This window comes from Garra rufa, chromosome 4 (assembly GCF_049309525.1).
Source record: "Garra rufa chromosome 4, GarRuf1.0, whole genome shotgun sequence".
NCBI lineage: Eukaryota > Metazoa > Chordata > Actinopteri > Cypriniformes > Cyprinidae > Garra > Garra rufa.
This window is the reverse complement of record NC_133364.1, coordinates 35,116,648-35,174,957: the sequence shown is the minus strand read 5'-3', so window position 1 is coordinate 35,174,957 and position 58,310 is coordinate 35,116,648. Positions and strand designations below refer to the sequence as shown.

The 58,310-nt window shown below is 37.5% G+C and overlaps 1 pseudogene; it reads right to left on the bottom strand.

The window, feature by feature from the left end:
• Positions 1-17,769: 17,769 nt before the first annotated feature.
• LOC141333942 (protein NLRC3-like) lies at positions 17,770-48,978 on the bottom strand (annotated as a pseudogene).
• Between the last annotated feature and the right edge of the window lie 9,332 nt (positions 48,979-58,310).

The following is a 58,310-nucleotide window of genomic DNA, read 5'->3' as shown; positions in this document are numbered from 1 at the left end:
TAGGCTGATAAGATTAGGAACTACACTCCCATTCCGGCGTAATAGTCAAGGAAGTTTGCTGCCGTAATAAGGCTGAAGCAGGAGCAGTAATACCACGCAGCACATGTGCAAATGCTAAACTAGCTGGGAACTCATTTCTGATAATACTCCGCCTGCTTCGGCCATATTACGGCAGCAAACTTCCTTGACTATTACGCCGGAATGGAAGTGTAGTTCCTAATCTTATCAGTCTAGAAACTCGCAGCTTTGCATTTCCACCGGTCTTAGTACACGATATAACTACAGAAGAGTCAAGTTTTAAATACAACAAATATGGAAACTCGTTGGTCATTTTTGAACGCGATGCTATTGGTCTAATAGGATTCAATGATCTATGCTAAGCTATGCTAAAAGTGATATCACCAGAACAGGAGAACGGCTGAATGGATTTCAAAACGGTAAAAATCAACTTATTAACTTGGGGGGAGTTGGAGAATGAGCCCATTTCCAAAAAAAGTGGAGTGTTCCTTTAATGCTCCTTATGATGATTGTTATGATGTGCTCTGATAATCTGTAATGATTAAACAATAGTTTAAAACAAGACATGGTGTGTAGTAGTGATTATTGAGATTCACATCCGTCCACCTTCCATGCCGCTTACTCCGGGAAACAGGAGTGTCACGTGAAAAGCAAGGGATCTGGGTCCAAATGCGGGGGAAGAGAATTTATTAAAGAAACACAAATAAACATAAGAGCAACAAAACCAAAAGGCCAACACGGCACAACACGACTAGAAACAAACACACAAATAACCAAAACTGAAAACCAAGGCTAGGAGACAGGATCCGGGAAACACAGAGACAGACAGTACTGAAGACAATGCAGCCAGAAAGAATAGTGGGTAATGATAGTTCTTATAGTCCAGATAATTGTGACCAGGTGAGAGCTTAGATGAGTGCTAATGACAAGACAGGTGTTACAATCAGGGAAGTGCAGTGCAGGGAAGGAAAACAGCGACCTCATGTGGCTGAGGGAAGCCCCACAGCCCAGATCATGACAGTACCCCCTCTCAAGGGAACGGCTTCCAGACGTTCCCAAAACAAAAAAAAATCTGGAGGGAGGAGGAACGGTGGAAGGTGCATCAGGGGGAGGGATGGCGGGCCAGGCCCGTGCAGCGGAGGAACGTGAGCGGACACCGCCGCCAGAGGAACATGAGCTGGCCTCGCCGCCAGTGGAACGTGAGCTGGCCTCGCCGCCAGTGGAACGTCCGCGGTCACCGCCGCATCCGGAACAGAGAGCGTGGTCCCCGCCGCGTCAGGAACAAAGAGTGCGGTCACCGCCGCGTCAGGAACAGAGAGCGCGGTCACCGCCGCGTCGGGCAGAGAGTGATCGATCGCCACCGGTCTGTAGGTGTCCATCGCCGCCAGGCAAGCATATATGTACTCAAAGCGAGCGGCCGATGCCGCCTCGAAGGACATCTCCCCCGGCTCGGGAACAGAGACAGCGGTCACCGCCGCGTCAGGAATGGAGATAGTGGTCGCCGCCGCTCCGGGAAACACAGAGACAGACAGTACTGAAGAAAATGCAGCCAGAAAGTATAGTGGGCAATGAGAGTTCTTATAGTCCAGATAATTGTGACCAGGTGAGAGCTTAGATGAGTGCTAATGACAAGACAGGTGTTACAATCAGGGAAGTGCAGTGCAGGGAAGGGAAAGCAGCGACCTCAGGTGGCTGAGGGAAGCCCCGCAGCCCAGATCATGACATGGAGTACTGATGTACAGAAACGGTATCGGAGTGAAGAGGTTAGGAGAACGTTCTGGGAACCTACCGGGAATGTTCTGAGAATGTTCCCCTAACCTAAACCATTCCCAGAATGTTCCCCTAACCTAAAGAGAACATTCCCCCAACGTTCTAAGAATGTTCCCAGAACGTTCTCCAAACCTAAAGGGACCGTTCTATTTACGTTAAGAAAACTTTTCTGGCTAGCCAATAGGGAACATTCCAGGAACATTCTGGGAACCAAAAATTGTTAACTGGGTAAGCGATTGTTAAATTTAATCAGCACTGTTAGTCTGATTTAATGCAATGGTTTTTTTCCTGAGTTGGTCAGAACAATAGTGTCAGACTTGCTACTTACATATTCAGATGACAATATCAAGTGAAAATTCTTATTTGGGTGATATATTCCAAGACATACTAGGCTAGAATCTGTGATTCCTAACTACAGGATCACACCAGTGCAGTGACTGACAGTCACTCATCAAAAGATTTATCCACGCTGGAGCAGGGCCGGTGCACAACCCACAAAACAAAAGGTAACTGTCACAGGGAGGAGTCAGAGACGTGCGGATCCATTTGCAAGGCTTTATTGAGAAGTGTCGACAGGCAAGAATAATCACCAGAAAACAGGAACAACGTAGGTAATCCGGGAAACAGTTCGATAGACATGCAATGGTCGCAATGGCAGGAAGCAGGAATCATCAACGGGGTACACAGTCCAGAGTCATACACTGATAAACCAACACTGAGATAAACGCTTAGAATTACGACCAAATGGAACAATAAGACTTTGCAAGGTGGCTGTGTGTGTGAGTGGCTTAAATGCAGTCAGTGTGATGAGGTGCAGCTGTGAGAACTAATCAGAGCAGTGAGAAACAAGGGCCAGGTGAATGCAGTGATTAGTGCAGTGGCTTATGGGGAATGAAGTCCATGAAGTGTGGTGCAAGAGTTTATAATGACAGGATAGACCAGATACGTGACAGTAATTCCACAAATAACTGCAAAGGTTCTTTTAAACCGAGATGACTACAAGGAGGAAAAAGTAAAGGACAGCAGCTTTAAAAAAACTTTAGAATAATTTCCTTTATGCTGTTTATATAGAAACAGTGTGTGTGTGTGTGTGTGTGTGTGTGTGTGTGTGTGTGTGTGTGTGTGTGTGTGTGTGTGTGTGTGTGTGTGTGCGCGCGTGTGTATGTTTGTTTGTTACATTATCAGACAGATTAAAAAAATACCCACAAAGCACAAGAAAATATTCTTGTTGAAAACACCTGATCAAATAAATACCATACTATAACAATAATAGTAATAAAAACATGTTTTATGCAAATTATAAATAACTCTGTTATACCTGAGTCCAGGTTGTGTATCTCCACTCTTAAACTTTATTGGTGGATTCATAGAACAGCCACTCCTTATAGACACACAGCTGAGCTCTGGTTTGGATCTCTTCTGAACTGAACTAAAAAAGAGAGAAAATAAAGTTGTTGTTGTTGTTGTTGTTGTTGTTTTTTTAAGTTGCTTAACCCAACAAATCAGCTTTTCATTTATCATGATCAAACTCACTTTAACAAACACTTCATAATAATTTTCTTTACAATATATTTATATAGAAAACTGTGTGTGTGTGTGTGTGTGTGTGTGTGTGTGTGTGTGTGTGTGTGTGTGTGTGTGTGTGTGTGTGTGTGTGTGTTACATTATCAGACAAATAAACAAAATATCCACAAAGCACAAGAATTTCAAATTGAAAACACATGATCAAATAAATACCATACTATAATAATAATGATGATAATAATAATAATAATAATAGTAATAATAATAACATGTTTTATGCAAATTATAAATAACTCTGTTATACCTGAGTCCAGTTTGTGTATCTCCACTCTTGAACTTTACTGGCAGATTCATAGACCATTCACTTTTCATAGACACATGGCTGGGCTCTGGTTCTGATCTCCTCCACTGAAATGAACTAAAGCAGAACAGATCTTAAGATATTCAGAATTGTTTTTTTTATGAAAGTTCTTGAGGAGGTGTTATGGTCTTGTTATTAATAAATATTAAACTTGATATGAGAGCATATATGCAAATAAAATTCACCATTTCCAGCACTGATTTCATGATTTAGTCTAAGTTTAGCTTTTTATACACCAAGTGCTCTTGATGGATAATACAGTGAAACGTCGAAAATTCTGGACCATGGCTATTGCTGTTAGTTTTGATTACTGCAGATTTGCTTTCTTAACAGTCTTCAGTGTCTCTTTCAGATCACTGCCATAAGTTCTGCTATTCAGCGGTACAATGTCAAGCAGCTCTTCCTTAATTGTGCAGTCTTCTGACACAAACCGTAAAAATATTGCCAATTGTGACTTGTCTGGAACATTGCAAGACTGATTATAAATTTGTTTCTACTGAATTGTCAGTGTCCAATATTCTGTGTTTAACAATGTGCCTTGACAGTTGAAGGTCCTTTACTGAGGGTTGCAAATTTTCATTTTCGTAACAAAGAATAGCAAGAGCATCACTGAGGCACTTTCCTTAAAATAAAATAGCTCTGACATATCAACACCCAACTCAATCACTTGCATTTTATGCATCTTACACACTTTATTCCTTCTTCATTCATGGTATTTATTTAGTAGTTGTTGATTACTCTTGTCTATCAATTGTTAATAAAACTTTATATGATGATATAATACAGTATGGGGTTCTACAAGTTAGAGATCCCACCAGTCTTTCTTATGTGATGTACTCATAACCACACATTAAGTGACACTTGATCCAAGAATCATAATCTCATCTGTGACGCGAGTACCCATCACTACACTATTTTGCTCTCTAGGTTGGCTAAAGCAAAACTCACTACAATATACAATCACTGATGAACACATTTTGGTTTTAATGAGTAAAAAACTCAGAAGATGTGACATGCTTATCAAATATCTACCACCTGATTCTTGCACTCGCAAGCCTTCAGCGGAGCTGCGTTCATAATCACTGCCCTACTTCATTAAAAAATTTCTATATGAATTCCATGTCAATAAATTCAACTCAGTGTAATATTAAAATTGATTCCCAGATAGCACACGTACGTCTGCAAGATGTCTGTTAAAGATTTCTTGATCTGGAAAGCATCTGCTGTGTATAAACATCTGGCAGATGTCTGTAAGATGTCAGTTTTACATACATTCAAATTCATAAACATCTTAAATACATCTACTAGATGTCTATTTGACATCTGATAGGATATGTCCAATAGACATATTGCAGATGAGCAAACTACGTCTTGCAGATGTAAATGCAGACGTCAAATACTGACACAAATTCATTTTGCTCTCCAGACGTAAAATTTATTCCCAAATGAACTCAAAGTACCTGTATTCTGGAAACAAATCTCCATCTCCAGATGTTCGAGTTTCATCCATGATGGATCTGAACAGTTTGATCTCCTCCCCTGACTCTAGATAGAAGTGACAAACAATCACAAAAACTAATTAGTAATTAAGCAACCTTATATCATTATTAATCATATTCTACTTAACATATAAAGATATTCTTTATTGTAAAATAGATTCTGTCTGTTTATAATGGTGAAACATCAACTCCATTCACTTTTATTTGTATACAAATACACATGGAGGTAATAAAACTGCTGCAGTTGCTATAACGTTGGTCTGTTGTAAGTAATCTGGTTGCTCTTATTGGAAGATCAAGTAAATAATACATTGTACAAATGGAGTATACGTTACACCACGATTGTCTATATACCAGGGCAGTTTAACTTAGTGGTATCGAATAAAGTTGCATTTACATAGGAAGTATATAATAGCATTTAAACAAAATTGCTGACCCTATAGGAACACCTCAGCTTGTGCTTGTGCACCAGAGTGTGCTACACAACAGTTCGGATAAACGGGGGACAATTCGGAGTGGGACAAAACATGAATGTCGCGGGTTGGAGCGGGACGAGATAACATATATTTCTGCGGGAGTGGGTGGGCGCGGGACACTATCTTGCGGGAGCGGGACTGAAAAATCCATCCCGCGAAGGTCTCTAGTTCCAGCCACACAGAATGAATGAAATTAACTGCAAATAAAAGCATATTTGTGGTTAATGTTTGAACCCACAGCAGTTTTGTAAGCTTTTATGCATAATTTAAAACCACAAATGTCTGATGTTTGCCTTATGCAGTCTGCATAAAATTATTAAACATTACTCTCCCTTGATTTAAATTTCTTAAAATCTTACCAGAGGATGATTAATAACTCCACAAACAGCATTACCAGCTTCACTGATTACAGATCAGTGTGACTTTAGTACTTATACATTGTGTCTATGAAACTTCACTTCTGTTGTACATGAAGATGTAGCGAATTTAGCTCAAAAGGGAAATTTATATTAATAATTACGATTAATTATGATTACTTCCAATTATTTATACATGCCACCAGTGGTAACTGTAGCGGAATGAATTCACCATTGACTAATCTGTTCATCTAGCGAACATTCAGGGTAATTTCATATCAACTCTAAGCAATGATATTTTCTTGGCCACAGAAAAATAACAGTATTAATGCATTAGAGCATGTTACTTGATCGGAAATCGTAAAGGGACATTAATTTGCAAGGCAGAATCAGAGATAATTTGTGCACAAGAGTTTTGTTACAATTTCTTGAAACTGCAAGGTTGTTCTTGACTCTGCTGTGGTTGGGAGAGGCCTCTCTACTGAATAAGCAGTTCTGAGGAACAGCAGGCCGCACTTCAGAGATGGGGATCCAGAGACATCCAGAAGTGAAGAGAGAGAAGTGTCTGACATTTCCATGATGATGGACCTTTTAAGTCTGACTCTGTGTGGTTGAGAGCCATCTGGGGAGACAGCACACAGATCTATATGTTGAGGGCCCGCTGGGCAAGGGCAAGCCCACTCCGGCTCTGGCTCATGTGAGACTATTTCACACATGCAGCAATCAAGGTTTTTCAGAAGAGAGAGGCAGAACTGTGTGTGAGCCCTTTAAGGTCTAGGTAGAGTCACACCTCTGGAAGGTCAGAGAGCCAATGATAGGATTCACTTTAGAGGGAAGGGAAAGTTTATGACTCTTTGACTGTGAGCAAGGAATTTTGCATGGGTACCGGGATTCGGTATTCATGCAAAACTACTAAAGATTCCTAAAACTCTAATATATTACATGGGTATCAACATATAATATACATCATCTTTTAGATCATTAAAATGATGAATAAAAAAAAAAAACTGATTTTAAGACACCAAACATGTCACGTGTGGTTATACTACATAGTATATCTGTCTATATCTATCATAACACATGCATAAAAACATTACACAATACAAAAGACAAGATATATGAACTGCAATAACATATACAATGATCCTAGGATATGTGTGTTCGTTCATAGGAAGGTTTGTCTAAGAGTCATAATGTTTTAGCTAGGATAGGAGTAGGTCAAGTTTGCCTGCATTCCTTTGGGTCGCAACACTGGTGTTATCAGATGGTTGCCTGGCAACTGAGCTCTTTTGGATGTTAGTCATTTTTGGGGGTTGTTTGCAGAACTCCAACATAAAGCTGGATTATTGATTTTAAAGATTGTTTGTTAAATGACTGTGTCTGATTGGTCCAAACACTACAAAGATAATCCATTTCAGTCTTTTCTTCAGTCTTTAGATGATCATCTTCTCTCACTCCTGATATCACTGTTTTAAATTATGTTGGAGATTACAGACATTTTCCTTCAGTAGGAGTTGTATTTTGAGTAAAATTACAGAGTAAATGATAGATTTTCAAATAAATAGTTTTACCGTAATTCTGCTGTTTTCTATAATTACAACATGTATAATCTGGAGATAATATTTTACTTGCTAACTCAGTTGACACTGATTTGTTTTTTGTTTTTGTTTTCTCGAGACAATCCTGTTAACTAAAACTAGGTGGCGTTTACACTGTGCTCATTTGCTGTGGTCTGATCCGAGGGTTGCTTGTTCCTGGTTCCTGGTGATTTAATAATTAATTATACAATTTTAAATATACAGTAGTCAGCATTAAAAGTGAGATCAAAAAACTTTCATCAAAGTTGTCCTATGACAAAAACGAGTATTGTTTTGGTTTTAGGACAACTTAATAAAATAAAAGATATTGAACCACTTCCAATGTTGATTCTTATAAATAAACAAAATTATCATTCTGCAGTGAAGGATTATAAATGGTGTTAATCAATGTTTTAATAATTCATTATAAAGGTTTTTTTTGCAAAGCACAAACAAACTGCAGGCTCACTCCTGCTTGAATTTAAGTCTGACCTCTCCAGGTTCCTTAGCCTCTCCAACTTGTGACAACAATAATTTATTTGTTGATCAAAGACTTTTCAAAACCATGTCAAACAAAGACATTTGTGTAATTATTAATAGGTCTCAGATTTTCTTACCTGTGTGTGAGTTTTTGGAATTACATTTTTGATGATAGAGAATGGGAAGAGTTTTAGCTTTGTCGACAAAAATTCCTTTTATCTAATAAAGTTGATGAAGTCTCAAAATGATCCATAATTGCTATCCGATAAATTACAAAACTGCTAAATTTAATAACAGTATTTCCTCCAGTTGCTCTTTTTGTCCTCAGGCTGAAGAAACAATCAAACATTTATTTTGAGCATGTGTATACTGTAAAGTGTTTTGGGTTGATTTTTCTAATTTTGTTGGAAAATATTTAGATCCTTCTGTATAACCCCCCAAAATGTATTATTTTGGTTTCTCTTTGAATTTCGATCCTTCTCATTGTAAATGTATTATTTATTTACTGTTATTCCTTGCTAAATTTTACGTTCATAAATGTACATTTTCAAAGAAAACTCCAAACGTCCCGAACTCTGACGTCAAACGAACCCAGGTGCGCAACCAAACGTGCCCTTGGTCACTACAGCTTACTGAATTATTTAATACACTCATAATTAAACCAAATCGTTTTTGGTGTTTTACATTAATGTTTCATATAACAGAGTTACATAAAAAGTATTTTTAAGATTACCTGTAAAATGTCCTGAATGTGAAGTCGCTGCGTCCTGCTGTCTCTGTGTATCTTCCTCCCCGAGTCTCTCTTGTTTTTACTTTTACTTTCATAGTTCCCTCCCATTGGTCCACGCCGCTCACCTGGTTCCCGTGACGTCACTGTTCAGCCATCCAATCGCGTCGGTGTCCCGTGGATAAAAGTGGAGTGAAGATCCAACCTTGAGCCAGAGCCATAGAGAAACAACAGAGTTTCGACACGCTTCGATCTCGCCGCCGCGCGGTCACGTGGACAACTCCGCTGTCAATGTGTTTGAATGGGTTTAAGTGGATAGACAGCAGTTTTACTATATTTGCAGCAATTTCGAGTAATTATTAACACATAATGTGCATTGAGTGTGTATTGATAACTTCTCTGAATACGCTTTACAATCGCATTTTATTCTGGGGAGTGATAAAGAGACATAATTAATAGGTTCTCATACCCTTTGGCAGTCAAATGTGACCAAACACCTTAAGTGTAACTTTTACTCAATTAAATAATTGTATTGTATAGTGCAGTTTTATTTAGTTAATATTTTGAGGAGTTTACTAAATAATTTGTGCATTAACTGTTAAAAAGATAACATTTTCTAATATAGTATTTATTACATTCATTTAGTGTAATATTTAAGGTTAAATACATTTGAATGTGTATTTGGACATGATCAAACACTCTTTTTTTGTTTCGATTTAACAATTTAATGTTAAAAAAAAGTAATTTACTTGTGTTATTTTATAATATTCAAATATACAACATAAGTGAATATTATAATGGGCAAGCAAATATGGCATTTAACATAATAGAAAAGATAAAAATAGTGGCACACAATTGCGCTCAGCATACATTTTTATCGTATTTCTTGAACGCAGTCTTTACTGAAACTCCTTCAACCTCCTACAGTGAGAGAAAGATTGCAGAAAGACTAAAAACATAAAAATATGACAACTAGTATCTGGTTAAGGTCGCTATTACGGTGTTTCTCACGTTATCTAACTGCATTTACAGTATAACTGTTTATTATCTAACGATAAACATTAACACATGGAGGAAATATATATTTAACTAGGGAGCTCTAGCTGCTTTTAATATGCAGGGTTTTGAAATTGCCGTTTTGAATCCACGATAACTTTTTAGTTTCACTTTTGAGATCGGCGAGAGAATGAGCCTATTTCCCCAAAAAAGTGGAGTGTTCCTTTATGGGTGTGTTCACACTTGTCATGTTGGGTTTGACTTAGACACCGTTCACACTAATACGTTTTCGTTTGAAAAAACATCTTTTTCTCTCTGTTTTGTTCGTCCACACTGAGACGGTGTTTTTCTCAAGTTGTAGTGTGGACTGTGAAAACAGGTTTTTGAAAATGATGACGCATATTTAGTCATGTGACGCATATTGTACCAATAGATATCTATGTTTATAGCGGTAATTGTGCCTGTTATGTGCTATTCACTGTCACACTCCTGCTGTAGAGATTTACTTTGTACACTCCTCATATGACAGTCCCAAAATTATGGCAGAAAATTTACTCACAGTTGCCCTGCGACAGCTACTTTTCAGATCAAATATGAGTGAGCGCGACATGGACACGTCATTAAATGATGAGATATTTCCATACATAAAATGTTCCTGCCAGAAGAATTGCATTAAAAAACGTATTGTCTGTTCTGTCTCTGTAATCTCAGTGAGTTTTTGGAGGCTTTGCCCATGCGTGCTCTGTTAGACATTCAAAGTTGATTTATTTTTTAATGTTTTAATTTTTGTAAATAATGATTTGCTGGATAAAATCTGTGAATAAGCTTATAAGAAACTTCTTTAATCTTATTTCTAAGATGATATTTTTGTGGTAACAACCATCCTTTTCTCCAGCAAATCGATTTTCCATTTTTCAAAGAGACCCAGTGAGACAAAACATAAGGTACAGAAACAATTTCTCTTTGGAAAAGTGTACGAATAGCTTTATTATTATTCTTGATATTTGAAGAAAAACAGATTTGACCAATATAAGATTTAGTAACATCAAAAAACACAGAATCGGGAGAATAGTCTTTATCAATATCTCTAAATAGCATATGAGTACCTGAAGGGGGACTGAACCAAAAACAATTGCAAATTCTGTTTGAGAAACTGGTATTTTTTATAATAAGAAAAGAGTGTTCCTTCTTTATTATTTAACTGACTAACCAACTTAATATCGTTGTCAAACCAGTTCTTCAAAAAAAGAGATTTGTGTTTTTAAAGAATGTTTCTGTTATTCCAGATGAAATAGCGATGAAGAGAAAAAATGATGCTTATTAATGACCAAGACGAGAGCACTTGTTTGTGGAAGGCAGATAACTTATCTGTAATTTTATCTATATTATAATTACACATCAAAACAAAACTAAGACCACCAAAATAAAATAAAAAATGTAATTAGGAGTAAAATTCCAGATAGCAGTGTTTTTTTTTAGGTGGTTATTAATCAAATTAATCTTAAAAGCATGGTTCATAGTGAAATCTAAGAAATTAAGGCCACCATTCTCTTATGTATTCATAATTACAGTCTTAACCTACAGCCTTCTTAAGGATAAAGCTCCCCTTAAAGGAGAGATCTCTCTGAAGCCAAAAGTTGCAGTTTTTTAGTTTGATCAATTATGGAGTTAAAATTCAAAGAACATCTTTTCAGCTGGTCTTCATTCAAAGTTGAATTATTGGTCACATACATATTAAAATACACGTTGTCCAACTATTGCAATAATCATATTGCACTGTACATTACGTAATAATAATAATAATAATAATAATAATAATAATAATAATAATAATAATAATAATAATAATAATAATAATAATAATTACTATTATTATATGGATGATTTATTTGGTTCATTCATATTATTTAAAAATTGTAATCTTAATAATAATAATAAAAATAATTGTAACAATTAAATCAATACCAAAACATTTACTATTAAAATAATCATACTACACTTTACATTTTTATTGATTTAATTAAATTAAATAATTACATTATGTTTTACAGTTCAATGCGATTATCATAACTCATAACAAAAATCATAACATTTCTATATTGATTCATTATTTCAATAATGTTATTTCACTATTTTATTTACATAGTATTGTCATTTTATTGCTAGTGAGTTATTAATTGATAACTGAGTAATTGACATTTATTGAAATCCTATTAAACAACTAAAACAGCAAATTCTTAATTTTACTTTATTTTTTTATTAAAACAATTAAACTAATCAATATAAAACTAATAATAATAATAGTCATATAATATGAAAAATCTAAATATTGATTACTATTTTATAACATTTTGTTATTATTTTAATTATAATAAATAGGTAAAGAAGTGTTATGATTGCAGTAATCACACATATCTATATCTATCTATCTATCTATCTATCTATCTATCTATCTATGTATCTATCTATCTATCTATCTATCTATCTATATATATATATATATATATATATATATATATATATATATATATATATATATTTATAGTATTATTATTATTAATAATAACCAAATTAGTATTTTTACTTGATACTATAACAATTATAACTGTAACTATTGTAATAATCTTGTTAATAAATTTTAAAATGAAGTCATTATTTAATAATAATAAAATACTGAGTTTTTATTTTACAGTACAATAGTATTATTGCAATCATAACATATTACTTTATTAATAAGTTATTTTTTATATTACAAAATAAAACAGTATAATAATGATATTTGGCGTACTATTTTTAATAAATACTGACTTTTTATTTGCCACTGCAATAATATTTTTTAAATAGTAAATGTTTTGGATTTTTTAAGATGGTTACAGTCTAAATAATACAATTATACAGTAATTAATATAAGAATATTATTAGTTTTGTTTTTTATTATTAGTTTTTTAAAAACATTTTACAGTACATTTTAATTACTGCAGTTGTTATTTAAATAATAATAATAGCCAAAATAATCATTTTATTTTATTATTAAATACTGACACTATTTTATAGTGTAATTTAATTGTTTTAATAGCAAGAGATTTCTTATTGATTTAATTGTTATAATAAAAAAATAATTATTATTAATGCATACTGACTTTAATAATAATCATTAGGGATGTCACAAAACTCAATATAATATCGAACCGTTCGGTACGACATCCACGGTTCAATACGCGCTTGTGAATTGCGGTTTTTCGGTTTTGCATCTAAATATCTTCCTTCCTTTTAATTCTCTTGGAATTTGCTGTATGTTTGCCCACGATTGTTAATGATTTCTATAACAAGATGGCGCCGCGAATGGCAGCCTCTGTGCTTAGCTCTCCAGTTGTTTTAGTGTTTTTGTTCGTTTTTCCTGTTTTTTGTTTTGCAAACACGATCAGTTTTACAAGGGCAGTTACATTAGGCAGAACATACCACAAAATCTCCTACCGGTTTTTGATTATTCGGACGTTTTGCTCAACATCATAGTTGGCGGAGCGGCGGCGCTTACCAAAGGCTTCAGGACGCGCAAGCGGGGGAAGCGCGTCGGCGCGCTCGTGAAGCTTCGTCAGCGTGGATTCAGGATGACACTGCCAGGCATACATTTGGCAAATCTCCGGTCTCTACCAAACAAAACGGACGAACTCCTTCTGCTCTCCCGGACAAATAAGGACTTCTCACACTCTGCTGCTCTGTGTTTCACGGAAACCTGGCTGAACGCGGCTATACCGGACAGCGCGATTCATCTCCCGGGATATCAGCTGTTCAGAGGAGACCGCGACGCAGAATCGACGGGGAAATCGCGCGGCGGCGGGACGTGCTTTTACATCAATGAGAGGTGGTGTACAGATGTAACAGTGTTAAAGAAAATATGCTGTTCTGATGTTGAAGCGCTTTTCATAAACGGTAAGCCGTTCTATTCGCCGCGAGAGTTTTGCTCGTTCATTCTCGTGAGTGTGTACATTCCACCGCAAGCGCACGTGAGCCTGGCGTTACAGAAACTCGCTGATCACATCACAGAGATAGAATAACAACACCCGGACTCTGTTTTAATCATTCTTGGGGATTTTAATAGAGCAAATCTCTCCCGTGAACTTCCAAAATACAGACAGCACATCACATGTCCGACCAGAGATAGAAATATATTGGACCACTGTTACACCACAATAAGGAATGCATATCACTCTGTCTCACGGGCAGCTTTGGGACTTTCTGATCACTGCCTGGTTCATCTTATACCAACCTACAGGCAACAACTTAAATCTGCTAAACCTGTAGCAAAGTCTGTAAAGAGATGGACCAACGAAACAGAGCGGGCTTTACAAGCCTGTTTCGAATGTACTGATTGGAGTGTTTTTGAAGCTGCTGCTACTGATCTGGACGAGCTTACAGAGACTGTTACTTCATATATCAGTTTCTGTGAGGATTTATGCATTCCTACCAGGACTCGCTTAACTTACAACAACGACAACCATGGTTCACTGCAAAACTCAGACAGCTTCGTCATGTCAAAGATGATGCTTACAGGAAAGGGGACAAAGTCTTGTATAAAGAGGCCAAATACACACTGGAAAAGGAGATCAAAGTGGCAAAGAGAAATTATTCCGAAAGATAAGGAACCAATTTCATTCCAGTGACTCTTCATCAGTGTGGAAAGGTCTAAAACACATCACCAATTACAAGACATCATCCCCCAGCACTTTCAGAATCAGCAACTGGCAGACGATCTGAACGAGTTCTTTTGTCGGTTTGAAAAGACACCATTTACACCTCCAACATCACCCCTCTCCCCCACTCCTGCAACTCCCATTCAAATCAGTGAAGATGAGGTACGCAAGGTCTTCAAAAAGAACAAAAGAAGAAAGGCACCAGGCCCTGACGGTGTCACACCAGCCTGTCCGAAAACCTGTGCAGATCAGCTGGCACCCATTTTCTCACAGATCTTCAATAGGTCTTTGGAGTTGTGTGAAGTCCCCGCCTCTCTCAAACATTCTGAAATCATCCCCATTCCAAAGAAACCCAAAATAACAGGACTTAACGACTACAGACCTGTGGCGCTAACATCTGTCGTCATGAAGTCGTTTGAGAAACTGGTTCTGGCTTATCTGAAGGACATCACCGGACCCTCACTGGACCCCCTGCAGTTTGCTTATCGAGCAAACAGGTCTGTAGATGATGCAGTGAACATAAGTCTACATTTCATACTGCAGCATCTGGACAAATCAGGGACTTATGTGAGGATCCTGTTTGTGGACTTCAGTTCAGCCTTCAACACTATCATCCCAAACCTCCTCCTGCCCAAACTAACTCAGCTCTCTGTGCCCACGTCAGTCTGTCAGTGGATCAACAGCTTCCTGACAGACAGGCAGCAGCTAGTGAGGCTGGGAAAATTCTCATCCAGCACCCGTACTATCAGCACTGGCGCCCCTCAGGGTTGTGTCCTCTCCCCACTGCTCTTCTCCCTGTATACAAATGACTGGACCTCCAAAGACCCCTCTGTCAAGCTCCTGAAGTTTGCAGACGACACCACACTTATCGGCCTCATTCAGGACGGTGACGAGTCTGCTTACAGACAGGAGGTAAAAGAGCTGGCTGTCTGTTGCAGTCATAACAACCTGGAGCTCAACACGCTCAAAACTGTGGAGATGATCATAGACTTCAGGAACCCCCCCCCCCCTGCTCTCCCCCCACTCACCATCATGAACAGCACTGTAAACACAGTGGAGTCATTCAGGTTCCTTGGAAATACCATCTCTCAGGACCTGAAGTGGGACATTCACATAGACTCCATTGTGAAAAAGGCCCAGCAGAGGCTGTACTTCCTCCGCCAGCTGAGGAAGCTCAACCTGCCACAGGAACTGCTGAAACAGTTTTACTCTGCCATCATTGAATCCGTCCTCTGCACTTCAATTACCATCTGGTTCAGCTCAGCTACAAATTCTGATCTCAGAAGACTACGTCGGATAGTCCGGACTGCTGAGCGAATCATTGGTACAACCCTCCCTACCCTTCAAGATCTGTACTTATCCAGAGTACGAAAAAGGGCTGCCAAAATTACTCTGGACCCCTCACATCCAGCACACTCACTTTTTGAACTTTTACCATCCGGTCGGCGCTACAGAGCACTGAGCACTAGAACGACCAGACACCGAAACAGTTTCTTTCCTCAGGCAATCCATCTCATGAACACTTGATCGTGGAACATACAACACTATACACTCTTTATTCATTTTTCCGTTATTTATTTAAAGCACATACTCACTTCCATTCAAATGTCTTTGCTATTTTTGCACATTGTCTGTCTTGTATACCTCTATACTGTTCTTTTTATAATATGTATCGTCTTGCCACTGTCATTCTGTAGCACTGTGGAGCTCTGTCACAAAAACAAATTCCTAGTATGTGCAAACATACCTGGCAATAAAGCTCATTCTGATTCTGATTCTGATTTCATGTGCTGAAATGAGAAAACGCTTCCACTCTTATATTTGAAAAAAATAACGCAACACGCAGAGCATCTTCCATTCTAATGACATGCAATGATAAGCCTTTCTAAACCTGTTGTCCAACAAAAGTTATAACAACAAGTTACAAAAACATTATAACTTGTTTTTAATTCACAACATCAGTCGAGTGTTTGAAATAACTTCCTTATGTTGTGATCTGATGTGGATTCTCATCACAGAATGAGGCAGACGATAAATTCTATACTCATATTCAATGTATGTCGATTAGCAATGGCTTATGAAAATACCCGAGATGGCTTGAAGAACACAGATAAACCATATATTATTGCAGACAAGTGTTTATTGTCCTTAGATTTCATCATTCAAAACGTTTACCGTTATATCTTGTTTTTAATAAGTTACAGCAATAGCGATGCTTTTATTCATATTAGAGAAGCTGGAACGGAACGTTATTAGAGCTGCTACTTTGATGCATGTGTTTTGTTTTGTTTATGCACAAGGGCGCCCTCTGGCATCCAGTATGAATGAAACCCATTCTATTTTGCTAAAAATCTAAAAAATTATACCTCTCTCAAAAGAAAAATTAAGCAGACACATACTAAACCACACTTTATCTAGTGTGCAGAGGTTTACAGGAGTATTTTGTTAATTTGTTCCAAAAAAACCCACACTGAAGTGGCAAGATATCAGAACCGAACCGAAAACCGTGGTACGTATTGAACCGTGGACTAACTGTATTGTTGCATCCCTAATAATCATATTGCAATCGAAACATATTTCTTAATTGATTAGTTATTTTAATAATGAAATAAAATAATTTTTGTTATTATAAATACTGAATTTTTATTGTTGTATTCAAAATTGATTATTAATCTGTTATCATTTAAAAAAAAAATAATAATATAATACGAACCAAATATTTACTTTATTTTATATACTAAATCTATCTTTTATTTTATTATTATTTGTTGTAAGTTATAATTTGTGTAATTTAAAGAGTATTGATACAATATCTCAGCTAAATATTTGCATTATATCTAAAGTAATACTTGTTTAAGTCAATTCAAGTTTGCAAATTTTTTTAAAAAGTATTTGTATTATTAGTTTTACATTGCATAATAAACACCAAGCCAAACAACAACAATAAAAGAACAAAATACATGAAACAATAAAGGACTAATAGTAATAAAAATAAAAAAATAAACACTTTTAAGAGCAATCAGGGCATATAGGCAGTTTTAGTGAAAAACAGAAGCACTCAAAAGGGGGCAGACAGCATACTGAAGCACTAATGATCAAAAAAAAAAAAAGTTTGTACATATTTTAGTTTTTTTGTTCAAAAATATACTGCCATTAAGTTATTTAATTTTGAACATCAGAAAACCACAACAGTTTTACTGTAGTTACAATAAACATATTGTATTAAATACTATGAAACTGTCCTGGAGCTCATTTCAGTCAGGACAGAATCTCTCGTCAGTCTATTCTCATTCATCAACACAGTTTCACTGATGATCCATAACCAACCCAAAACCCAGGATAGAGCGGCTGAGTGAATGTGGTGTGTTCTGTGTGGATGAGGATCATTGTGTCAGAGATGCTGTGTAGAAGGACAGAGTTCCTGCTCCGTGATCCACATACACTCCTACTCTATAGATATCATTCACTCCTGTTCTACTGATGATGGGCTTCACAGGGAGACGAGTCTCTATCTTATTGTGTGTGAATGAGTATCTGTCGGGAATGCAGATCAAACTCCAGGACTGAATATTATATCCAAACCTACACTCAACACTTGCTCCCTTCCTGCTGATGCTCTTATATGACACTGATATCTCCACATCTCCACTGCACTCAATCTCCCAGTAACAGCGTCCACACACACTCTCTCTACACAACACCTGACACACATCAAATCTGTCTGGATCATCAGGATACAGCTGATACTCAAAGACGTGTGTCACCTTTCTGTTGTCCTCAGACAGACTGAGTTGAGTGTTTGCTGTGTTTGGATCCAGTGTGTGAAAACAGGTATCTGAACACAAGAACAGAGACATTTACAACAACAATCACTACAGCTGTGTGTGTGTGTGTGTGTGTGTGTGTGTGTGTGTGTGTGTGTGTGTGTGTGTGTGTGTGTGTGTGTGTGTGTCTGGTTTAAATTTCCTGGTGGGGACATAAACCTGAATACACACACTCTCGTGGAGAACTAAATTGAGGTTCCCACTAGTACAACAGCTTATAAGCCATACGGAATGTATTTATTTATTTATTTTGAGAAAGTTAAAAATGCAGATAGTTTCCTATGATGGGTAGGTTTAGGTGTGGGCCAATAGAAAATATGGTTTGTACAGTATAGCAACCATTACACCTATGGAGAGTCCCTACAAGGATTGCAGACATGTGTGTTTGTAGACGTACATTTCTTCAGTCCTGCTGTAATCCTGGCTTCTCCTCCATGATCCACACTAGAAAACACACAGAGACACTTTCAGTCAGTCAACAGTTTCAGTTTAGTCATTTTAAAAGACAGAAGTTTAAACAGACAGATTTTTAAAAAATCTTAGAACGAAATGAAGCTTAAATAAATGGTTCCTAAGGAGTTGCTGTGTTGTTGCTAGGGCGCTTGGGGTGGTTGCTATGAGATTGATAATGTATTCCAGGTGGTTTCTATGGTATTACTATGTGGTTGCTACGGTTCTTGGGGTTATTGTTAGGCTGTTTCTATGTAGTTGCCAAGATACTTGGGATGGTTCCTAGGGAGTTGTACTGTGTTATTGCTAGGGCACATGAGGTGGTAGCTAGGGTGTTGCTGTTCAGTTGCTAATATTATTATCACATTGCTAGCCTGTTTAGAATGGTTTAGCATGTCCTAGACTACTTGCTGGGCTCTCGGGGGGTCCGGGGGCATGCCCCTCTGTAAGATAATTGTACATTTTACAGTTAAATTCATCATCTGGTACACTTTGAGAACTCAAAATGAAGAATACCAATAAAGGTTCAGATTGAAAACTAAAGAAAAGAAAAAAAAACTAGTAAATTGATTTTGATTGAAAGGTGAATCAATGCTTTTTTTAGTTGTGATATGGTGTCTAAATCACACTCACACTGGTATATTTAGAAACCAAACAAATTAGAATATGATGATAATAGTAATAGTGTTATATTACTATTCGTATGATAGTAATATTTTACCTTATTCTACAGTAGGGAAATTACAATATTTTGTCCTAATTTCTAAACTTGCAAGCAGGGCCTAAAACTTTTTCACATCTGCCATTTTAATCAGAATAATTTTAGAATTAGAAAATTAGAACCAAACATGATGTAGCATGAGCAGTTTATATATATATATACACACACACACACACACACACACACACACACACACACACACAGACACACACACACACACAGTGCCTTGCGAAATTATTCATACCCCTTAATTTTTTTTCACATTTTGTTATGTTGCTGCCTTATGTTAAACTACTAGCCTGAAAAAAATCAAGACCCTAATCTATTAAGATTCTGTCTGGCATCGAGCAATGAAAAGGGCCTAACTCGAGGGGCGGCACCAAGCATGCATTTGAAACTCTCACTGCATGCAATTGGATAACACCACGACCAATCACAACAATACACGCTTAGCTACCAGCAGAGCTAACTGATAGATTAAACTCTTGCCGTATCCAATCGACAAAACAGCTCAGTTAAACTGTGGCAAACTGATTGGAATGAGTGTGATTTAGAAAGGCACAAACCTCTCAGAAAAGGTCTAACAGCTGAAAATGCATATCAGAGCAAAAACCAAGATAACTGCCTGTGGAGCTCAGTGACAGACTTGTGTTAAGGCAATGATATAGAGAAGAGTTCAGAAACAAATCTGCTGCATTGAAGGTTGACAGAAGCATTCTCCATAATGGATGACGATTGGAACAACTAGGACTCTAGGAAATGTCTGCCAGCCCCCATCCAAGCTGACAGAGCTTGAGAGGTGAAAAGGTGAGGCAAAGAATGGCAGATAATTGCCAAATGTGCAATGTACTGAGTTAAGGGTATGAATACTTATGCAATGTACTTATTTCAGTGTTTTATTTTTAATAAATTTGTAAAATTTGCAAATCTGGTTTTTGTTTTGTCATTATTATGGTGTATGGAGTGTAAATTGCTGTGGGGAAAAACTAATTTAAAGCAGTTTAACATAATGCTGCAACAAAACGTGGAAAAAAATGAAGAGGTATGAATACTTTTGCAAGGCACTGTATATAAACACCTGTGAGCCATTTTGTCTGACATCTGGACATTGTCATACTGTGTTTTTATCAGAAAACGTGGGGTTGTGGGAGTTTAAATTACACTTTTGTCAGCTGGAGTTTGAATAGTATTGGCTCATTTGAACATTCATCAATGTCAGTCTATGGGATTTTGATGATTTTTAATCTTAATTTTTATAAAAACCCTAGGTCCGATAAGTTAGAAAAGATAGAGTAACCAGAGCCTGACCCGAGTTGTTGGTTGTGGTGTTACAGCTCTATAAGGAGATGAAAAATCTCAGAAATAAAAAAATATTGCCCATAACACATTGTAGAAGGATTTGATTAGAACTACAAACATGCATAAAAAGTGTTTAAAAACTACAAGCATGGCTGATAGCTGGAGAAAGGGATTTAAGTAATAAAGGTGCATTCACGCCATATTAGAATTCCCGTAATTATGAGCGTTCACGTCCTAGTACAACTTGCAATTACAACTTGTGAGCTGGGAGTCTTTTGAGAGCTACGACTTTTACCACATAACCGCTGTACCACCAGACCAACGTAGGCTCTGTTTAGGCGTTGATAGCTTTGCCATAGAAAAAGCATAATTCCAAGTCCAAGGACGTGAACAGCTCCAAGTAGGACGTCACATGTTGTCATCTCAAAATTACAGTAATTACGATATGACGTGAACGCAACATAAATTATCAATGTCTAACCTCATGAAAAAAAAAACAATCTGACAATACAGGACAGAAACACAGGTGTTAAATAGCTGATCTAACGAGCCACAGCTAACACAAATCAACAATGAAAGATCACAGCCACACACTCTCAACACAGAGAGAGAGCTAGAATGAGTCTGTGAACCCATGAACCGTGACAATGAGTCAGTGCCTGAGAAATACAGGTTTTCTCAGTCACTTTGGTGCATTTCTCAGTTTGATGTTCACTTGATCTCATTTCTGTCTAGGAGAAAGATGTGAGTTGAGAAGGAGATCTCATGTTTGTTTTTCCTTTCCTCTGGGAGGACTCACATCAAAAACTTGCTTGCACTGCTCACAAAATATCTTCAAACCCTATCTATCTATCTATCTATCTATCTATCTATCTATCTATCTATCTATCTATCTATCTATCTATCTATCTATCTATCTATCTATCTATCTTCAAACCTTATCTATCTATCTATCTATCTATCTATCTATCTATCTATCTATCTATCTATCTATCTATCTTCAAACCTTATCTATCTATCTTACTAGTCATGCTAAAATCATGCTAGTGACTTGCTAGTCATGCTAAAATCATGCTAGCGACTTGCTAGTCATGTTAAAAATCATGCTAGCGACTTGCTAGTCTAGCTAAAATCATGCTAGCGACTTACTAGTCTTGCTAAAATCATGCTAGCGACTTGCTAGTCATGCTAAAATCATGTTAGCGACTTGCTAGTCATGCTAAAAATCATGTTAACGACTTGCTAGTCTTGCTTAAATAATGCTAGCAACCGCATAGCAACACCTTAGCAACCACCCTGGGTACCTTAGCAACCGCATAGCAACACCTTAGCATTTATTCACATTCAAACTATTTATATATTCTAACTATTTATATCTATAAATCTATCTATTTTCAAACTATTTATATCTATCTAGCCTATCTATCTTCAAACTTTATTAATCTAACTAAAACTATTTCAAACTGAAAACCTTTAAACTTTCTTTAAACTAAAAGCTTTTAAAACTAATTAAAACTTACTGGCTAGGCTTTCTCAAGCCAACTTAAAGTTTGCTAACAAACTTTTTATCTAGTTCTTCTTATTTTTCTGAGCGGAAAAATTTTGGACACCTACTCCTCCTAGACCGTTCAAGCTACATACTCCAAACTCGGGTCAGATCTTCATACTGTTCAGACTTAGTGTGCTATATCTTTTCAGACTGTTTTGAGTTATGGTTTTCTTAAAAATTAATATTAAAAATCATAAAAAGGTCCCATAGACTTTCATTGACCAAAAGTCCATGTCTGTTTGAACTATGTTTAATGTAAACTGCTAGAAGCCATTGATACTCAATTAAGCTTTAAACTATCTATCTATCTATCTATCTATCTATCTATCTATCTATCTATCTATCTATCTATCTATCTATCTATCTATCTATCTTCAAACCTTATCTATCTATCTATCTATCTATCTATCTATCTATCTATCTATCTATCTATCTATCTATCTTCAAACCTTATCTATCTATCTATCTATCTATCTATCTATCTATCTATCTATCTATCTATCTATCTATCTATCTATCTTCAAACCTTATCTATCTATCTATCTATCTATCTATCTATCTATCTATCTATCTATCTATCTATCTATCTATCTATCTATCTATCTATCTATCTATCATCTTCAAACCTTATCTATCTATCTGTCTGTCTGTCTATCTATCTATCTATCTATCTATCTATCTATCATCTTCAAACCTTATCTATCTATCTATCTATCTATCTATCTATCTATCTATCTATCTATCTATCTATCTGTCTGTCTGTCTGTCTGTCTATCTGTCTATCTATCTATCTATCTATCTATCTATCTATCTATCTATCTATCTGCTAAAATCATGCTACCAACTTACTAGTCATTGCTAAATAATGCTAAAATCATGCTAGCGACTTGCCAGTCATGCTAAAATCATGCTAGCGACTTGCTAGTAATGCTAACATCATGCTAGCGACTTGCTAGTAATGTTAAAATCATGCGAGCGACTTGCTAGTAATGCTAAAATCATGCTAGCGACTTCCTAGTCGTGCTAAAATCATGCTAGCAACTTGCTAGTCATTGCTAAATAATGCTAAAATCATGCTAGCGACTTGCTAGTAATGGTAAAATCATGCTAGCGACTTGCTAGTCGTGCTAAAATCATGCTAGCGACTTGATAGTCATGCTAAAAATCATGCTAGCGACTTGCTAGTCATACTACAATCATGCTAACGACCTGCTAGTCTTGCTAAAATCATGCTAGCGACTTGCTAGTCTTGCTAAAATTATGCTAGTGACTTGCTAGTTTTGCTAAAATCATGCTAGCGACTTGCTAGTCATGGTAAAATAATGCTAGCGACTTGCTAGTCATGTTAAAAAAATGCTAAAATCATGCTAGCAACTTGCTAGTAATGCTAAAATAATGCTAAAATCATGCTAGCGACTTGCTAGTCGTGCTAAAATCATGCTAGCAACTTGCTAGTCTTGCTAAAATTATGTTAGTGACTTGCTAGTTTTGCTAAAATCATGCTAGCGACTTGCTAGTCATGCTAAAATAATGCTAGCGACTTGCTAGTCATGTTAAAATAATGCTAAAATCATGCTAGCAACTTGCTAGTCATGCTAAAATAATGCTAAAATCATGCTAGCGACTTGCTAGTCGTGCTAAAATCATGCTAGCGTCTTGCTAGTCGTGCTAAAAATCATGTTAACGACTTGCTAGTCATACTACAATCATGCTAGCAACTTGCTAGTCATGCTAAAATCATGCTAACGACTTGCTAGTCTTGCTAAAATCATGCTAGCTTCTTGCTAGTCTTGCTAAAATTATGCTAGCGACTTGCTAGTTTTGCTCAAATCATGCTAGCGACTTGCTAGTCATGTTAAAATAATGCTAAAATCATGCTAGCAACTTGCTAGTCATGCTAAAATAATGCTAAAATCATGCTAGCGACTTGTTAGTCGTGCTAAAAATCATGCTAGCAACTTGTTAGTCATACTACAATCATGCTAACGACTTACTAGTCTTGCTAAAACCATGCTAGTCATGCTAAAATAATGCTAGCGACTTGCTAGTCGTGGTAAAATTATGCTAGTGACTTGCTAGTCATACTACAATCATGCTAAAAATAATGCTAGCGACTTGCTAGTCATACTACAATCATGCTAACGACTTGCTAGTCTTGCTTAAACCATGCTAGCGACTTGCTAGTCTTGCTAAAATCATGCTAGCGACTTGCTAGTCATGCTAAAATCATGCTAGCGACTTGCTAGTCATGCTAGAATCATGCTAGCGACTTGCTAGTCATGCTAAAATAATGATAGCGACTTGCTAGTCGTGCTAAATTAATGCTAGCGACTTGCTAGTCATACTACAATAATGCTAGCGACTTGCTAGTTTTGTTAAAATCATGTTAACGACTTGCTAGTTATGCTAAAATCATGCTAGCGACTTGCTAGTCATACTACAATAATGTTAGCGACTTGCTAGTTTTGTTAAAATCATGCTAACGACTTGCTAGTTATGCTAAAATCATGCTAGCGACTTGCTAGTCATGCTAAAATCATGCTAGCGAATTGCTATTCATGCTAAAATCATGCTAACGACTTGCTAGTAATGCTAAAATAATGCTAGCGACTTGCTAGTCATGTTAAAAAAATGCTAAAATCGTGCTAGCAACTTGCTAGTAATGCTAAAATAATGCTAAAATCATGCTAGCGACTTGCTAGTCGTGCTAAAATCATGCTAGCAACTTGCTAGTCTTGCTAAAATTATGTTAGTGACTTGCTAGTTTTGCTAAAATCATGCTAGCGACTTGCTAGTCATGCTAAAATAATGCTAGGGACTTGCTAGTCATGTTAAAATAATGCTAAAATCATGCTAGCAACTTGCTAGTCATGCTAAAATAATGCTTAAATCATGCTAGCGACTTGCTAGTCGTGCTAAAATCATGCTAGCGTCTTGCTAGTCGTGCTAAAAATCATGCTAACAACTTGCTAGTCATACTACAATCATGCTAGCAACTTGCTAGTAATGGTAAAATCATGCTAACGACTTGCTAGTCTTGCTAAAATCATGCTAGCTTCTTGCTAGTCTTGCTAAAATTATGCTAGCGACTTGCTAGTTTTGCTCAAATCATGCTAGCGACTTGCTAGTCATGTTAAAATAATGCTAAAATCATGCTAGCAACTTGCTAGTCATGCTAAAATAATGTTAAAATCATGCTAGCGACTTGTTAGTCGTGCTAAAAATCATGCTAGCAACTTGTTAGTCATACTACAATCATGCTAACGACTTACTAGTCTTGCTAAAACCATGCTAGTCATGCTAAAATAATGCTAGCGACTTGCTAGTCGTGCTAAAATTATGCTAGCGACTTGCTAGTCATACTACAATCATGCTAAAAATAATGCTAGCGACTTGCTAGTCATACTACAATCATGCTAACGACTTGCTAGTCTTGCTTAAACCATGCTAGCGACTTGCTAGTCTTGCTAAAATATGCTAGCGACTTGCTAGTCATGCTAAAATCATGCTAGCGACTTGCTAGTCATGCTAGAATCATGCTAGCGACTTGCTAGTCATGCTAAAATAATGATAGCGACTTGCTAGTCGTGCTAAATTAATGCTAGCGACTTGCTAGTCATACTACAATAATGCTAGCGACTTGCTAGTTTTGTTAAAATCATGTTAACGACTTGCTAGTTATGCTAAAATCATGCTAGCGACTTGCTAGTCATACTACAATAATGCTAGCGACTTGCTAGTTTTGTTAAAATCATGCTAACGACTTGCTAGTTATGCTAAAATCATGCTAGCGACTTGCTAGTCATGCTAAAATCATGCTAGCGAATTGCTATTCATGCTAAAATCATGCTAACGACTTGCTAGTAATGCTAAAATAATGCTAAAATCATGCTAGCGATTTGCTAGTCATGCTAAAATCATGCTAGCGACTTGCTAGTCGTGCTAAAAATCATGCTAACGACTTGCTAGTCATATTAAAATAATGCTAACGACTTGCAAGTCTTGGTAAAACCATGCTAGCGACTTGCTAGTCATGTTAAAATAATGATAGCGACTTGTTAGTCATGCTATAATAATGCTAAAATCATGCTAGCGACTTGCTAGTAATGCTAAAATCATGCTAACGACTTGCTAGTCATGTTAAAATCATGCTAAAATCATGCTAGCGATTTGCTAGTCATGCTAAAATCATGCTAGTGACTTGCTAGTCATTCTAAAATCATGCTAGCGACTTGATAGTCTTGTTAAAATCATGCTAGCGACTTGGTAGTCATGCTAGAATCATGCTAGCGACTTGCTAGTCCTGCTAGAATCATTCTAATGACTTGCTAGTCATGTTATAATCATGCTAGGGACTTGCTAGTCATGCTAAAATCATGCTAGCGACTTGCTTATCATGGTAAAGCATGCTAGCGACTTGCTAGTCATGCTAAAATCATGCTAGCGACTTGCTAGTCTTACTAAAATCATGATAGCAACTAGCTAATCATGCTACCACCCTGGGTACCCTAGTAACCTCATATCTATCTATTCACATTCAATCTATATCTTCTAACTACTTATATCTATAAATCTTTCTATTTTCAAACTATTTATATCTATCTAGCCTATTTATCTTCAAACTTTATCAATCAAACTAAAACTATTTCAAACTGAAAACCTTTAAACTTTCTTTAAACTAAAAGCTTTTAAAACTACTTAAAACTTACTGGCTAGGCTTTCTCAAGCCAACTTAAAGTTTGCTAACAAACTTTTTATCTAGTTCTTCTTCTTCTTCTTCTTCTATTTCTGAGCGGAAAATTTTTGGACTCCTACTCCTCCTAGACCATTCAAGCTACATACTCCAAACTCGGGTCAGATCTTCATACTGTTCAGACTTAGTGTGCTATATCTTTTCAGACTGTTTTGAGTTATGGTTTTCTTAAAAATTAATATTAAAAATCATAAAAAGGTCCCATAGACTTTCATTGACCAAAAGTCCATGTCTGTTTGAACTATGTTTAATGTAAACTGCTAGAACCCATTGATACTCAATTAAGCTTTAAACTATCTATCTATCTATCTATCTATCTATCTATCTATCTATCTATCTATCTATCTGTCTGTCTGTCTGTCTGTCTGTCTATCTATCAATCAATCAATCAATCTATCTATCTATCTATCTATCTATCTATCTATCTATCTATCTATCTATCTATCTATCTATCTATCTATCTATCTATCTATCTATCTTCAAACCTCATCTATCTATCTTACTAGTCATGCTAAAATCATGTTAGCGACTTGCTAGTCATGTTAAAAATCATGCTAGCGACTTGCTAGTCTAGCTAAAATCATGCTAGCGACTTGCTAGTCATGTTAAAAATCATGCTAGCGACTTGCTAGTCATGTTAAAATCAGGCTAGCGACTTGCTAGTCATGTTTAAAATCATGCTAGCAACTTGCTAGTCATGCTAAAATCATGCTAGCGACTTGCTAGTCATGCTAGAATCATGCTAGCGACTTTGCTAGTCATGCTAAAATAATGCTAAAATCATGCTAGCGACTTGCAAGTCATGCTAAAATCATGCTAGCGACTTGCTAGTCATGCTAAAATCATGCTAGCGACTTGCTAGTCATGCTAAAATCATGCTAACGACTTGCTAGTCATGCTAAAATCAGGCTAGCGACTTGCTAGTCATGTTTAAAATCATGCTAGCGACTTGCTAGTCTTGCTAAAATCATGCTAGCGACTTGCTAGTCATGCTAGAATCATGCTAGCGATTTGTAAGTCATGCTAAAATCATGCTAGCGACTTGCTAGTCGTGCTAAAATCATGCTAGCGACTTGCTAGTCAAGCTAAAATCTTCAAACCTTATCTATCTATCTATCTATCTATCTATCTATCTATCTATCTATCTATCTATCTATCTATCTTCAAACCTTATCTATCTATCTATCTATCTATCTATCTATCTATCTATCTATCTATCTATCTATCTGTCTATCTATCTATCTTCAAACCTTATCTATCTATCTATCTATCTATAAACCTTATCTATCTATCTATCTATCTATCTATCTATCTATCTATCTATCTATCTATCTGTCTATCTGTCTATCTATCTATCTATCTTCAAACCTTATCTATCTATCTATCTATCTATCTATCTATCTATCTATCTATCTATCTATCTATCTATCTATCTTAGTAGTCATGCCAGAATCATGCTAGTCGACTTGCTAGTCGTGCTAAAATCATGCTAGCGACTTGCTAGTCATGCTAAAATCATGCTAGCGACTTGCTAGCCATGTTAAAAATCATGCTAGCGACTTGCTAGCCATGTTAAAAATCATGCTAGCGACTTGCTAGTCTAGCTAAAATCATGTTGGCGACTTGCTAGTCATGCTAAAATAATGCTAAAATAATGCTAGCGCCTTGCTAGTCGTTCTGAAATCATGCTAGCGACTTACTAGTCATGCTAAAGTAATGCTAGCGACTTGCTAGTCGTTCTGAAATCATGCTAGCGACTTACTAGTCATGCTAAAGTAATGCTAGCGACTTGCTAGTCATGCTAGAATCATGCTAGCGACTTGATAGTCGTGCTAAAATCATGCTAGCAACTTGCTAGTCATGCTAAAATCATGCTAGCGACTTGCTAGTCATGCTAAAATAATGCTAAAATCATGCTAGCGACTTGCTAGTCATGGTAAAATCATGCTAGCAACTTGCTAGTCATGCTAAAATCAGGCTAGCGACTTGCTAGTCATGTTTACAATCATGCTAGCGACCTGCTAGTCATGCTAGAATCATGCTAGCGACTTGCTAGTCGTGCTAAAATAATGTTAAAATCATGCTAGCGACTTGCTAGTCATTGTAAAATCATGCTAGCGACTTGCTAGTCTTGCTAAAATCATGCTAGCGACTTGCTAGTCATGCTAAAATCATGCTAGCGACTTGCTAGTCATGCTAGAATCATGCTAGCGACTTGCTAGTCGTGCTAAAATAATGTTAAAATCATGCTAGCGACTTGCTAGTCATGCTAAAATCATGCTAGCGACTTGCTAGTCGTGCTAAAATCATGCTAGCGACTTGCTAGTCAAGCTAAAATCATGCTAGCGACTTGCTAGTCATGCTAAAATAATGATAAAATCATGCTAGCGACTTGCTAGTAATGCTAAAATCATGCTAGCGACTTGCTAGTCATGCTAAAATCAGGCTAGCGACTTGCTAGTCTTGCTAAAATAATGCTAGCGACTTGCTAATAATGCTAAAATCATGCTAGCGACTTGCTAGTCATGCTAAAATCATGTTAGCGAATTGGTAGTCATGCTAAAATCATGCTAGCGAATTGGTAGTCATGCTAAAATCATGCTAGCGACTTGCTAGTCATGCTAAAATCATGCTAGCGACTTGTTAATCATGGTAAAATCATGCTAGCGACTTGCTAGTCATGCTAAAATTATGCTAAAATAATGCCAGTGACTTGCTAGTTGTGCTAAAATCATGCTAGCGACTTGCTAGTCGTGCTAAAATCATGCTAGCGACTTGTTAGTCATGGTAAAATCATGCTAGCGACTTGCTAGTCATGCTAATATCATGCTAACAACTTGCTAGTCGTGCTAGAATCATGCTAGCGACTTTGCTAGTAATGCTAAAATCATGCTAGCGAGTTGCTAGTCATGCTAAAATCATGCTAGCGACTTGCTAGTCATGCTAGAATAATGCTAGCGACTTGCTAGTCGTGCTAAAATAATGCTAAAATCATGCTAGCGACTTGCTAGTCTTGCTAAAATAATGCTAAAATCATGCTAGCGACTTGCTAGTTGTGCTAAAATCATGCTAGCGACTTGCTAGTCGTGCTAAAATCATGCTAGCGACTTGTTAGTCATGGTAAAATCATGCTAGCGACTTGCTAGTCATGCTAAAAATCATGTTAGCGACTTGCTAGTCTTGCTTAAATAATGCTAGTGACTTGCTAGTCTTGCTAAAATCATGCTAGTGACTTGCTAGTCATGCTAATATCATGCTAACGACTTGCTAGTCATGCTAGAATCATGCTAGCGACTTTGCTAGTCATGCTGAAATAATGCTAAAATCATGCTAGCGACTTGCTAGTCATGCTAAAATCATGCTAGCGACTTGCTAGTCATGCTAAAAATCATGTTAGCGACTTGCTAGTCTTGCTTAAATAATGTTAGCGACTTGCTAGTCTTGCTAAAATCATGCTAGTGACTTGCTAGTCATGCTAATATCATGCTACCGACTTGCTAGTCATGCTAGAATCATGCTAGCGACTTTGCTAGTCATGCTGAAATAATGCTAAAATCATGCTAGCGACTTGCTAGTCATGCTAAAATCATGCTAGCGAATTGGTAGTCATGCTAAAATCATGCTAGCGACTTGCTAGTCATGCTAAAATCATGCTAGCGACTTGTTAATCATGGTAAAATCATGCTAGCAACTTGCTAGTCATGCTAAAATTATGCTAAAATCATGCTAGCGACTTGCTAGTCGTGCTAAAATCATGCTAGCGACTTGCTAGTGGTGTTAAAATCATGCTAGCGACTTGCTAGTCATGTTAAAATCATGCTAGCGACTTGCTAGTCATGCTAAAAATCATGTTAACAACTTGCTAGTCTTGCTTAAATAATGCTAGCAACCGCATAGCAACACCTTAGCAACCACCCTGGGTACCTTAGCAACCACATAGCAACACCTTAGCATCTATTCACATTCAAACTATTTATATCTTCTAACTATTTATATCTATAAATCTATCTATTTTCAAACTATTTATATCTATCTAGCCTATCTATCTTCAAACTTTATTAATCAAACTAAAACTATTTCAAACTGAAAACCTTTAAACTTTCTTTAAACTAAAAGCTTTTAAAACTACTTAAAACTTACTGGCTAGGCTTTCTCAAGCCAACTTAAAGTTTCCTAACAAACTTTTTATCTAGTTATTATTATTATTAGTGTTGTTGTTGTTGTTTTCATTATTTTTATCACTATTTATATCAGAGAAACGTCGAGAAGTAATAAAATTGATGGGATGATGGTTTGTGTGGACGGAAACGGTTTAATGAAGATTATATCATTGAATATACATAATTAATAATGTATAAATAATGTATAAATATAAATAAATTAAAACTGTACCCAACAAATACCACTTCAGCTTAAGCTTACATACATATGATGCCTATAATGTTGCCTTGAATGGGGGAAAATAAATAAATAAAAATAAAAATAAATAAATAAATAAAAACACGCACACTGAAACGGAAGCTAGCATAGATGTGGTATGTGTTGGGTATGGTTCATTATTAAAATTCCCCTTTATATAAATATATTTAGATAACTACTACTGTGATTATATTATATCATTATTGTTTATTATTATTATTATTATTATTATTATTATTAATAATAATGATATTACTGTTGCCGTCACTACAAAGCATCATCACAAAATATTGTTACATCATTGTTATTGCTACTACTATTATTATTATAATTATTAGTATTAGTATTATTATTACTGTTAATATTATTTGGCAGTTTGCCAAATGAGCCCAATTAAAGGAAAAGTACTTAAGAAGGATGTTCCACATTATTAAGCAGGCCACAGGTTTCAAGCAAAATGGGAAAGAAAAAGGTCTCTCTGCTGCCGAAAAGCGTCAAATAGTGCAATGCTTTGGACAAGGTATGAAAACATTAGATATTTCACGAAAACGTAAGCGTGATTATTGTACTGTGAAGAGATTTAAGACTGATTCAGAGCACAGACAGGTTCGTGCAGGTAAAGGCAGAATGAGGAAGGTTTCTGCCAGACAAATTCATCAGATTAAGAGAGCAGCTGCTAAAATGCCATTACAAAGTAGCAAACAGGTTTTTGAAGCTGCTGGTGCCTCTGGAGTCCCGCAAACATCAAGGTGTAGGATCCTCCAGAGGCTTGCAGTTGTGCATAAACCTACCGTTTGGCCACTTCTAACCAATGCTCACAAGCAGAAACGGTGGGCCCAGACATACATGAAGACTCATTTTCAAACAGTCTTGTTTACTGATGAGTGTTGTGCATCTTTGGATGATCCAGATGGATGGAGTAGTGGATGGAACATGTCCCAACAAGGCTGCGACCACAACAAGGAGGTGGCGTTTTTGGCTGGAATCATAGGGAGAGAGCTGGTTGGCCCCTTTAGGCTCCCTAAAGGTATGAAAATTACCTCGGCAAAGTATGTAGAGTTTTTGACTGACCACTTTCTTTCATGGTACAAAAAGAAGAACTATGCCTTCCGTAGCAAAATCATCTTCATGCATGACAATGCACCATCTCATGCTGCAAATAATACCTCTGTGTCATTGGCTGCTATCTGCATAAAAGATGAGAAACTCATGGTGTGGCCACCATCCTCCCCTGACCTCAACCAGATTCAGAACCTTTGGAGCATCCTCAAGCAAAAGATCTATGAGGGTGGGAGTACGGTGGCCGAGAGAGGCCAACGCGCTGCAAACAAGAAAACACATGCAAACAGAAAAAAACGACAACAAATTAAGAAAACATCTTCATCAGTTTGACAACACATGCGCTGCTAAACCTCGCAACGCAAACACAAATACGGAAACGCGCTGCAAATTCTCACAACACAACCAAACTCAGAAACGCGCTGCGAACACACGAGGGCGCTGCAAACTAACAAACGCACTGCATATAGCTCGGTCCACAACGGAAATGTTTCAGGGGGACCTCAAAAAGTGACGAACTCATCTGGGACCTGATTATTTATATCACTATATTACCTGATTATTTATATCACTATCACCTTTAAGTGATACTATACTATCACTAAAAGGCGATAGTTCACCGATAACACCTCTGCTCTGACCAACAGCCACTGAAAAAATAATCAGGTCCCAGATGGGTTCGTCACTTTTTGAGGTCCTCCTGAAACATTTCCGTTGTGGACTGTGCTATATGCAGCGCGTTTCTGAGTTTGGTTGTGTTGTGAGAATTTGCAGCGTGTTTCCGTATTTGTGTTTGTGTTGCGAGGATTTGCAGCGCCTGTGTTGTCAAACTGATGAAGATGTTTTCTTAATTTGTTGTCGTTTTTTCTGTTTGCATGTGTTTTCTTGTTTGCAGCGCTTTGGCCTGTGTCGGCCACCGTATGGGAGGCAGTTCACATCAAAACAGCAGCTCTGGGGGGCTATTCTGGCATCCTGCAAACAAATTCAATCAGAAACTCTCCAAAAACTCACAAATTCAATGGATGCAAGAATTGTGATAGTGATATCAAAGCAGGGGTCCTATGGTAAGATGTAACTTGCCCAGTTAGGATGTTTTTGATTGAATTAGCTTTTGATTTCAGTAAATATGACCACCTAATGCTGCAAATTCACAACCCCTTTACAACCTATACAATGTTTTAACTCTGTTGTGCATAATAATGTGGAACAGTGCATTTTCAGTTTTTTATTTTTGAAATAAATACTGTTATCATTAGGAGGTTTGTTCAACAAAATTTGAATTATACCCTAATGGTTGATGACTTAAAAATTATACTGACTGTCATTTACATTGACTAATTATGAAAATCAGAGAAAGATATCATTTGCATAATAATTTGGAACGCGGTGTAGAGTTAAGGCTTTATGAGGAGATGCAGTCAGAAATCTCTTCAATGAAAAATCTCAGAAATGAAAAGAAAAAGTAGAAGTGCTGCATCCTAATTCACATACTATCCATCCTAAACAGTATTCAAAAAATAGAATTAGTATGTCCCAAATCGTAGTATGTTGAAATGAGTATGCCAAACATTCCCAGATGGTCTACTACTTATGGTTAGAAATTGAAGTACAGTTTGATGAACACTTTAACAGCTTATATTGCCCACAACACATTGCACGGTGGATGAGGATTCGTTTAGAACTGCAAACATGTATAAAAATAAAGTGTTCAAAAACTACAAACATGGCTGACAGCTGAAGAAAGGGATTTGAGTAATAAATAATTTAACCTCATGAAAAAAATATTTATTTTATGTTAGCCGCATTATATTTCATCTGCAGCAACACTGTGAACTTTTAAATGCATCATTGAGCAAACACCTGAGCAGATTAACGTGCCTCTTCCTTTCTTTCAGATACAGTAGGAAATCAGATTAAGCGAAATGTGGATGATGTTAATAATGATAAGATGATTGACACAACAGTTTAAACAATGACAGGACGCACGCAACTAAAAAAAAGAGAGCGTCCATTAAAGACACCGTTATGACAAAGAAGTATCCCTGCTGAAAAAAACAGCTAATACCAGCCTAGGCTGGTTGGCTGGTCTTAGCTGGTTTAAGCTGGAAGTAGCTGGTTTTAGCTGGTCTCCCAGGCTGGCCAAGCTGGTCAGGCTGGTTTTAGCTGGTGGTTTCCCAGCCGGACCAGCTAAGACCAGCCTGACCAGCCTGGCCAGACTGGAAAAGTGGCCAAAACACCTCTAAAACCAGCCTGCCTTCCAGCTATGACCAGCCTAGGCTGGTTTTAGCTGTTTTTTTCACCAGGGATGGCCCAAAGTTTACTTAATATTCTGCTACATTATCAACAGACTTTAACAGTGACACACTGTCAGTATTTTGTCCTGTCCTGTTCTGTTTTCCCAGTGTTTTTCCCCCTCTGTTTCTGTTTCCAGCAAGATGGCTGCCATGCCAGATTCTGCAAGCAAGATTGCTGCCACGCCAGAGTCTGTTCGCAAGTCGGCTGCCATATTAGTATCTGCTCTCAAGATGGCTGCCATGCCAGAGTCTGCACACAAGATGGCCTCTGTTCCTGAGTTCCCGGCCAAGATGGCCGCCAAGCCTGAATCCCCGGCCAAGATGGCCGCCAAGCCTGAATCCCTGGCCAAGATGGCCGCTGTTCCTGAGTTCCCGGCCAAGATGGCCGCCAAGCCTGAGTCCCCAGCCAAGATGGCCGCCGTTCCTGAGTTCCTGGCCAAGATGGCCGCCAAGCCTGAATCCCTGACCAAGATGGCCGCCGAGCCTGAGTCCCCGGCCAAGACCCAAGACGGCTACCGCCAAGTCAGAGTCTCCGCTGGAGACGCCCAGCTCTCCAGAGTCTCCGCTGGGGTCGTCCAGTCCTCCCGAGCCCGCTCCTCAAGAGCGCCATCCAGAGCCCGCTTTTCTAGAGCGCCGTCCAGAGCCAACGCCTCCAGCGTGCCCTCCTGCTCACCTTCCAAAGTCAGCGCGCCCTCCAGAGCCGGAGCTCTCTCCTGCGCGCCCTCCAGAGCCGGTGCTTTCTCCAGCACACACTTCCGTGCTCTCCTGGGTGGACTATGCCTTAAGTTCCCCCAAGAACTTAAGGGGGGCTACTCCCCTGATCAGCCATGGCCTTCTGGACTGTTTACTCGGCCATGGCCTCCTGAGCCCCCAGATCTGCCATGGCCACCTGGACTGTTTACTCGGCCATGGCTTCCTGAGCCCCCAGATCTGCCATGGCCACCTGGACTGTTTACTCGGCCATGGCTTCCTGAGCTCCCAGATCTGCCATGGCCACCTGGACTGTTTACCCGGCCATGGCCCCCTGAGCTCCGAGACCCACCATGGCCTCCTGGACTGGTTACCCGGCCATGGCCTCCTGAGCTCCCAGATCCACCATGGCCTCCTGAACTGCTAACCCGGCCATGGCCTCTGGAGCTCTCTGATCTGCCCTGGAGACCACCCCTGTATCCTGTGTTTCCTGTATGTTTCCTGTGTTTCCCCTATGGATGTTAGATGGCGCGAGACGCGCCTTTTGGGGAGGGGGGTGTAATGTCAGTATTTTGTCCTGTCCTGTTCTGTTTTCCCAGTGTTTTCCCCCTCCAGTTCTAATGTTTTAGTCCTTGTCTTCCCCTCTAGTTTTGTTTCCATTTGGTTTGTTCATGCCCATATTTGTATTTCCCCCTCGTTAGCCTTGTTATCTTGTTTGTACCACGCCCTGTCTTTTGTGTATTTAAGTCTGTGTCTGCTCACTACCCTTTGTCCGTCAATAATGTTACATGTTCTCTGTTCATGCTCCTGGTTTTTGTTTGTTTGTTTGTAGATTCAGTGTTTTGTTTAATAAACTTTGTTTATTCATCTACTCTGGTTCTCCTCCTCCATCTCCACTCCTCAACCCGCCCTCACTGTGACACACACCTATATACCTCCTGGAGAGTGTTCTTTACTTGGCTGAATATTGTGAAAGGGTTCTTCTCCCATGCAGAGGATTCTCCGATCATCCACCAATGCGGTCTTGCATGGACTTCCAGGCCTTTTTATGTTGCTCACCAGTGTGTTCTTATTTTTTCTCAGAATGTACCAAACTGTTTATTTGGCCACTCCTAATGTTCCTGCTATCTCTCTGATGGATTTGTATTGTTTTTGAAGCCTAAGAATTGTCTGTTTTACTTGTATGGAGAGCTCTTTTGACTGCATGTGGGTTTACAGCAACAGTTTACACATGCAAATGGCACACTTAGAATAAACTCCAGACTTTTTACCTGCTTAACTGATGTAGAAATTATAGAGGAATAGCCCTCAACTGTTCTTGAAACACCTTTTAAGTCAATTGTCCAATTTCACTAAGCCAAGAGCAGTGTGTTGGGCTAGTCTGTTTGGTGTGTTTCACAGGCCGCCACTCATCTAGCTCACGTCAGCAAGAGTTTGCCAGATTAAACATGTTGAATCAGTGTTGGGGCCATTGGCATGAGTGAGAACTCTGATTGGCTGTTCTGTTTACCAAACGAGTGTCGTGAAAAGAAGGCAGAATAAGCAAATGAGCAGCCGAAAATCCGAACGTAAATCCAGACAAACAGGGAGAAACAGGATTCGAACAAGGAAAATAATCCGGGAGTGAGAAGAGCTGGAACAACACAGAACGAAACCCAAATGTTCTGACAACACAGGACTGAAACAGGTATTAAACAGCTGAGCTAACGAGCCACAGCTGATGCAAATCAACAATGAACTATCACAGCCATGCCCACACTCTCAACACACACACAGGGTGCTTTCACACCTGCCTTATTCGGTTCAGTTGAATCGCACTAGAGTTCGTTTTCCTTTTTGGTGCGGTTGGTTTGGACAGGTGTGAATTTAGTAATCGCACTTGAGTGCGCACCAAAAGCGGACCAAAGAAGCGTACTGAGAGCTCTTTGAAGAGGTGGTCTCTGTACGCTTTTAAACAAACACTGGAGTGGTTAAGTTTATGGTGAGAACATGATCTGAACTCGAACAGATCCAACCGCAAAAAGTACTGTGCCTTTTTGGACTAATCCAGCTGCCGTAGTCAGCTGCTCTGTTGATTATGGGATGAGGTAGAGGTCTGCGCGGGACTGCTTTTCTAGTCCCGCTCCCGCCCGCTCCCGCGAGGTTTTATTCCGCACCCACCCGCTCCCGCTATTGTCACGGTTGAGTAAGGGAGGTCTGGGTCCAAATGCAGGGAGAAGGATATTTATTAATTAAACAAACAAATAAACAAACAAATCAAAACCAAAAGGCCAACACAGCAAACTTAACATAAACTGAAACAAAAACTGAACAGAACATGAAACAAGATCTAAGGTCAAGGTCAGGAACACAAAAGTACATGCAAAGACAAAAGACAATGCGACCATGAAGCAGAAGTGAAAGGTGAGAGTTTTTAAAGACCAGATGATAGAGAACAGCTGTGAGTGAATCAGTGTTAACGACTAGACAGGAGTGTACAATTAGGGATGTGTGTGCAGGGAAGGGAAAACAGCGACCTCAGGTGGCTGAGGGGAGCCCCACAGCCCAGATCATGACAGCTATATATTCAGGCTTTGTTCACCCGCTGCCCGCTTAGAATAATTTTCTTCCCGACCCGACCGTTCCCGCTAAATTTAGTTCTCGTTTCCAGAATCTCACATTTAACAATTAGGAAACAATACCGGGTATATAAAACTTTTTTGGCAATACATCCATTATATTTCCATTTTCCACTTTTAAGACGTGGCTATTATAGCCCTTCATTTCAGCCAGTCATAGATCAAATGCGTTCTAAAATGATATTTCAGACATTCAATGGTGATAAAAAAATGCAGTGCTGGTGGAAACACCAGACCAGGCTACATGAACATGACTACCATGAACATGATCAAGAGCGGCTCGGACGGTCCTGTCTGCAGCATTGAGCGCATCTTCAGGGTTACGCGTTCAAGTGCACGCAATAGGATAAAGCTTGCCACAAAGCACCTGCAAAAATAATTACCATGACTGTGAAATATAGTAAGGAGATATTTTAATAATTTATAAACTGTTTTCTGAGTCAGTGATGATGAAGTTAACGATGCTCATTGCTCCTCATCCATCTCCTCATTGGACGCGTCTTTAAAGAAAAATGCATCTTTACAGATTAGCTACATAATAAAAGAGTTTTTGTTTTCGATTTGTTTTATTTCGTTAAGTACTAATTTAAAGCTTTCTACAAATATATTTATCATGTCTGACAAAAACAAAACAAAACAAAAAAACGGTTAAATAGTTTCCACCTAAAAAGCGTTTTGGTTTTCACTCTCTGGAAATGCGCCTAATAGCGAACATTATTATTAGGCTATTATTTCAATATTATTTAAATCTATAGATTTTATTTTAGCCAATTCGTGATTTGAGAAGTCAAATTCAAACATAGAGTAGGTCAATTTACTGTCTCCCGCCGCCGCTTGAGTTACTTTAAGAAACTAAAAGCTTACATTTAACGAACAAAAAATGCTCCAAACGTTTTTTTTTTCCTTAATTAACTTAATAAAAAAGAAACAAAATTATAACCACTTTGTCATTTCATGCAAAACTGAACTAGCCTATTTTAATTGCCATAACAGTAGTATAAGTTGTTTTAGCAAAGGGGAAAAAAGATGGGCTCGGGTCAGGAGTTAACAACCACACTGTTTGCGAAAAATCAGTCAGCATAATCTTATGAAGATTTTGGCAGTCCAAACATGGCTTTGCGCTCTGGAGTAATGTGATAAACTGATAAACAGTTGCCCACAGAAAAAACACCAGTAGTACCCTCACTTTCCGCGCCTATGAGACATTGCCAGTAAAATGCATGATTCTGAAAGCACCGGTCCATGAGTGTATAGCGAGTGCATAACAGTTTTGAGCGCAGAATGTAGCCTACAGGTGCTCGTTAAGAATGAGTAAAGCGCAGATTTGCTGTTCAGAAAAGACGTCGGGAACGGGACATTGTTACCGCCCGCTCCCATTCAAATTACACCAGAGTTACCGACCGCAACCGCTTTTATTTGGAAATTTATTCCCGCGTCGCAAGAAATCTGGTCGGGTCCCGCGGTTCCCGCGGGAGAGCCGCGGGACCTCTAGGATGAGGACAAGTATTTGTTGACAGTGAGTGCTTAAGCAACATAGCCCCGTGGAAGCTCGTGGACAAACTTGGAGTTGTGATTTTCTGTAATGCTCTGTACAATATTACAGTATCCACTTGCATTTTACAATAAACAGTAAGTATACTTTTAACAGTGACATTTTATCTTAATTTTGTGTTTTGCATTACTACATTTTTTCCACATAGGACTGCAAGACAACTTCACAGGGGTGACAGAGGGCCCCTTTTAACAACTGAACAGGCTATTTGCACCATGGTTGTAGAAAACAATGGCACAAGACTAAGGGAGATAAAAGTGCCACATCTTTGAAAACATCAAACAATCAGCATCTCAACCATTCACAGGGTGCTGAAAGGTACAGGTAAAACATGCATGAGCATGCTGCAAATGCACCTCACAGTAAACAGTACACCATCGTATAGTGATATACAGTATAGTAAGTGTGACCTTGGCTGTAGAAAAGAAAAGCAATATATGCTGTATACATTTGATGTAACTGGACAAAATAAAAAAGGGATGCAATTTATAAAACTCATTTTGGATATAACGTAAAATGCAGTAGTTCTCAAACTTTTCTGGTCATGCCCCCCTTTAAACCTATAAAAAAAATATTTTATTTTGATTATGTATGCCTACACGAGCATTGCCTATGAACCCATAGGTTAATGCCTGAGGCTAAAGTTCTTTTGTCCCATTTATTTATTCTTTCATAAATGATTAATTGTATTTTATTTATTTATTTTACATTAATATTTATGTTCAAATTAATATATAAATTGTTAGTGCAGCTGAATATAGAATACATAGTATTGTAATATCTTTCCTATATGGAACGTTTGGAACTATATGGAACCTTAATTTAAAAAAATTATTTAAAAAAAAGCTTCCTTATTGGTTAACTTATTGAACAAAGTTTTAGTTAGAGACAGCTTGACTTTGACCAAAGGAGGACAAAAATTTACTTAAATTAAAAAAGATGAATATTTATAATAATATAAAATTAAATAAAACTACTTGACATACTTTAGTTTTTCCAATGAGCAGTTTGGATGCTCCAGTTTCTCAAAGAGCTTGACTCCTGAGTGTCCTGGGTGATTGTAGCTCAGATCCAGCTCTCTTAGGTGTGAGGGATTTGAACTCAGAGCTGAAAACACGTGACGACAGCCTTTCTCTGTCACCATACAGCCAGACAATCTACAAACACAGTAATTGTTCATGTAACAATCAGACATCACTTACACAAATTTATACCCATTTCAGCTATTAATTATTTTTATATGGTCACGTCTTAAGATTCATTTTGTGCTAAAAAAATAAACCTTAACCTCATTATAAATGCAATAACCTAAAGTATGCAGTCGAAACAAAATTTATTCAGACACCTCTCACATTACCACAGTTTATTTGCTATAGTTTAGAAAATGGTATTAAGCCTCTGTCTTACCCTCACTCTTCACAAAGTCTTGTTTTGCCCCGGCTGACATTTCTGAGTGTTATTATCTTCTCTATTGAACTACTGTGTTTGACCCTGGACTGTTTCTCTCATTTTTGGCTGTACACTGCCTGCCTTTGTCCCTCTTGCTCTGTTGTATGGACTGTTGTTTACTCTGCTTGTCTATTACTCTTTTGTCTTGACTCTGATGACCCTGTTTTCTGTTGATGGACCACGACTGTACTACTATGTTTACTCTTATTAAAAAGCTGCAAATGGATCCTTACTCAGTTGACTCATCATTACAATATGATTAATTTGATACAATATGAATTAATATGGTCCATCAAATAAAAGGGCAGATTTTTAATGCATGTTGTGTTTTCATATCCGTGCTATAAATGACCCAACTCTCAGCAATTTGTGTAAAGCAGAACTTAGTATGAACCAAGCAACTCTAAAATACTGTAAACACTAGATTACGAGCTGTTAGCATACATTAACACAGTGACACATCATATATTTATATAAAATTACATTACAAGCTTCACAATTTGCTAAACACAATAAACATGTTTTTATTTATTTTTTTTATTGAAAACCATTTACCTCAGAATCTCTAGCTGACAGTTTGGACTCTTCAGTCCATCACAAAGCAACTTCACTCCAGAATCCTGCAAGTCATTGTTACTCAGGTCAAGCTCTCTCAGGACAGAGTTTGAGGATTGTAAAACTGATGTCAAACTTTCACAAGCCTGAGCAGTGAGATTACAGCCACATAGCCTGTGTAAAGACCATATTAATGTGCTTATTGATCTGGTATGATTTATAATCTGGAGCATGTATGACTTTCTAAACCCTTTGACTATGGTGATACAATTGAAGTAAAGATACTTGGGAAACAAGGAAACAAAGAACACATGAAATAAACACAGAAAACTAGAAACAAAATACGACAGGATAAAAAAACATCAAAATAAGAGTCCCAGTCAGCGCTGATAGTCTCGTGATTGGTGCACCGACATGTTACATATCCAATAACAAAGCCCTATGCTTTCCTGTTGCATTTCCACTGTCCTACCAACAATAAAGGCATAAAAAAACTCAAAAATATAACTTTAAGGAAATAATAAGAGTCCAAGAACAAAAAAAGAACATCAACTAGGGCTGGACCAGAATATTAGATTATTTGAATATTAGTTAAGTGGGTTGGCATTCGATTTTACATTTTGAGATTTTAATATTTTTAAAACTGGCATCCCCCGCTATACGGTTCTTATTTGCACTTGAATATGAATGGAGAAGACAAGACTGCCACGCCACAGAGACAGCGCAAAGAAAGAGGTGGAGCAATATTTGAGAGACACTTCTAAAGTCTACTACAGTCTGGCCCACTTGCAATGTGGAAGCAAAAAAAGTGACCGCTACTTTAAACTGGCATTTTCAGTCAAAGACCTCCCTTGCGTTCTGGCCACTTCAACACATTTTCACAAAAGCTACATTGTAAATGAGACCCTTTTACCGAAAAATGTGGATAAACTCATCTTCTTCGCACAACATGAAAAGATTGTAGGTAGACTAAGTAGGTAACTTTACTATATTGTAACCTGATTGTGATTTATTGGAAAGTTTGACTTTTAAAGAAATAGTTTGTTTAGGAATTAGTTTTATTGAAATGTGAGCTATCTAGCCAGACTAACATTACCTTGTTCTATTTAGCCTATTACAGTTTTTTATTCTATATGAAGGAGTTTGTTTAATTGTATTAAAAATTGTGTTTGTTAATTAAATGTGTGATGCTGTTATTGAAAGTATGCTACCATGTTCTTTATTTATTACAGTTTGTTAAACTTGGTTCATTTAGTTTTTCATTATTCTTATATTTAAATCCTACATTTTATGGTGTCAGTAATTATTGTGCTGCTAATTTCTGATTTGGGAGTTATTTGTTTGTTAAAAAAAATGTTAGGCTACCTTAATAAAAGAATTGCTCTTGACAGACCTGTGTGTTTGTATCACTAGCGCAGTGTCTGTTCTCGAAGTATATAAGCTCTGTCCATGTGAAGCGTGCTTCCAACTCGCAATGTTCTATAGTTTATTAAAAGTTTATAAATCCTGAACATGTTGTGTCCATATTGCACCAAATTTGTGATACAGCACTCCCTTGGGTCCGCAGCAACACACTCGTCATGTGTGAAGTCGCTTAGATGAATCTTCGAAATAATAAAAATGCAAACAGACTGACACACAGAGACTCCTGCCTAATTTAGAGAGAAAAAATATGTTCAGCCCCCTCCCTCCGAAGCTTCGAATATTCGGTGTTGATTACTACCAAGCTCAAAAAATGGTATTTGGACCAGCCCTAACATCAACCTGACAACACCTAAACAGTTCACTTTATATGTAATGTACTAATCATTTTCCTTAACTTATGATATTGACTGATTAACTGATTCCTTAACAACTCTTCAGGAATTGCTTGTTTGAATGCACAAGTAAATTAAATGGTGAATCTGGTCATTCGGTTGCATTCGTGGTAAGCTCTGTTCTTGCTTTATTCTATCCGGATGGATAAGATACTAATAATGGTTATAATACTAATAATTATTGCTGAAAATACAAGCTGCAGCTTCCATGCTAGGCTTCTAGGTTGGCAGAATAGAGGTAGATATTATCAGTTAAGTCTGCCTCTTCTGCTGACCACATTGACTTTTGGCATGTTTGAAGGCAAGAAAGGCCCGAGAAGCTGTGCAAACCATGGAATTTGGCCAAACAAAAAATATGAAATTGTCATTTGAATTTGAAATGTTATTTATAAAATAAAATATACATACAAACATCATTAGAAGACAAGCTGTCCAAATCTGTATGCTGTCAGTTTTGACCACCTCACACTTATTGCTTCATCTTCATCATTCACACTGAGCTCTACAATCATCCAGCTCTCAAGCCGGGCATACACTGTGCAATTTTTGTCCGATTTTCAGCAATTTTGACTTGTGCAACTCTTTATTTTTGTCATATCAGAAATTTTGGTCACCGCTCATGGGGATTTCGCACAGTTGAAGCAGAGCTACCAACTGATTGCCTTAACTCAATGTTTCTGTGTTCACTGTGCAAAAGCAGAAATTAAACCATGGCAACATGGTGTGTGGTGTGGAACAAAGTAATGGAAGCTAAACTTGTTATGGCAGCAACACACAAGCCTTTTTGATTTTTATTCATCCACATATCATGTTTCTCCCTTGGTAACATGCTTATTTTTCTGAAACAGCCAAATTTCGGGTTCAGGGGGTGTGACATGTTGATTTTACACATATACTGTAGTGTGAGCGTTCAAGTCGCAGCTCATCAATCGGACCATATCGTGTGAGTGTATAAATCGTGAGCTTTGGCTTTACATCAATTTTCTCGTACAGTGTGAGATGGTACCTGGTGGAAATTGCACGAAAATCTGACTAAAATCGCACAGTGTATGCCCGGTTTTAAACAGACACTCCTCAGTTGCTGTAGTAAGCGTGCCTCACACACCTCCTGCATTTTTATTTTTATTTTGTTACTTTAGTAAAAAAGCACATGTTAAAATCATAAATGTTTTCATGTTTTGAAAGCGGGGTGATTGTTTTCATTTTTACTTACCAAACTGATTTGGATTCTTTAACCAGAGGTAGCATGTTCTGGAGAACTTCATCTGCTGTATGTCGTGCTCCAATAAACTGTCTTAGATCAAAGACATCCATCTTCTGCTCTGATGTCAGCAACACATAAACCAAAGCTGACCACTGTGAAGAGGAGAGTTTGGTTTCTTTTAGTTTTCCAGATTTTAGATAATCTTGGATCTCCTTCATCAATGAATCATCACCCAGTTCGTTCAGACAGTGAAACAGATTGATGAATTTCTCTGGAGAGCCATTTTCGCTGATCTTCTGTTTTATGTACTGAACTGTTTCCTCCTTGTTATAGGAGCAGCTTCCTGTCTGTGTCAGTAGTTTTCGTAAGAGAGACTGATTGCATTCCACTGAGAGACCCAGAAGAAAACGCATGAAAAGGTCCAAATGTCCATTCTTACTCTTTAAGGCCTTATTTAAACCTATCTGATGCAGCTCAGATAATGAATTATATTTCTTCTTGTTAAAAATCTTAGGCAACAGACTTTTTTTGGTATGGTCAAACACGTTGATGTTGTTGACTGTAAAGAAGAGGTGCACATATAGAGCTGCTAGATGTTCCTGGAGGCTCAGATGAACAAAGCAGAAGATTTTCCCCTGATACAAGCCCAACTCCTCTCTGAAGATCTGAGTGCACAATCCTGAGTACACTGATGCTTCTGTCTCATCAATGCCACACTCTCTCAGGTCTTCATCATAGAAGATCAGGTTTCCTTTTAGTAGCTGCTGAAAAGCTAGTTTCCCCAGTTTGAGGACCATGTCTTCATCTGTCACATTCTTCCCATAGTCCTTCTCATGTTTGATGTTATTCTGAAGGATCAGGAAGTGTGTGTACATTTGAGTGAGAGTCTTGGGAATCTCTCCACTCTCTGCTTGACTCAACATCTTCTCTAGAACAGTGGCTGAGATCCAGCAGAACACTGGGATGTGGCACATGATGTAGAGGCTCCTTGATGACTTCAGGTGTCTTATGATTTTTTTAGCCAGCCTCTTTTTACAGATCCTCTTCCTGAAGTATTCCTCCTTCTGTGGCTCACTAAATCCTCGTACCTCTGTCACTCGATGGACACACTCAGAGGGGATGAGATCAGCTGCTGCTGGTCTGGAGGTGATCCAGATGAGAGCAGAGGGAAGCAGATTCCCCACAATGAGGTTCATCAGCAGCACATCCACTGAGGCTGATTCAGAAATATTACACAGTTTTACTTTGCTTTTAAAATTCAGAGACAGGCGACACTCATCCAGACCATCAAAGATAAACAACATTTTATATTCCTCAATGGATCTTTGCATTTCTTTAGTTTCAGGGAAGAAGAAACTAAGAAGACATGAAAGACTCAATTTTTTGTCCTCCATCAAGTTGATTTCTCTGAAAGGAAGTGGAAATATGAGCTGGACATCCTGATTCTCTTTTCCTTCAGCCCAGTCCAGGATAAACTTCTGCACAGAGACTGTTTTTCCAATGCCAGCGACTCCCTTTGTCAGCACAGTTCTGATGGGTTTGTCTTGTCCAGGTAAAGGTCTAAAGATGTCATTGCATTTGATGGCTGTGTCCTCTGTTGCTGTTCTCCTGGATTGTGTCTCAATCTATCTCACCTCATGCTCATTACTGATCTCTCCACTCTCACTCTCTGTGATGTAGAGCTCTGTGTAGATCTCATTCAGCAGTGTTGGATTTCCCTGCTGTAATGTTCCCTCATATAGATGCTCAAACTTCTTCATCAGATTTGATCTAAACAAGTTGAGTTTGATGACTTCATGGCTTTAAAATAAAAATTCCACATCATAACAAGGATTCACTAATAAGCACAATCTCTTTTAAATTCTGTGTCATGTCCTTTGGTCATATCATATTTACAGAAATGTTATACCTGAGACCAGCCTCTGTATCTCCACTTTTAAACCTTATTGACTGATCCTTAGATGCATTGCTACTCATAGACACACAGCTGGGCTCTGGTTCTGATCTCTTCTGATGAAGTAAGCTGAAACAGAGAGATAATAAGTTATTTATTTAAATGACTTTACCATATTATATATTATAATCATTTCATTTATGTCAGGGGTGTCAAAATAATTTTAGGTTGGGGGACTTCTTTTCTTTTTTGTGATGATGTAAGCTCATTCATTTGGATATTAAGTAACTTGTTTTATGATTGGGCCATTCCCAGTGAAAAAATATTGTTTAGTGGTTGCTCTTCCTAAGCTCAGGAGTTGTGATTGTCATATATCTCTCATTTTAGTATCAACAGCATTTCAGATGTTGCTCCTAAAATTCCTTTGGAGAAATAAAAGTAGACACAATTAAATGATAAATATTTGAGAGAAAGGAGTCCAAAATGAGAATGGGCTGTTAGAAACATTTGAGATCTCTTTATTGTCTTGCTGTAATCTCTTTCAGGACTCCATTATAAAAATGCTCTATTGCTCAGAGGCTGCTCTTACTTTTTTCTTGATTACATTGATTACACTGTTACACTTCAGTAGTGCATCTTTCTTAAAGAACCCATAACTTTAAACATTTCAAGGGAGCACATTCTTTACTTGTCACATTCGTACATTGTGTCAAGTATTTTAAACAATAAATGGCCTCAAATTAATCTGAATTTACAACATAAATATGTACAACTCTGAAAAATGTGTCTTTGTGATGGTGTACACCTAGTGTACCATTGCTAGTTGTTGCATATCCTTTTTTGTTTGGCATACACTGTATCAAGGTCTGCATTTAAAGTCACACCAGAGGTGTTCAGCTGGGCTTAGGACTTTTATTTCTGCAGATCAGTCACATTTTTACACACTGACTGAATTAGGGATGCACCGATACGAATCGGCCGAGATGCTTGCGCGTTTTGTGTAGTATATATATGGCTCAACGTGAAATCACGCACCTGATGGCATTTACCGCTGATTACAGAACCGGCTTTACTGACAAAACGCGCAAGCATCTCGGCCGATTCGTATCGGTGCATCCCTAGACTGAATCAATCATTTCTTTTTGAACCTTGCCTCATACACAGAGGCATTGTCATGTTAGAATAGAAAAAGGGTCCTGTCCAAACCTTTGCTATAAAACTAATAGCAAATAATTCCTTAGAATATTATTATATGCTTAAACATCAAGATTTGTACCCATGGAAATGACTAAAGTAGTCAAATCTGTTCATTAAAATGGGGTGTCCAATACTTTTGGAAGAATTTCTTATTGAAAACACAACCAAATAAATACCAAACTTCAATAACACATGAAGGGTATTATTGAAGTTTACAGGAAGGGAAGACGCAGATATTTCCCTGCAGTTTGGCCTCTCATTTACATGAAAACCCCGTTTTTATCACAGAAAAAGATTATTTCTAAAAAAAACTCCGGCCAAAGTGGAGATTTCTGAAAACGCCGGTTATGTGTTGCTGTGTAAACTCGGAGAAACGGGGTTTTAGGTTCTCAAACTTTATGTGCCAGAAAATGCTTAACGTCATGTGAGCGCCCTTTTTACAGTTTGTTTGGTCAGACTACTGTTATGCAGTCGCCAGTCAGTGTAGAGAAAAAGGTTGCCCTCACCCTGTACTATTTGGCTGATGAGGGTAGACTTCGTAAACTTCGATTCTGAGGATTTTGATGGGCTTGCATGGCTTTTTTCTTTTCCCTATACTGCTGCCCATAGGTTTGGCATAGTTATTACGGTTCTTGACAGCGTATTTATGTGGGTTGATATAAATGACAAGTTTAGACAACGGAGGGGAGGAAATATTCGTTTCTCTAAATACCGGGCTATGTGTAAATGTCGTCTGAGTTGGCTACAACGAGGCAAAAGTTAAGGACAGCAACTTTTAAAAAAAATGCTAAAAATTTCCTTTACACTGTTTATATAGAAACAGTGTGCGTGTGTGTGTGTGTGTGTGTGTGTGTGTGTGTGTGTGTGTGTGTGTGTGTGTGTGTGTGTGTGTGTGTGTGTGTGTGTGTTTGTTTGTTTGTTACATTATCAGACAGATAAAAAAAGAAATACCCACAAACCACAAGAAAAAAATCTTGTTGAAAACACCAGGATCAAATAAATACATTGAATAATATTTTATATGCAAATTATATATAACTCAGTTATACCTGAGTCTAGGTTGTGTATCTCCACTCCTGAACTCTATTGGCTCATTCATAGACCAGTCACTCTTCATCGACACACAGCTGGGGTCTGGTTCTGATCTCTTCCCCTGAACTGAACTAAAACAGAGAATATAAAGTTGTTGTTGTTTTTAAAGTTGCTTTACCCAACAAATCAGCTTTTCATTTATCATGATCAAACTCCCTTTACAATGTATTTATGTAGAAAAGTGTGTGTGTGTGTGTGTGTGTGTGTGTGTGTGTTACATTTTCAGAAAGATAAATAAAATTTCCACAAAGCACAAGAATGTTAAAAACACATGTTGAAAACACCTGATCAAATAAATACCAAACTTGAATAATATTTTATATGCAAATTATATATAGCTCTGTTATATCTGAGTCCAGGCTGCGTATCGTCACTCCTGAACTTTACTGGCTCATTCATAGACCACTCAGATATAAGTCACTCCTTATAGACACACAGCTGAGCTCTGGTTCTGATCTCTTCTGATGAACTGAACTAAAATAAGATAGAAAATAAAGTCGTTGTTTTTTTAAGTTGCTTTACCCCTCAAGAATCAGCTTTTCATTTATCATGATCAAACTCACTTTATATTTATGTTATATATTTATGTAGAAAACTGTGTGTGTTACATTATCTTTCATAAGTTCTGCTATTCAGCGGTACAATGTCAAGCAGCTCTTCCTTAATTGTGCAGTCTTCTGACACAAACCTTAAAAATACTGCCAATTATGGCTTGTCTTGAACATTGCAAGACTGATTATAAATTTGTTTCTATTGAATTGTCAGTGTCCAATAACAATGTGCCCTGACAAATATATTGTAGTAACATAAATTTTATAATCAGCTGCTTTGCAACGATTTGTATTGTGAAAAGCGCTATAAACTATATGACTTGAATTGAATTGACAGTTGATGGTCCTTTACTGAGGGTTGCAATTTTTCATTTTAGTGACAAAGAATAGCAACAGCATCACTGAGGCACTTTCCATAAAATGAAGTGAGACGTGATCCAAGAATCATAATCTCATCTGTAATGTGAGTATCACTACACTATTTTGCCTCCCTAGGTTGGCTAAAGCAAAACTCACTACAATATACAATCACTGAAGAACACATTTTGGTTTTAATGAGTAAAAAACTCAGAAGATGTGACATGCTTATCAAATATCTACCACCTGATTCTTGCACTCGCAAGCCTTCAGAGGAGCTGTGTTCATAATCACTGCCCTACTTCATTAAAAATGTTTCTATATTTATTCCATGTCAATAAATTCAACTAAATGTAATATTAAAATTGATTCCCAGATAGCACACGTATGTCTGCAAGATGTCTGTTAAAGATTTCTTGATCTGGAAAGCATCTCTGTGTACAAACATCTCGCAGACGTCCGTAAGATGTCAGTTTTACATACATTCAAATTCATAAACATCTTAAATACATCTACTAGATGTCTATTTGACATCTGATAGGATATGTCCAATAGACATATTGCAGATGAGCAAACTACGTCTTGCAGATGTAAATGCAGACGTCAAATACTGACACAAATTCATTTTGCTCTCCAGACGTAAATTGAATTCCCAAATGAACTCATAGTACCTGTATCCTGGAAACAAATCTTCATCTCCAGATGTTCGAGTTTCATCCATGATGGATCTGAACACTCCTCCCCTGACTCTAGATAGAAGTGACAATCACAAAAACTAATTAGCAATTAAGCAACCTTTTATCATTATAAATCATATTCTACTTAACATATAAAGAGATTCTTTATTGTAAAGAATAAATTCTGTCTGTTTATAATGGTGAAACATCAACTCCATTCACTTTTATTTGTATACAAATACACATGGAGGTAATAAAACTGCTGCAGTTGCTATAATGTTGGTCTGTTGTAAGTAATCTGGTTGCTCTTATTGGAAGATCAAGTAAATAATACATTGTACAAATGGGGTATACGTTACACCACGATTGTCTATATACCAGTGCAGTTTAACTTAGTGGTATCGAATAAAGTTGCATTTTACATAGGAAGTATATAATAGCATTTAAACAAAATTGCTGACCCTATAGGAACACCTCAGCTTGTGCTTGTGCACCAGAGTGTGCTACACACCAATTCGGATTGGCTACAGGAGTCATGGTGTCATGATGTCATTGGTATGCCAGCATGTTCTACAAAAGGGCGCCCAAACAATACACCATCGGCTTTAGGCTATCTGATGCTTGCTACTGCTCCATAGCTTAATTTTTAAATTACATCTATGTGGTTCCCAGTTCCAAGTCAAGGTGGAGGATCATAATCCTCCTCCCATCTGGAAGCGTGCAATCACCCAATGCAATCAGCGAACTCGCTCCCGCCATGCCTCCCACGTGCTCCCAAATGAGTTCCATCATGGTCCTCAGTCCAGTACCACCGACCTTCGTTGAGCACTCAAGCCCGCCGGACTCTGAGTCCCTGGCCAAAATGACTGCCACAACTAAGTTCCCGGCAAAGATAGCTGCCCCGAGTGCCCTCCAGTTCCCGTGCCTCCTGAACGCTCTCTAGACCCCGGTCCTCCGATGCAGCCTCCAGAGACTAAAAGCCCCTAATTGCCCTAAAGAAAATTGTGTGTGTGTGTTTTTGGGGGGGTTGTGGGGGGAGGGGGGTGTTATATGCCTGAAGCAGTAGGGGGCAGACCGAACGCTGTGTCCAAGGCATGGAGGCCAATCCGCCACGGCCTCCTGAACTGGGAGTGGGACGAGATAACATATATTTCTGCGGGAGAGCGGGCGGGTGCGGGACACAATCTTGTGGGAGCGGGACTGAAAAATCCTGCACAGGTCTCTAGTTCCAGCCACACAGAATGAATGAAATGAACTGCAAATAAAAGCATATTTGTGGTTATTTTTAAAACCCATAGCAGTTTTGTAAGCCACCAGTGGTAACTGTAGCGGAATTAATTCACCATTGACTAATCTGTTTATCTAGCGAACATTCAGGGTAATTTCATTTCAACTCTAAGCAATATTTTCTTAGCCACAGAAAAATAACAGTATTAATGCATTTGAGCATGTTGCTTGATCGGAAATCGTAAATGGACATTCATTTGCAAGGCAGAATTAGAGGTAATTTGTGCACAAGAGTTTTGTTAGATAACTGGTTCCATTTGATGGCCAAAGTTGCAATTTCTTGAAACTGCGAGGTTGTTCTTGCTGTGGTTGGGAGAGGCCTCTCTCCTGAATAAGCAGTTCTGAGGAACCACAGGCCGCACTTCAGAGATGGGGATCCAGAGACGTCCAGGAGTGAAGAGAGAGAAGTGCCTGACATTTCCATAACGATGAGTTCCATGGTTGAATGAAATGAACTCCAGTGGTATTAGTCTGACTCTGTGTGGTTGAGAGCCATCTGGGGAGACAGCACACAGATCTATATGTTGGTGGCCCGCTGGGCAAGGGCAAGCCCACTCCGGCTCTGGCTCATGTGAGCTTATTTCACACAGGCAGCAATCAAGCTTTTTCAGAAGAGAGAGGTGGAACTGTGTGTGAGCCCTTTAAGGTCTAGGAAGAGTCACACCTCTGGAAGGTCAGAGAGCCAATGATAGGATTCACTTTAGAGGGAAGGGAAAGTTTATGACTCTTTGTCTGTGAGCAAGGAATTTTGCATGGGTACCGGGATTCGTATTCATGCAAACTTACAAAAGATTCCTAAAACTCTAATATATTACATGGGTATCAACATATAATATACATCATCTTTTAGATCATTAAAATGATGAATAAAAAAAAAAAACTGATTTTAAGACACCAAACATGTCACGTGTGGTTATACTACATAGTATATCTGTCTATATCTATCATAACACATGCATAAAAACATTACACAATACAAAAGACAAGATATATGAACTGCAATAACATATACAATGATCCTAGGATATGTGTGTCCGTTCATAGGAAGGTTTGTCTAAGAGTCATAATGTTTTAGCTAGGAAAGGAGTAGGTCAAGTTTGCCTGCATTCCTTTGGGTCGCAACACTGGTGTTATCAGATGGTTGCCTGGCAACTGAGCTCTTTTGGATGTTAGTCATTTTTGGGGGTTGTTTGCAGAACTCCAACATAAAGCTGGATTATTGATTTTAAAGATTGTTTGTTAAATGACTGTGTCTGATTGGTCCAAACACTACAAAGATAATCCATTTCAGTCTTTTCTTCAGTCTTTAGATGATCATCTTCTCTCACTCCTGATATCACTGTTTTAAATTATGTTGGAGATTACAGACATTTTCCTTCAGTAGGAGTTGTATTTTGAGTAAAATTACAGAGTAAATGATAGATTTTCAAATAAATAGTTTTACCGTAATTCTGCTGTTTTCTATAATTACAACATGTATAATCTGGAGATAATATTTTACTTGCTAACTCAGTTGACACTGATTTGTTTTTTGTTTTTGTTTTCTCGAGACAATCCTGTTAAGTAAAACTAGGTGGCGTTTACACTGTGCTCATTTGCTGTGGTCTGATCCGAGGGTTGCTTGTTCCTGGTTCCTGGTGATTTAATAATTAATTATACAATTTTAAATATACAGTAGTCAGCATTAAATGTGAGATCAAAAAACTTTCATCAAAGTTGTCCTATGACAAAAACGAGTATTGTTTTGGTTTTAGGACAACTTAATAAAATAAAAGATATTGAACCACTTCCAATGTTGATTCTTATAAATAAACAAAATTATCATTCTGCAGTGAAGGATTATAAATGGTGTTAATCAATGTTTTAATAATTCATTATAAAGTTGTTGTTTTTTTGCACTTGCAAAGCACAAACAAACTGCAGGCTCACTCCTGCTTGAATTTAAGTCTGACCTCTCCAGGTTCCTTAGCCTCTCCAACTTGTGACAACAATAATTTATTTGTTGATCAAAGACTTTTCAAAACCATGTCAAACAAAGACATTTGTGTAATTATTAATAGGTCTCAGATTTTCTTACCTGTGTGTGAGTTTTTGGAATTACATTTTTGATGATAGAGAATGGGAAGAGTTTTAGCTTTGTCGACAAAAATTCCTTTTATCTAATAAAGTTGATGAAGTCTCAAAATGATCCATAATTGCTATCCGATAAATTACAAAACTGCTAAATTTAATAACAGTATTTCCTCCAGTTGCTCTTTTTGTCCTCAGGCTGAAGAAACAATCAAACATTTATTTTGAGCATGTGTATACTGTAAAGTGTTTTGGGTTGATTTTTCTAATTTTGTTGGAAAATATTTAGATCCTTCTGTATAACCCCCCAAAATGTATTATTTTGGTTTCTCTTTGAATTTCGACCCTTCTCATTGTAAATGTATTATTTATTTACTGTTATTCCTTGCTAAATTTTACGTTCATAAATGTACATTTTCAAAGAAAACTCCAAACGTCCCGAACTCTGACGTCAAACGAACCCAGGTGCGCAACCAAACGTGCCCTTGGTCACTACAGCTTACTGAATTATTTAATACACTCATAATTAAACCAAATCGTTTTTGGTATCTTACATTTAATGTCTCGTATAACAGAGTAACATAAAAAGTATTTTTAAGATTACCTGTAAAATGTCCTGAATGTCAAGTCGCTGCGTCCTGCTGTCTCTGTTTATGTTCCTCCCCGAGTCTCTCTTGTTTTTACTTTTACTTTCATAGTTCCCTCCCATTGGTCCACGCCGCTCACCTGGTTCCCGTGTTGCCGTGACGTCACTGTTCAGCCATCCAATCGCGTCGGTGTCCCGTGGATAAAAGTGGAGTGAAGATCCAACCCTGAGCCAGAGCCATAGAGAAACAGAGTTGCGACACGCTTTGATCTCGCCGCCGCGCGGTCACGTGGTTCATGGAGCTCTCAATAGTTCCAAACATCGCTGCGCTGTCAATGTGTTTGAATGGGTTTGAGTGGATAGACAGCAGTTTTACTATATTTGCAGCAATTTCGAGTAATTATTAACACATAATGTGCATTAATTGTGTATTGATAACTTCTCTGAATACGCTTTACAATCGCATTTTATTCTGGGGAGTGATAAAGAGACATAATTAATATGTTCTCATACTCTTTAGCAGTCAAATGTGACCAAACACCTTAAAATGTAACTTTTATTCAGTTAAATAATTGAAATATATAGTTCAGTTCTATTTAGTTAATATTTTGAGGAGTTTACTAAATAATATGTGCAACAACCGTTTAAAATATAACATTTTCTAATATACTATTTATATTACAATTAGTGCAATATTTAAGGTTAAATACATCTGAATGTGTATTTGGACATGATCAAACACTCTTTTTTATATGTTTCGATTTAACAGTTCAATGTTATATTAAAAAAAAAGTAATTTACTTGTGTTATTTTAAAATATTCAAATATACAACATCAGTGAATATTATAAAAGGCAAGCAAATATGGCATTTAACATAATAGAAAAGATACAAATAGTGGCACACAATTGCATTCAGCATACATTTTTATCGTGTTTCTTGAACGCAGTCTTTACTGAAACTCATTCAACCTCCTACAGGGAGAGAAAGATTGCAGAAAGACTAAAAACTTTAAAATATGACAACTAGTATTTGGTTATGGTCACTATTACGGTGTTTCTCACATTATCTAACTGCATTTACAGTATAACTGTTTATTAACGATAAATATTTAACTAAAATATTAGATATATATTTAACTACGGAGCTCTAGCTGCTTTTAATATGCAGGGCTTTGAAACTGCCGTTTTGAATCCACGATAACTTTTTAGTTTCACTTTTGAGTCCAGCGATCACATGTGCTCTGTGTAACGTTATACTACAGCGGCAGTACTTACAACATTTGACAAGTTTAGATGCTGTCAGCGGTGATCAGGTCTGCAAATCAATCGCCATTGTCTGAACAGTCATCACTTCGTTTAAGTGGTAAGTGAAATCTTATGTACTGCAATATAACATGCTACCGCTAGCAGTAAGCTAACCGTGTCCCTTTAGTGGCTCGCCTTAGTTTATTAATAACGCCCATGCCTTTCTAAGTTCAAACTCCCATTCCGGCGTAATAGTCAAGGAAGTTTGCTGCCGTAATTTGGACACAGCAGGTGCAGTAATATCACGCAGCACCTGAAATTAGTTCCCAGCTAGGTTAGCATTTGCACATGTGCTGCGTGATATTAATGCGCCTGCTTCGGTCATATTACGGCAGCAAACTTCCTTGACTATTACACCGGAATATGAGTGTAGTTCCTAATCTTATCGGCCTAGAAAATCACAGCTTTACATTTTCCGCTGGTCTTAGTACACGATATAACTACAGAAGAGTCAAGTTTCAAATAGGACAAATATCGAAACTCATTGGTCATTTTTGAATGCGATGCTATTGGTCTAACAGGATTTAATGATACATGCTAAGGTATGCTAAAATTTTTCTGTTTTGGTCGTCCACACTGAGACGGTGTTTTTCTCAAGTTGTAGTGTGGACTGTGAAAACAGGTTTTTGAAAACGATGACGCATATTTAGTCATGTGACGCATATTGTACCAATAGATATCTATGTTTATAGCGGTAATTAAGCCTGTTATGTGCTATTCACTGTCACACTCCTGCTAGAGAGATTTACCTTGTACACTCCTCATATGACAGTCCCAAAATTATGGCAGAAAATTTACTCACAGTTGCCCTGCGACAGCTACTTTTCAGATCAAATATGAGTGAGCGCGACATGGACACGTCATTAAATGATGAGATATTTCTATAAGTAAAATGTTCCTGCCAGAAGAATTGCATTAAAAGTTATTGTCTGTTCTGTCTCTGTAATCTCAGTGAGTTTTTGGAGGCTTTGCGTATGCGTAGTAAGGCAAATTTAACATTTTCCTACGTTTCAGTGTGGACGAGAAACGTTAGGAAACGCTTGTGTGGACGGAGAGCGTTTTAAAACAAAATCTCTGTTTCCAAAAGTATCTGGATTAATGTAGACGTAGCCTTAAACGAACCCTGGTGCATTTGCTCTGATGTTGCTCTGTTAGACATTCAAAGTTGATTTATTTTTAATTTTTTACATTTTTGTAAATAATGATTTGCTGGATAAAATCTGTGAATAAGCTTATACGAAACTTCTTTTAATCTTATTTCTAAGATGATATTTCTGTGGTAGCAAACCATACTTTTCTCCAGCAAATCGATTTTCCATTTAACAAAGAGACCCAGTGAGACAAAACATAAGGTACAGAAACAATTTCTCTTTGGAGAATAGTCCTTATCAATATCTCTAAATAGCATATGAGTACCTGAAGGGGGACTGTACCAAAAACAATTGCAAATTCTGTTTGAGTAACTGGTATTTTTTATAATAAGAAAGGAATTCATCATAAGAAAAGAGTGTTCCTTCTTTATTATATAACTGACTAACCAACTTAATACCGTTGTCAAACCAGTTCTTCAAGTAAAGAGTGTTTGTGTTGGTAAAGAATGTTTCTGTTATTCCAGATGAAATAGCGATGAGGAGAAAAATGATGCTTACATATTAATGACCGAGACAAGAGCACTTGTTTGTGGAAGGCAGATAACTTAGCTGGAATTTCATCTATATTATAATCACACATCAAAACAAAACTAAGACCACCAATATTTGAAAAAAAAAAGTAATTAGGAATAAAATTCCAGATAGAAGCGGCGTTTTTTAGCTGATTCTTAATCCAATTAATCTTAAAAGTATGGTTCATAGTAGTGAAATCTAAGTAGTTAGGGCCACCATTCTCATATGTATTCATAATTAGTCTTTTTAACAAAGTGTGTTCGAATTTTCCATAGGGAATCAAATAGCATTTTATCAATATTTCTACTAGTAGGTTATTCAGATACAAAGATAAGGAGGCATTTGTCAATCGGGCGATACCTTCGGCCTTCATAAGGAGAACGCTCCCCTTAAAGGAGAGATCTCTTTGAAGCCAAAAGTTGCATTTTTTTTAGTTTGATCAATTATGGAGTTAAAATTCAAAGAACATCTTTTCAGCTGGTCTTCATTCAAAGTTAAATTTTTGGCCACATACATATTAAAATACACTTTGTCCAACTATTGCAATAATCATATTGCACTGTACATTGCATCGTCCATATAATAATAATAATAATTTTACAGTTCAATGTGATTATCATAACTCATAAGAAAAATCATTACATTTCTATATTGATTCATTATTGCAATATTATTTTATTTACATATTATTGTCATTTTATTGATAGTGAGTTATTAATTGATGACTGAACAATTGACATCTATTGAAATCCTATTTAACAACCAAAACAGCAAATTCTTAATTTTACTTTATTTTTTAATTAAAACGATTAAACTAATCAATATAAAATTTATAATAATAAAAGTCATATAATATAAAAATAATCAAAATACTGATTACAAATTAATGATATATATATAT